Raw genomic sequence first — 72089 nt, 5'->3', positions numbered from 1 at the left:
ATAAGAAAAATTGTATAAAAATTACCAAAATATGAACGTTTAAAAGAATAAATATAAACATTTTAGTCCTTTGAAGTAGGGGGCTACTATCGGGGACATAAGTTGCAGGGATATTATGAAGGGAGATGAGTAGCAAGATGTCTGTTCACATTATGCTTGAACTTCTGCATGTCAGTACAGCTTGGAAAGCAGAATCCCGGAAGGGAATTCCAAAGTCTAGCAGTTCTGAGGAAGAAACTATTGGAGTAAAAGGCTTTCTTACACCTAAGGATCTAAGGGGTGGGATTTAGCTTCTTGTGGGGGTTGTCAAGGGTATTCATGTCGAGGAGATACAAGTGTTTGTAGTTCGTCAGAGCATTCACCATTAAAGTATTTGTAGAACAGGCAGAGGGAGGCAACATGTCGTTGATGGGACAGAGGCTGAAGCTTAGATGACAGTTCAGGACCTATCAGGTTGGCAACTTTCTTTTGAACCCTGTCCAGGAGTGAGAGACAAGTAGCAGATGCACCAGCCCAAATATGACAACAGTACTCCATACATGGACGAATGGTGACCTTATAGAGATACAGGATAATTTCAGGCGTAAGTAGTTTACAAGATTTACAAGAAACTTCTGAATGAAATGGTTATTATTTTAAATTTTGGTTTGAATTATTTCAAGTAGCGAACATTGGAAATTGAGAGCTAGTACTAGCTATTGCTTCACAAAATTCGTTATTTAAAATAACTTAAAATTGCTAATTTGTTTACGAAAAAAAATAAATGCAATATTTTGTAAATAAATATTTTGTAAACAATTTACATTATTAATTAAACTAAATCGTTAACTAATATGTTTATGATTAGTGATAAGACGATTACAATATTTTTTTCTGATTCTGATACAATTATTGATTCCGATTTAAAAAAAAATATCTAAATATTTAGTTATTTATATTGACTTTTTTTAAAAAAAAAATTTCAGATTACCATAAACCCCTTTTAATGGGTGCATATATTTTTGCGAATATACACTTGTGAGGAGAGGGCATGCATTGCATGAGTAGAACTTTTTTTTAAACTATCTTTTCTCAATTGTTTACAATATAATAAAAAAGAATACTATGGGGATCTTGAGTTTACTTTCAACAAATGCGTGACTCTTGCTTCCCTTATTTTGCCCTTTAGTCCTCACATTCCAGGAGCAATGTTTCTGACAAAGGGGGAAGAATTGCTGTTTTCTGGGTCAGAATCTGTTCCATCTAACACTTATTATTTGCAAGTTTTTTTTTTACCTTGAAGTAGTACTTTTTATTTTTATTTTATTTTTTTTAGCTTTTTACATCAAGTGGCTTCATGCCTTGTCTGGAGCGATTTCCATAAAAAGAAATTTATTGAAAATAGTGATGTATTTCTCTTTTTCAAACAGCACTGACTTATACTAGCTGATCATAAGTTGACAAAATTTTATTTGAATTTTTTCATAAATAATTAAGCAGGACATTATTTAGTAAAAGAATAAAAAAACATACTAGTATGTAACTTACGATGGGCATTTCAATATTAATGCCTTCTATTTTTTTATACCGTCAAAATTGAATCAGAGAGGATTGCAAATAGCATTGCTATGATAACTAAACTGATGCAACCTGAAAGTTTCATCTCTCTGTTACAGATATTGACAGTGTGAGACACTAAGAAAGCAACTGCTGTCATGGACGTGTGTCAAAATCAGAGATGCATCAGTGAATTCCTGGCAAAAGTGCATTGAGAATGGTGGTGACTATGTAGAAAAATAAATTCTGGACCACAACAGGTGGTTCATTTTAATGGTATCACTCTCGTTTTCATAGCTCTTCAACTTTTTTAGTTAAAAAAAAATAAAAGAATTGGAAGTTGGAATTATTCTAGTATTTTAAAATGAAAATGTTGTTAAAAGAAAAAAAAAGAAGAAAAGATAACAGAAAACTGTTCACTTTTTTCTTTTTGCTTTGAAATTTACATATCTTATTTGCATTATACAGACTACTGTTCTCATCTTGAATGTTATTTCGAACCTGAATTGGTAAAATTCAGTTGCAAAGTTACACTCTTCTGTAGGTTGCAAGCGACAGTCAAAATACAATTGTGAATTAATTAAGATTTCTACCTAGTCATGGCTGATAGAACGGGAGCATACTACCCACGTGGATTAAATAAAGGGTTCCGTTCAAAATACCATGCAGATTCCCAAGTTAGACAAAATATACCTGAAGAAGGTCAGAGGTTATATGAGTCGAAACGTTGTGAAAATCATACTCAAGATGAGAATAATAGCCTGAAGAAACTAAATAATATGAATAATCAATCCTCATCTCAAAAATTCAGAAATGAAATTGAAAATTACAGTTTACCACTGTGATATTCTAACAAACAACTTTTGGAGATGTTGCGGTGTTCACAATAACGACACATCTAAACTTCACATCCGGCATTATACTTTCTAAGAAAATATTGAAATGTATATCTCGCAAAATTAAATTGAACTGTTACAGTTACTGGGTTAATAAAAATGGAAGCACAATTTCAAAGCAACTAAAATGTGAACTCTGGTAATTCTGAAATGTTTAGGCCATAAAGTTTTCATGCGTGAACGCTTTTTGAAACAAATTTTACATATTGCACAGGTGAACACAAAAACAAAAAAAAACTCTTGTTGGAATAAAAAATTAGGCAACATTTTTCCAATTCGTATACCCCCAAAAAGTTCCAGTTTTTTAAATCCTGGATTCTTATTCCGATTAATCATCCGAAAACTAGTTAAAATAAGATTTTAAAGCTGGAATGTTCAAGATAATCATAATGATTTATAGGCTCTGAAAATATTGGTTAGAATTGCATCAAATTTAGCATAAAGATTCTTTAAGATACCAGCCCTAATGAAATAGTTATGAATTCTTGAATAAAAATCAAACAGCGCTCCCACCAGAAGTAGACTAAAAGCGGTGCTTGTTTAGTATTAAACTTATTTAAAAAAATTAAATTGCAGAAAAATATTTATGATGTACCTACCGTCAAGTAATGAAGATGTCATATTCCAAAAATCACGGAAATTGATCAAATAGTTTTTTTTAAATAAAATAATTTTTTTAGTGATTTTAGTGATTTTAATAAGAAATTGTAGCCATTACAAAATTAATTTTGATCTCTGTAGTTCGAATTGAGTTATCTTTTCCTTATTTATAAAACATGGCGGATTAAAACACAATGTCATAAATTTTAATTTTCTTAGTTAAAAAAAACTACTTGAGAAATTTACGTAATTTTTGGAATATGACATCTTCATTCCATGACTAATACATACATCATAAAGTTGTTTTTAAAGATTTTTTTTGTCCTTTTATTTTGAAAATAGATTTAATTCTAAATAAGTACTCTTTGAGTAGCTTTTTACAAATGATATAAAGCTTAAATATTTATTATTCATAGCGAATCCGGTGCGTAATGCGGAAAGGTATTACTAGCCACAAAATATTTCGACATTGTCCTCTATTTTGTCATCTTTTTCTTTTGTTTTTCATCTTTTTTACTTTTCTTTTTACTTTTTTTAAAACTTTTTTTTTTTAACTTTTTTTTTTTCCTGACAGGAAACTTTGCTAACTTGAACGGAAAATATCAATTCGGCCAGAAAATAACGCAGTTCATTGGTGGAAAGTTCCAGTGTGCCTCCAAATGTATGATGCTGGTCAGATGTAAAGCTTTTTTGCTGGATTATGAAAAAGGTTTTTGCCGAATTCATGATGGGGTTGCAGTGTCTCATTTGGAAGAAGATGAGATAGACTGCAATTCTTTGTCAAGAGATTGCTTCACTCGACTGGGATCTACATGAGATTAAGAAAGTGAATTTTATTTTTGAAATAAAGTTAAAATATGATTTATGGTATTTATGCAGAAAACGGCCTGTTTTTCCATGAATGTTGCACCTGCATACCTCAGTAGCTTATGTAAACTGCCAGAATATGCCAAGCTCTGATCAATTTTTAGAACATTAGAAAAAAAATTAAAGCATCATGATAAAAAACATTTATCATATAGTAATTTTAATGAATAAAAATGAAATCATGAAGGATAAATTTTATAAATAAATATTTATAACGTCAAGAATGAGAGTTCATATAGAAACGTTATTTTAATTTGAATAAAATAAAATACGCATCAAGTGCACTTGAAACCAAATCACAACGTAATATTAGGAAAATAAACAAATATTTTACTTGTTTGAAATTTATCACAAATATATTTCAGAGGTATACTCCATCTTCAATGTGTAGTTTCTTTTTTTTCCCTTTTCCTCTTCCTTGCCATGTTGTAAATTTGAAGAAAGACAAGGAAGAGAAAAGGAAAAGAAAAGAAATTACACACTGAAGATAGAGGATACCTCTGAAATATATTTGTGATAAATTTCAAACAAGTAAAATATTTGTTTATTTTCCTAATATTACGTTGTGATTTGGTTTCAAGCGCACTTGATGCGTATTTTATTTTATATAAATATTTATATTTTTTAAAAATAATATGTAGCAACAAATGAATATTTTTTTTGTCTAGGTAATTTTTTTTATATTCTCATAAGAAATGTTGCTGCTTTAAGGAGTTTTTTGGCGGAGGGAGTACAAAAAATGCTTTTCTCTTTTTTTTTGCTCTGTTTTTTTTCTTTTGTTAAGGTTAGGAATTAGGCTATTTTTATTTATTTATTTATTTATGTATTTATTTATTTTTTTTTTTTAAAGATTTTCGATTATCTGCCGTGGGTTCCTAAGGAAATACTCTTTGAAAATGTCTTGTAGGAAATTTTTCCAATCGGCCATGATGTGTTCCAAACTGATGACATTCTTGCTGTAAATGTTTAACATTTACAATGTTGTGGGATCACATGTATTTCTGATTAATTTCCATTCCTGGCAAAATAAAAGAACTTTTTCCGGCAACTGTAACATAACCTGCAAACTAAATTTGATTCATCGTGGCGGCTTTACTAAAATTTATTTATTTTTAATGATTTTAAATTTTTTGTACAATTAAAACTAATATTTTTTTTCTCATTTCATCAACTGCTGTATCCTGCATTAGCTGAGCATTTCATCATTTTTTAGTGGTTTACATTGCTGGATATTGGCAAGACAATATGCACGGAAAAATGGGTTGTTCTCCGCAAAATTACAAAACCAATCCCACAATTTTAAAGTTTAAAAAATTATTAGCCATTAAAGATTATCTGTTTGAATTCTGTAATGCATTTCATGTTATCATATTCCCACGCACGTTTTGTCAATATAGATGTTCGTTTTACAGGCGGCAAATAATAAGCGCTAAAAACTAAAAACAAATTAGAAGAATAGAAAGTGAACTTTGTGTTTACTTTCGACAGCCTTGTAACTCTCGTTTCCCTTATTTCGTCCTTTAGTCCTCACATTCCATGAACAATGTTTCTGACAAAGGGGGAAGAATTGCTTGAAGAATTGTTTGTTTTGGAATATATTCATTTAAAACTTATTGGCTAGTTTTTGAACTTGAAGTGGTGTTTTTTTTAGCTCCTTACATCAAGTGACTTCATATCTTATCTGGAGCGATTTCCGTTAAAAAAATTGACAAAAACACTTCATGATTAACCTGCCATTAAATACTAAAAGAAAATAGATAAAAAAAAAAAAAATCAACACTAGTCTCCGTCTTATGATGATTTGAGAAATCAAACTGAAAGTATTCCCCCAAAATATGGAACAAGGACAAAACAAAACTTTTTTTATATCCATTTGACCAGAATACTAAATGGACTATTCAGAAAAGTGGAAAAAAACCCACAAAACTATTATTTAATAACTATGTAAAGACTAAATTTAAATTTGTTCGAAAACATTATTTATTTAAGATTGTGAAATTAAAAAATAAAAATGAATGTGTTAGCTGACCGGTTTCGAAGCTCGCTCAACAGAGCTAAAATCGAGCTTAATTACGTTTTAAAAAGAAAAGGAGGGACAATGAATCGGAGATGAAAAAGTAGGGGGGAAATATATGTTTATAAAAAAAGGGAGGGGGAGGATTAATTATTAAATAGAAACTAGATTAAGCCCTAAGAGATTCTCTTTTTGTTTGCAAAGAGAAGGTGTCAGAGTCTTAATATATATATTTTCTAGAATTTTAAGATGATAAAGAGAGTGCGACTACCATCATAACAATTCTATTATTTATTTATTTAAATGTAGCTGCGGTGTGTGCTATGTCGGGCGGACATCTCAAAGATTAGATAATAGGGTAAAACAACATGTTCCATCCAAAATTCGAAATGGAAACTACCTACCTTCAGAGGTTTTGAACAATACCCATGACTCATCTATAGGAGAGCACCTTATAAATAATCGTATTTACGCTTTGAATTTTAGTGCAGACTTTGTTTTCCATCCTTAGTAAGTCGCACTCTCTTTACAATCTCAAAATTCTAGAAACTATATATATTAAGCCTCTGAGACCTTCTCTTTGCAAACAAAAAGAGAATATCTTAGGGCTTAACCTAGTTTCTATTTAATAATTAATCCTCCCCCTCCCTTTTTTTATATACATATATCTCCCCCTACTTTTTCATCTCCGATTCATTGTTCCCCCCTTTTCTTTTTAAAACGTAATTAAGCTCGATTTTAGCTCTGTTGAGCGAGCTTTGAAACTGGTCAGCTGACACATTCATTTTTATTTTTTAATTTCACAATCTACAATAATGTTTTCGAACAAGTTTAAATTTAGTCCTTACATAGCCATAATAAAATTTTGTACTTATTAATCCTGCCTAAAAACATGGTGCCTAAACACATACACACACACACACACACATATATATATATATATATATATATATATATATATATATATATATATATATATATATATATATATATATATATATGGTAGCTTCCTTCAGTCTTGACAAACTGTGGATACCCACTGTAAGGGTGCCTGCACATGGAATTTTTGTGGCAAGAGTTGAACAACTCCTAACCATACCTCTCCAAAGTTGGCATTGTTAAATACTGGTGGAAAGTAGAGATTCAGAACTACTGGAAACAATGCTGAGATAAGCGGAGAGCACATAAAGCGCCTAGAATTCCCAAATGGTCATGCATCTGGTACTAGCCAGGCTCAGCATTGCTTACCTTAGTAATCTGAAAAAGGCCGGTATGTCAACGTGATTATACCGTATGTGTGTGTGTGTGTGTGTGTGTGTGGATATGTATATATATTATATGATGAGTGCAAAATAATTATGTAAAAAGAGCTTAACAAAAATCATAAATTCACAACATTACTTTCTAATCTTAAAACTGATAATTACACAGAAATCATATTTCAAAGTACTCCTAGATTTACTTTGAAAGACCATAAACCTGACTTTAATAATAACCTTTCGATTAGACATATGCCCATCTAGGTCTGACATAGGTCGACTAACCAAAAATATATTGGATAGAATAATCTCTGCAATTACAAAATTAAATACCTCCTTGGATTTCCTCTAATCAATTATCTGATTGGTTTAACAACTTTAAATATGAACATAATATTAAACTTTTTGCTATCGACATTCTTACTATCAACCAATTATTGAATAAGGTGTTGCTTATGGCTAAAAGGAACTCTGACTTAACTCCAACTAAAATTGATCTAATTTTATTGGAAAGGAAATCCATAATACATTTTGACTAAATTCTAGACTGGGAAGGATATCCCTAACCACTTAAATGTTTTGATAAATTCAATGGAGCTTGCGCAGGTTACTGACCTGGTAGGCCTGTTCCTGATGAATTAAATCTATCTACATTTCAAGGATGACATTGAATTGGAAGATGGCCTTTATCAGGATGATAATTTCCTGGCTATTAAATCAACTAATAGTTTATGAGAAAATTAAAAAAGACATGATCTTAAAAACTTTGAGATAAAAATTACATATGACATTAATAAAAAAGTTGTAACTTTCCCAGACTTAACTGTAAACCTTCTAAATCATATGAGATTTTACTATCAAACGAACCAAATATTAAGAAATCAACAAAACCATTAAATATTTGAGGCATTTGGAGCATCATTTCAATGATTATGCTAATAAGACAACCAGAGACTGTAATTCTAATATCGCCAACAATATGGGTAGGAATAGAAAACCTCAACGTAACCAATGTAAATGATGATGAAATTAGCAAAGTTAGTCAAGCTATCCCTCAGTAATATAGTAATAGAAATATTCACAAGACATCTAGATCAAAATAAAAAAATAATGGTATGGTAAGAATAGGTGGTACACTTGTGTTTGGTTCAATCCACCTTTCGGTAAAAATGTTCAAACTAATATCACTAAAATATTTTTAAAAATTGATATGTCCCTCAAAAGGGATACATTCGTTTGAAGTAGCTGAGTGGACTTTGCTATAGTATTTGAGTAATAATCTGATAAGTTGACTTAAAGTATTCATGGTCGGCATTTGTATACCTTTAGAGCGAGGCTTGCGGTGTACCTTTTGATGTCTCTCTTAGGTGGTTCTACCAGTCAGTACTTGTTTTAATCAACCAATCACAATCTTGTAAAGAGGAAAGACCCAGATATACTTATATTCAATACACAAAAAAAAAAAAAAATCATTGAAGATAATTTTAGAGCAACACATAAATATAGTAAACTTTTTAAGAGGAACGCAATTAGAATTTCGTTCTTTGTAGAATCTGATTTAAACCAAAGAATAGTAGGTCCAAACTCAGTAAAAATCAGTATTGACCAAACAACTAATAACATTCTTCATTCTAATTTTCCATGTAATCTATATAAATAAAACAGTAGATGTATGTGTGTTTGCAAATATTTAACCAATGAACTCTTAAACTTTGAAAAATGGTGTACACCGTCCTTAGGTAGGGGACCATCATCATGCCAAGTTTGGTCATGGTCGGTCCACTGGTGTGGGCTGTAGACACACACGAATGCTATTACTTTATGTCTATATAAATTTATCGCTGGTGCAATATTTTTCGCATAATAGATTTTGGCATACATTTTTGGTATAAATTTGAACGATTCTATTTATAATCATGTGTGATAAGAAATGAATCAATCAGATGCCAGGACAACTTTATAAAATGTACTTAATTTCTTTAAATTCTTCAGTGAACGGCTAAAAACGAGAAGATCACTATGTTTCTGCTAATCATGACAGGATTAATTTTTGCCTGCAAAAGTTTCTCTAACTGGATGTATATTACCATTTTTTTTTTTTTGCTTGGAACTACATTTTTCTATTTCAAAAATGACTTCTAATACTCAAGAATCAAATTTATTATTAATAATGTTGTGATTTATATTTTTACTTGCAGTTTTATAAAATTTTCAAAATTTACTTTTTCTTTTATATTTAATCACTTTAAATTATTTTACTTTATTTACCATTTTTTTTTAAAAATGTATTTCAATATTGTATTTAATTTACTATGCTTTCTGGAGTAATAAAATTTAATATTTTAAGTTCAAAACCCAATGGTTCTTTTGAGGATTTATCTCCCTTTGACCATACAATTTATTTTTAATCAGAAAAATAAACACGATTGTTTTTTATTCATTTATTTTTTTTCTTATGGCAGAGTAATCGTTTCATGATTTCTCTTAGGCTATTTGACACCCAATTATTAATTCACAATTCTAATTTTTTCTCCATTTCTCTCTTTTTTTTTTTATTATTGGGTAATTTTTAAATATTTGATTTTTATTTTTAATTTCTTTGACAGCAGAAAATCATAAGAAGGCGATCAGAGAGTTTTACCTAGATTCACAGTTCAAGTACAAAAAAACAAAAAAAATAAAATAAAATAAATAAATAAAGACAACATTTTTTACTCACTTATGACGCATACATTAACAAAATTTACAGGTAGACATATTGAATTAGTAAAAATATAACAAAATGAAAATAAAATTGAGGATTGAAAAGTCACACAATGCGCAAGCTATCATTTTTAGTGGAGACAGACATAAATGAAGGCTGATGAGAGTCCGGCATAGAAGACCAGTAGGTCCTTTTGTTTGGATTTAAAACCGACGAAACCAATGTTGTTCTTATCTTCTGTAATACACACACACACACACACACACACACACACACACACACATATATATGTACATATATATTTTTTTTCAATAAATATTAACATTTTTTTTTTTACTTACAAATGCTAGTGTTTCATGCTTATGCAATCATCAGTGCAGGAAGTGATAATCACTGCTGGTTCTGGGACTTGAACCTAGTCAACTAAGCTAACATTGGCTTTGCGGGTTAGCCTCCTTCTGCTCGGTCACCAGAAATTAACCTTTGAATGGAATGATAAAATTGTCGCCTTAAAGAAAAAAACACTACAGCTTTATTTTAAAACTTTTATTGAAAAAATTAATTCAGGTAAATTGATTATGTCGTAGAGCTGACATCTATTCAATGTAGCCGCCTTCAGCCTCAATCACAACCTCGATATGGGCCTGGGAGTTCGGTGAATACTTAGCGGATGGTGGCGATCCGACTGGCTTTGGTGTTGTGGGAGGTCATGTTGGTGATGTTCTCTATGTATTACCAAACGAAGTAGTCCAGTGGATTCAAGATGGGAAAGGAAGGGAGGGGGCAGTGAAAGAAGGGTACAAAGTTGTAGCACTCCTGAAGCCAAGCCTGGGTCTTTTTGCACTTGTAAGCCAGTGCAGAGTCCTGCTGCCACACCCAGAATTTGCCAGCGGTCACCAGATTGCACGAGGGGATCACCACACTCTTCAGCACATCAAAGTACACTTTGGTGTTGACTTTCAAGCCAACTTCGAAGATGTGAGGTGGCACGATATGGCCCTCATTTAAAACCATACGAAAGACCATGGCCGAAAACTTTGTTCTCATCACTGTGTACATTCCTGTTGAACCATCCGAATTTGCATTTTGAGGGTGCTGGCAATGGCTCTGTTGTTATAACTTGGATCGATAGAGAGCATGAGTTGTACAGCGGCGCATCTCCAATCTCGCTCGTTAAACATATTGTCACTTTCAGACTCCTATCGCTCTTGGAATTTGTATACAACTGGCCATTTAGTAGATGGTCTACAACAAAAAAAGTAAAATGGTTTTCATCAAACGAAAATGGAATCATGTCTTTTCTAGTTCGGCAATTTTATTGTTCCGCCTTATATTATGTAACTGTGTAAGCAGGCTTGACATAACTGCTATAAGAATATTCAACAAACAAGAAGTTTGGAATAATGTGTGTGTATAATATATAATATAGATATATGGCATAATCACGTTGACGCACTACTGTCAAAGGAAAAGTTAGACGCCTCTTTCTAATCTCTGGGAAACACCTGGGCCAGGTTGAGTGCACTCCCCCCCTCCCGATCAGGGTAACGTGAGGTCATGGAAAGCAGGTAACTGATGTAATACACAAGCAATCAGGAATAATTCTGTTCATGTTTTCGTATCTTGTTGTGCTGGGCGGAAAATCTCTTTGATACAATAGTCAGGATAATCGCCCAGTATGGGCACTACTCGGACAGAAAGAAACTGCAACCTACTGTCTGTACAACTGCAAAGAAAGCCGGTTCAATGCATCAAACACTTTTGAGAAAACAGCATGAATGGGGTTGTGAATGATGAGCAACAATGAATTCATGAGTGCCTCGAGAGAGATAGATGGAGAGTCACAGCCATCAATGCCTGAATCAGGCAGGACATTTCTTGAATTGAATGAATGAATTAATGGATAATGTATATAAAAAGCATAATATAATATGTATTAACTATACCAGTATATAATCTATTAATATACTAAAGCTGATTTAATGTTTCTTCCCCCCCCACACACACACACATTTTAATCACACAAAATGCATGTTAAAATATTCTTTTGGTGTTAGGATTGAGTTATGATTAATAATAATAAAAAAATATCAATTTTATTATTGTAATTGGCCGTATTTTGCAATAAATTCACCAAGTGACACAACTTTTACTAAGTTTCTGTCTATAACTCTTGTCCTTTTGTTGAACCCTTTCCCCGTTCTTATTTTATACCATGATTTTTTGTGTGTGTGTGTACTTCAGAAAAAGCAGTATTTTGATGTCTGTTTACAGCACACTTAAATTTCTTCAGCCTAGTTCAGGTAAGCCGGAAACAGAATTTCAAAGTCTAGCAGTCTGTGAAAAGAAATTATTAGGATAGACGGCTTTTTTTTTTAAATTTGAATTTTTTTTATACTCATTTTCACCCCAAACAAGACATATTGCAAGTTGGAAGATAAGGGGATACTATTTAGGATCATATGTAACAGGGGACTGAGGAGAGTTAAACAACAAGACGTTTGTTCACATTACATTGAAACTTTTGCAAATTAGTACAGTATGAGAAGCATGAATCAGAGAGGTAATTTCAAAGTCTAGCAGTCTGAGGAAAGAAAATATTAGAATAGAAGGCTTTTTGGCATCTAGAGGCATTGCTGCTTATCGATGTAGTCGAGAGTATGTGCTTGTCAGGTTAGTTGGGAGGATGATTTCATCAGAGCACATTCCATTAAAGTAATTGTAAAACAGACACAGAAATGCGACATTGCAGTGATGGGGCAGAGGTTGGAGCTTAGCTGATAGTGTTGAACCTTTTAGATTTGAAACTCTTTTTTGGACCTTGTCTAAGAGTGAGAGACGTGGTAGATACTCCAGCTCAGATGTGTCACTAATACTTCATACATGTGCAAATTGTTGCTTCATAAAGATGAAGGATGAGCTTTGGTGTGAGTAATTTTCTGGCACAGTTTTTAATAAGACTGTTTTCTCTCTTCTTCCTCTTTATCTCTAGGAAATGATTCACGGTGCAGATAGGAGGCGATAAAAGACTTGTTTAATCAAAACATCTTATCTCCTTCTCCCACATACATACATGGGGTCTTACTAATATCACATTTTTTTGTTATTTATTTCTTGAATTAAACCTATTTTTTTTTTTGTTTACTTACCTCCCCATGAGGGCAGAGTTAGATACAAGGTCAGTTTTTAATGTGGCAGGAAACCATATCCCCCAAAAAGGGCACTCTGGTTAGTAACAAAAATAAAAAAATGTACCAGTCATGAAGGATTTCTCCTCCACTAAGCAGGACCAAAAACGTGAAGTGCAGCATCAGAACAGATGTTACACTTTGATCTCTACCCAAAGGCAAAGAAAGAACTAAATTTTATTAAAAATCTTTTAACATTCTTTGCTGCTTATTTAGGATTAAAGCTATTTTAAAAACTAAATTACAGAAAAATCTCCATCATTATGATCCATCATGGAACAAATATGTCGTATTCCTAAAATCATGTAAATTGATCAAGTAATTTTTTTATATATAGAAATTGTAGTCATTCCGAGGCTGATTTTGATCTCAATAGTTTTAATCAAGTAGTCTCATTTATAAAACATGGCAGATAAAAACACAGTGCCTCGCTTAGTCATAAAATTTGATTTTCTTAGTTAATAAAAGTCTATTTGATCAAATTATGTGATTATTAGAATTCAACATTTTCATCTCGTGACAGGTAATGTATTTTAATACATCTGTACTTTTGTTTTGAAAATAAATTCTAAATATGAATTTTTTCTTTTTATAGAAAAAACTAATTTTCATGGAATTTAATAAAATCCAAAAATATGAGTCGATACTTTTAGCATGAAAAAAAAAAAAAAAAAAATTTTTTTTTAAATAGCATTTTACATTAACACCCTTTATTTACCCCCCCCCCACTAAAAAAAAAAAAAGAACAAATGAGATTTTATTTTATTTTATTAGGCGATTATATGAGAACACCTTGAAAATCGTGGTGGAAAAAAAGAAAAAAAAAATTCAAAATTTGAACTCAGATCAGTTTTGCACATGAATTCAACATAAAAATGATTCTTCATTTTGGGATTATACTAATGTTTTACAGTAATTAACCATTGAAAAAAATTGTTTTTTTGCTTCTAAAATTAATGAACCCTATAGGCACAAATTCTAGAGCCTGCCATCTTGCACAAGCCAAGGATCACAATGCTGACAACTGCTGCAAACGTGAATCAGTTCATTAAACTCACAATTGCTTTATAATTATAAAGCAAAATAAATTATTTAGGACTATTAAATTAATTTCAAACACTATTGATAACGTTTACCCATTTTTAATTTCATGTTTTGAAATATTATGTAAATCATAAATCTATGAAATCATGTCAAAGCTATGATTACTTTGTTGAAGTAATGTTTTAAGCTCTATTTATAAGAAAAATCTAAATAGGATAGTTGATCGAACATTTTTAATAATTTTTCAGCATGACCCCACCCCAAAAAAAAAAAAAAAATGCACATAATTTATCTCTCATAGCAAAAAGATGTTTGGTCAACTACATTAAAAAGCTAGAATGGCGTTGAAGTCAGAGATTATTTTACATTAAATTTCATGCATGCAAGGTTGGGAGGGGGCTGGTATAGAAATTGGAGAGGTGGGCATGGTCTCTCAAGTTAAGGAAAGGGTATTTTGGAAAGGGGAAGTTATCATTTAAACTTAGGGTTATTAATTTTCTTTTTACTAATTTTTCAGTATGACCCCCTCTCCTCCCAAATGCATATAATTTATCTCTTCATAGAAAAAGATGTTTAGTTTATTGCCTTAAAAAGCTAGAATGTCCTTGAAACTGGGGATCAGTTTATGTTAAATTTCATGTGTGAAAGAGTGTAGGGGCGATTATGAAAATAAGAGAGGGGGTCATGGCCTCCAGGTTCAGAAATTGATTGGGGGTCATGGCCCCAACGTTGAGAAATTTGTTTTGATTTAAGCGTTTTTTTTTTTTTTTTTTTTTTTTTTTAAAAAACCATTCTGATCCGTGTTTATTATGAAAAGGTAAAGATTCTTAATGATTCTCCGGATTAGTGCAACAGTGATATCGGCAGAAATTCTAGAAAAGTGGAAATGTAAAGTCAAAGTGTTGAAGTATGGTGGCGAGGAAGTGTTAGGGTTAGAAATATGAGCAACAATTTTGCAGATATTTTGTTTCTGAATTTTTTAGATGATGATCGATTATTCATATTTTTTGGATTACTGTTCTCATTTTGAGTGTCATTTTTACATTTCTGTCGATGCAACCTTTGACCCTACCTAGGTGCATTCTGCCAAACTCAAGAATCCCCCTATCAAACGCGAATTGCTTAGGACTTAGTACCCAATCATGGCTGACAGCCAGAGCATGTTGATTCCATAGATTTTAGATAAAGTGTTGCATTCAAAATTCTGTGTGGATTCCTGGATTTGATGCAAAGACTCTCTGGGTTTGGCAGGATGCACCTGAGGAAGGTCGGGGGTTGCATCAGTCGAGGCGTTATGGAAATAAGATTCAAGATGAGAACAGTAGTCTGAAGAATCTAATACGCACTTTATGGATATAATCAACAAATGCGACAGTGAATGAAGAGAATAGAACACGAAAGGAAAAAAAAATCTTTAAATGATAAAGATAAATCCCAATCTGTGAAAATACTTTGAACTGGCAGACAAGTAAAATCCAACAATGTCTTGCTGCTCAACACACCACCCTACTATAGCCCCCTTATGCTTATCCATAGCAATATTACCTGTTTGTGGTGAATAAAACCTGTTAACATGATAGTGTTTTTTTAAATAAACACAAAACTACTTGTTCTTAAATACAGTTGTACAAATAAAACAAATGACTTTAATGAATCAAAACAAACTCAAATTATTTTAAATCTTAAAAAAAAAAAAAAAAAAAAAAAAGGGGGGGTAATAAAATAATTATTTAAATGTTTAAACATTTTTAAAATACATTCTTAAATGAGATATTCTTTATTATATTTTTGTTTTATGAACGAAAAAAGTTGATTTAAAATAATGAATTTCGTTTCATTATGCTTCATTTATTTTTTTAGACTTAACCAATAATTGCTCTTAGTGACCGCAGATAGAATCAAAGGAAAATTTCATTCATGTATTTAGAATTTGTAAAAAAGAAATTCACCTTATTGAAACATATTTGAATCTCTTAACTGTTAACATATCAATTTCTATAACACACAAGCAATTCAATTTTATATATAACTGGAAAAATGGTGGGATCTTTCTATCGATCCGGTAAATATCTCACTGCTGATGCTATTCTCTATCTATATAAGAGCCAGGTACGTCCAAGGATGGAATACTGTTGCCACATCTGGGCAGGAGCTGCTAGAAAGGACTTGTCCTGCCTTGATAGAGTTCAAAATAGACTTCGTAGCCTCGTAGGAGATGTCCTTTTCTCCTCCTTGCAACCTCTATCTCACAGAAGAGATGTTGCGAGTTTGTCTCTGATGTATCGTTATTTTCATGGAAAGTGTTCGACTGAGCTTCAATCTATGGTCCCCCCTCGCCAAACTTTCACAAGAAACACTCGTCTAGCTGTAAACACTATCAATAATCCCCCCCCACTCTTTATCTGTGCCTAAACCTAAACGTAGATTCCATGAACAAAGCTTCTTTCTTAGAACTGCACGCCTGTGGAATTGTCTTCCGTTTTCCTGCTTTCCGGCTGACTACAATATGGTTGTGTTCAAGTCTAAAGTAAATAAGTTCTTGATGAGCCGTTCCAAATAAGTTATCAAATTTACCAAATTTTCATTACTAATGATTACTATATTGTCCAATGTCTACTGTACACTCTTTAACCCTTATCCTTGAGTGGCCTCTGGGCCTTGATAATGTGGTGATGCCTATGTAAAAAAAAAAAAAAAAACTCACGGGACCCACTAACCGGCATTACCCGGTGGAAGCATGCCCCTCTCATCTTGTAGAAAAATTTTAAGTATGGTTGCTGTTGCCCAGCACCCAATCTCCTCGTGGTCCTGGATATGACCTTAAACTATATCCGATGGTGAGGCCCCAGTTGTGGGCTTTGGGGAGTGTGGAGCCACCCTTTAATTGCCATTGCTCCCAGATCCACTCTGACCCGGAGTGGTAGTACCTGTTAGGGTCCCAACTATGGGTTAAATAGAAACCGACTTAAAAAAACAAATATCCCTATCAAAAAATTGTTCTTCAAAATAAATAACCTGAAAAGGGTTGATATACCGTAAAACAAAAACAACTAAACCACCCTCCTCATGTTAAGAAAGGCTTCTGGAATAGACACCCCCAACACCCTCATGTTAAGAACGGCTTTCAGAATGGTCACCAACAACATTCCCATGCTAAGAACGGCTTTTGGAATAAACATCCCATTTTGGTATTGGGATGACTTACAAAATATTTGCCACAAATTTAACTTTGATAGTCAGTGTCAATATCCTCACACGCAAATATACCATGAACCAAGAAGTTAGAGAGCGGCAGTGTCGGTCGGATATAATTAGATTTGATTCTTGCCTGTGTGTACTAATCTGGCGACCAGTGATATGTATAGTGCATAATACAGGCTTTATATGGCGAAAACTACATGCATCTGCCAAATATAATGCAGATTTTCTTAATCAGCATAGTGAAAAACCTATACAGGTCGTCATTTTAAAGGAAAGTGTGTGGTGGATCTAAAGTAAAAATTTATCCTCATCCCCCCAAAATGCTGAATAATCACTCTCCCCCTCTCATAAAAACAGTGAAGTACTGTTGCTGTTGCTGCTGCCCAACCTCCAAGCTCCTCATGGTAAAAACAGCTTTCGGAACGGACACCTCCAACCTCCTCTGGTCATCCGCAACATCCCCATATTAAGAACGGCTCTTGGAATAGACACACCATCCTGTGAGTGGGAAGAGTTTCATTCAATTTATGTCATAAAGTAGGACGCCCAAATCAAACATTCCAAAAAGAAAGTTCATCTTGTTTACTATGATTTGTTCATTTTGTCATCTCATAATTTAGGACGCTGAAACCAAACATTAATAAAAGATGTAAACAGTTAAGGAAGAAGATTCGCCAACTTATTTCTAAAGTTTTATTACAAATACTTTTTTGGTAAGGAAAAAGTAAATGATACCGTAAGGTAATGTAAACATTTGTCTTTAACTTCGCGAAAATGCGACTATAGGAAAGTATATTTTTACAAACAATGTGCGGCGATAATGTGTGTGTAATTAAATGTGAGGATGTAACTACGCATATTTATGATTATGAAAGTTCTAGACTATTTTTATTTGGTTTAATAATCAGAAAAATATTGATTCATGTAGATGTAGAGGGCCATGTTGGTGAAGATTTGAAGTGTTCGTTTTTAGTATTAATGGGTGTAATCTGGAATAACAGATTTTTATGTTTTCAGCCAATGAGAATACGCGGAATGTAAATGGGGAGAAATTATTTTTGAATACGGAAGTGTAAAGGTAGTTGTATGTCTATCAGTGTATGACGCAGTTAATAAGGGTGTCAAGACAATATATTTAGATTGTGTATAGTTTTACCCAGTCTTCAGTGGGAGCAGGAGTAGTACTTTTTATTTAGAAGGAAAAATAACAGTTATTTCCATTGTGTATTTTTGCGGTTGTGATGATATTTTTCCTAGGTTGGAATGTAAGATTTTAATAAAGCGGATAAATGTGTGTAAGATGGCGTTCAAAAGTTACATAATATACTGACTAATAGTCTAGACATAATAAATTTGTATGTGGCATCTGTTGGAGCAAACCTAGTGTACTTTGGTCCAAAGGGGAATTTCTGCAATCAAATTATATATAGGAATACTGTTTGCATGCATGATTGAATGTTTGGTAAAAAAAATATAATACCATATATTTTTTTATATATATATATATAAAAGGTGTGTTTTTAGAGGTGGCAAATTTTAAATTAAAACAAATCACAGAAAAATATTTTTATTATACAAATATGTGGTTTATTCCAAAGATTAATTTTTGGTATTTATAATTTAAATAAAATTTCAGGTATATAGGCCCCATGACTCGGGCATATATGGTATAATCTAGAGGTCCAATTTTCACAAACTCTACTGATTAAATTAGGCTTTATTTCAGCAATGATGTATCAAATGTTGTCTTCCAAGTGGTCAATTGTCTGGTTTATCAGCATATATATAAGACTTTACATATTCCGAAAGGAAATAATCTAGTAGAGTTATTTTAATTGCACAAACGAGGTGGCCAGTTGACAGATCGATTTCATAAAAGCATTCATTCATCAAATGTAAAAATAAATTTGCACAATTTACAAATGCTGATCAAATGTCAGTCTCTTCATAATGAATTGCCAAACCAAGCTGAACTCAAAATAACTGATAGTTGCCAAATGTGTAATTAAAGTAAATAGAGTTTCAATTTAAAGTTGGTCACCTCTAAACAGTTAAAAACAAAACCATCTTTTATATATACTTTTTTAAAAAGTAATATTTTTGGCATCTGAAAATTATTCAGAAAACGTCAATGGAACTGTGAATCAACATATCAAGAAGTTTTTTTGTTTAAAAATTTGATATTTAATCAAATGAAATGGATTACTTACATGCAACGCACACACCCACATTCACACTATTGTTTGTTTGGCAAAGATCTATAACTGACCAATAACTAATCAATGTTTATCGCATTCATTGGATGATAGAAAAATGCACTTGTGATTAAGTTTGAAGAGTTTGTTAAAAAAAAAAGAAAAAAGGTTGTGATTCCGTTAATCCGGTGCCGATTTATTACTTAAGTTCTGATTTCTTACAACTGATATCATTTCAACTGGAAACGGTTCGTTATCTTTATCCATAGAAGGTTGATTAAACAGTTTCTCTTTCTTTATACGGAAAGAAACACCTTGCCATTCATTATCACTCATCTCATCTTCCGAAGTATACCTAATCCGGTTCACTGTAGACCGACACTTTCTTTTATGATGTGTACGCGATTTTGATCCGACCAACCTCTCTTTCTGCAACTGGTTGACTGGAGGTGAATAGTTTGTTGTCAACACGTCAGCAGGAGAGGCTGTCGGAGCATTGTGAGGGTAAACATTCGTCTGATCGTCGTCACAGCTTTCGTCATCGTCAATACTGATTGGTTCGGTTTTAATGTTGGAAATGGAAATCAGTTTTTCTGGTGGCGAACCAAAATCCAAAGATGCGATGTAAGGATCTTGGATATCAGATGCCGGTAAGTCTACAAGTTCTTCAAATTTGTTATTTTCAATATCGATATCGTGCAAACTTCTGTCTAAAGAAGGGGAAAGGCACACAGAATGTTTGTTCTCGTCTCTTTGCAGCATAACTTCGGGAGACGAAATCACGAGACGTTGGTAAATACTCGATGATAACTTCCTCTTTCTAGGGGATTGCAACTGGGTGGAAATATCCGCCGGATCTTGAGAGGAAACATCATCTGCTGAGAAATTAACAATCTGGATTGAATCATAAGGCGATGATGGGCGTTGGTTTGGGTCAATGTTAATCATTTCAGACGCCTGTTCATGTGGCGAAAGGTGGGCAGAACAGAGCATTTCTAATTCCTTCATGCCTAGTTGGAGAGCCATTTGCCTCAGCTGGTTTAGAAGGCGTGCATTTAGATCGAGCACTCCGCTGTAGATGTACTCTGCAAATGCTGTCAATGCTTCGTGGCTAATCGCCTGAGGAAAGTTCACCTGGAGAAACCGATTTGATTGACCACCATTATTGAACATGGTCAGAAGTTTGGGGCACACAGCTAGAAGAATGATTTTATGAACCTGAAACCAAAAAAAAAAAAAATTTTTTTACAAGCTTATAATCAAAGAGAAAATCATTCTTAAACAAAATAAAATTATTAATGTTCAAATTAAAATTATAGAACAAAATCAAAAATCTCATTTTTAAATTATTTTTTTTCAATTTTATCTAGCTTTTATAACTTTTTTTTTTTATTATTACTTTTGCCACAGATGTTGCTTTTGATCAAGCTTCAAGATTGAAACTATGCAGTTTTTTTTTGTATATAGGCTAGTGTCCACAATTTTTGACCAATCATCACATAACTTGATCAAAAAGCGATTTGATTATCGAATTTCTAGGTCAAAGGTTATGGAAAAAGTGAAATTTACACTTTTAGCCATAACTTTGGTTACATTTATCGGAGAGATTCATTAATTGGCCTATCTAAATATAGACCTGGCCAGAGATAAGTTAGCTTAAACCAAATATGATGATTAGGATTTGTGGGTTCAGATTTGTCTCCAGGTTTACAATTATTGGGATTGCTTGTAGGATTTTCTGTGAACTTGGAATCACTATTACATTTTCTCAGAGCAGAAAAACACGTTCCTGTCTTGGAAATTGCACCAAATTAAAAGAATTAATATAGAATTTTTTTTCTTCAAACATAAATCCCAAAACTTTAGAATATTAGCACATATTTTTTTGTGATGAAGAAAAAAAAAAAAAAATCAAAGTTTGTTCTTTCCTTAGTCTGTACGTTACACTTTGAAAAAAAGCCAGATACAATTTTTGAAGGCCAAATTCATGAAACTTGGCTTTAAAAAGGCCAACTTGGCAACACTGGACAAGAATATGAGAGGGATCTCCTTTTAATATAGTCTCGTTTTCAAATATCACTCGGTACTTGTACAGTTTAACCAAGACATTAAAAAAATGAAAATATCGAAAAAATGTTATAGTGTACGTATCTGTTTTGGGCTGAAGATCTCAAAAAATTTTTTTTACTTAATTTGATCAAGTAGTTTTTTTTTTTTTACAGCAGAAAAATGTTTATATGACAGCCTGTTGTTTGGATTTTTAGAAACGCCACGGGGAGATAACTCAACTTAAAGTGCCGACACTCCCTCCCCATCTTTAATACTAGGTTTTCTTCCTATAAATCAAACCTTTTGCTACGTATCATAACAAATTGTTTTTTCACTGTAAAAAAAATACTACTTTGATCAAATTAAGTGAAATTTTTTGGGGGAGAACTTTATTCCATAACGGATACGTACAATATAAACTTTTTTTTCTTCGATATTTTCATTTTTTAGTGTCTTGATTAAACTGTACAAGTACCTATCACTCTAATAATATATCACGTCACGTAATGGTGTGAGAAAGGAATAATTTCGATGTGCAGTGGTTTTACGCCAAAGAAAGAAGTCAGCAAAATGTAACGTAAAAAAAAAGGGAACATTTGAAAGAAATCGGACAAAAAAAGAGAACATTGTCTGCCAAGGTGCTGAACTGAAGGAGTAAATAAAAAATTGTGTTTTACAATGTGATTTTATTATTTGTATTGAATTATGTAGCACAATATTACTTTCTAAGCATTTATTAGTACTTCTAAATTCATCTCATCTGAGTCAGTTCTATATTTAAAATACAATGGACACTATTTTCATAGAAATGTTAAAGTCATATTTGCTGCATATTATTGGTTTTTCTGTATAAAACAATTTTTTTGTGCTAACCAGAAAAATATCAGCTTTATCAAAACATATTTGTTGATTCAATATATTTCTCATCCCGTGGAATTTTCACAGGTCGTGCTAGTAATAAAATAAGTTAGTTGTGATATTATAAAAAAAAAGTAGTATCAATGGCCAACAAAATTGTTGGCTTGTTGGAATTATTCACTGATGGACAAAACTTACCATTACAATTGTTGTACCATTCCCAATTCCAGCGTCACACAATTGACCTTTCTTCCAAAGACCTACAAGATTTGTCATCACATTGCACTGATGTTCGGACACAACCAGTAGCTTCCGATGTTGGGTGGGTGGAACTTGTGCAGTTGGATGGAATGTTACCTTGGTCTGAGGCAGGCATGACTTGCTTGCATGTCGCTCTTTGGCCACCCGACTTGGTTCCACAATTGATACGCTACTGCTGTAAAGAGAACAAAGGTGAACATCAATGGCAGCTATCTTTGGAATGATCATGTTGGAAGAATAATTTGGGTTGCAAAATCAAATATTTAGGAAGCAGTAAGAGTCTGATCTTAGACCTGACCCCACAACGCTTGTTCATAATGTTTACCCAATGACACATTCATGGGTCATCAACTGGATAAAAAAAAAAAAAAAAAAACTTTTGAGTCACAATAAATATTGAAACTACATATATAGAAGGTTAAATCATATATTGTTAATGTCTTAAAGATGTGTATATCAACTAGTATTCATGTGAAGATTTGTTCATAGAGAGATCATTGTCAAGTTAGGCAGGATGTAGGGGTTGACAAAGAATCAGTTAACCTTTGAGGCCATCATGTTTGACAAGACACATCTGAAGAAGGTTGGAGATTACATCAGCCAAAACAATGTGAAAATAACATTCAAGATGAGAAGAGTCGTTGGAATAATCCAAAAATATTCTGTTTTACTTTTTATTGTGCCTTTTATTGGTATTTAGTAGTGTTAGGATGATTAATCAATCAGGAAAATCGGAACTTGGGGGTATCGGAAAAATTTGTGCCTATTTTCCGATGCCATTGATCATCTTTTTCTTCTTAAACAAAATCTTCCACTCCTAACAATAATAATAATAACAATAACAATAATAACAATAATAATAATAATAATAACAATAATATAATAATAATAAAATAATATTTATTAAACTACCAGTAAATATAGACTTTCACGAATCTGTCTTTATATTTGGGAAAATATATGTACATTTAATGTTTTTTTTATGATAATTGGGGAAAAATATTTTTTTAATCAAATATTTAGACATTCATAAATTGAAATCAGTAATTGTATTGGAATCAAGAAAAATATTGGAATCATTCCATCACTAGTATTTAGCCCATCCACACACACATGCGGGTAAACGTGAGAAACCTTCAATGGTCATGGTCACTTATAAAAATGCTGGTTCCTTAAAATGAGAGAGGCTTGTGAGAAAATAAATGTTTTCCTTGTGTTTAGGCACATAAATGAACCACACTTTAAAGTTTAGTTTCATCCAGAAATCATTTCTGTTGTTAAGCATTGTGTTGGTCCTGGATATGACCTTAAACTATATCCAGTGATGAGGCTCCAGCTTGCGGGCTTTGGGGAGTGTGGAGCCACCCTTTAATTGTCACTGCTCCCAGGTCCACTCTGACCCGGAGTGGTAGTACCTGTTAGGGTCCCAATTATGGGTTAAATAGAAACCGACTTGAAAGCAACAAATATATTCTATTAAAAAATTTTTCTTCAAAATCTTTGGATTCGGCATTAAATAACCTGAAAAGGGTTGATATGTCGTAAAAGAAAAACAACCAACCAACTAACCATTGTGTGTATGCCAACTAGTACTAATTTGCAGATTTGGGTTCGGAATAAGATTGTTGTCAAGTTAGGCAGGATATATAGGGTTGGCAAAAGGTCAGGAAATTAACCTTTGAGGTCATTCTTTTTCATGCAAAGAATTGGTAACAGAAATGACATCAGTGGAGAATGGAAAGTTAGTCTAGGACAACAGCAGACTTAACTAAGATGACTTACAAATTCCCTAACCATCGTTTCCTCTAAAACTTCAGTATCGATGTAAGGCCATATGAATGACCTCCCTTGAACTTGGAGATAATATAATAGATGTTTATGACATGGGAATTTTTGAATGCTGATTTTAAAGGCAAGTGGGAAGGAATAGTGTGCTTGAAAGATTATATATATAATATTCAAAAGAAAATTGGTTCTGTAATAATAAATATGAAATCTGCATAAATTAAAATATATTTAAACGCATTTTATGACCAGGCAAGGCCAAGCGCCCCTCGCTAGTGAATTAAATAAACCATGAAACATTTTTAACAAAAACAGTGTTTTTAAAAATTCTAGGCAAGCTGGAATATCTTTAATCTGTTACTTATGCTAGAAGTTAATGCAAACAAATATCGAAAGATTTTTAACAGCGTTGGCTGGAGAAAATTGCTGGGATCACTGTAAAGGTTTTTTTTATGAGAAAGCGCACCACACAACGCTATCTCAACTGGTACGCCCATGTCACCCACTGTCAGTCCCTTGAAACACTCCAAAGATTGTTCTACATTGTTATCAACAATGGCCTAAAATTATGGTAGTTTACTAAGACACAGATAGAATCAGTTGTTAACAAGCTGATCTTAGTATGTGCGGCACAAGCAAAATGGCAACAGACAGAAGTTGCAAGTCATTCATGAAACGAATAACCTCAGCATACGACACAAAGATGAATAATAGCATATTTCAATTTAAACCATAGTTTCAACAACACAAAATTATCAAATCTTGTTCCTATCACAACTACAATGTACTCATTTATATGAAAAGTTAGAACTACTTCAAGGTAAAAAAAAATGTGAAATGGATAGATTCGGAGCCAGAAAACAGCAATTGGTCTCCCATTGTCAGAAACTTTGTTCATGGACAAATTTATCTACTCCCCCCCCCCACCCCCCATAGGAAAATGCAACACAAGAGCTGGAAAGAGGGACTGAAGGGGTAGCGACCTACAGGAAGAGCAATAAATGCCTGAGCAATCCTGTCAGTATTCCTTGGTAGGGGTGCCTCAGGTGATTAACAATAAGCTAACCCTTTCTGAAAGGGAAAAGGCAAAGCTTGGGAGAGTGAACCTCCTAGAACTGTATATTGACAAACAACAACAACTGCAGTCAACAGGGAAAGGTCATTTCAGAAATTGCCTAGACTATGTTAGCTTGGAGCAAGCAGCGGCATGACAGACTTAAAGACAAAATAAAGGGAGCAAGAAGAGTTGCATGGTTGTCGACAGTAAATCCAATGTCCACTTTCTACTCTCCTTGATCCGACAAACACTATATTTTGCCGTCTTTGTCAGTAAATGTGTTTTGAGGTTTTAATGGCAAAATATATTTTTTCCAAGACTAATTGAATTTATAATTATCTTTTATTTGCTGACAATGCTAATCTTAAGGAGTATGTATGATAGTAGTAAGAGTACAGTTGGGCCATTCCAAGCCAGTTACCCAAATTGGTTGACTGTTAGAGTTAGGAGAACTTACTAACCTGCCTAGCATTCTGTTTGGTTCTTTATAGACATCCCCCCCCCCCTGCCCATCATCATTCTTGTACATATATTCATTTGTAAATAAAATTACACCGAAACCATTAAAGATTTTTTAAGTAGGTTTAAAGCCATAGAGTGAATGCAGTATTTTGGTGGAAGAATCTAGCTAAGAGGAAGAAAAGATTTTTGTCAAAAAAAAAAAAAAAATGGCATTCTACCGTCCCCATCCTCCAAAATCAAACAGGGCATAATACCTGCGTTGAATAGAAATTGTAACTGTTTTTATTTTGACTAAATAATTTGACCATTAGAATACGTTCAAATAACATTACAAAATTTATGTAAGGCATAACATGGTATCAGATATGGTTTAATTCTAAACGTCCCTTTCAGCTGTCATCTGAATTGGAGTGCTGGTCGCCAAAATCAAAATAGAAAATTATTGTTTAAAATAAACTTTTAGGTGATATTTTGGAAACAAATAAAATCAGCATTTCCAGAAGTTAATTCAGTCCGATATCTTTTGCCGCTTGGGTTTCTTCCGCCAATCACAGAAAGCTGTCCAATCGCATCTGAAATATGGCAAAACTATTATACTAGCGAGTTTACCTGTTCTCTCGTTGTTTACAATTTTTGCCTTCAAAGTATCTGCGCAAGATTTTGGACGGATGTTGTTCCTCTTGTTCGGCGCTGGTCACAGTGGCGGAAGCTTCTCTCTTGTTGCCATGGTTATCAGAGGTCTTCAAGTCTCCGTTATTTGCCTGATCAAGAAATTTCAAAATAAACAATTAAAACATTGAAAAAAAATAAATAAAATAAAATGTTTTCAAATTTAAATATGAGAATCATATTTAAATATTCTTAAACTAATAACATTTATAGATCTTTTTCTTCTAATAGATAAAGTAAAGTCAGTCTATTGTTTATTTGTTATCACCGTCTTAAGTGTTGGGAAGTGGAAGAGAAAGCAAAAAGTGACAAAAGAAAGGGCAAATGGATTTATCAGCAGAACAATAGATAGGAAATTGTTCACAAAGGAACACAAAAGGAAGCTGACTTGGGATAATTCATCAAGATGGGACAGTAACAGGAACATAGGGACTGAATAATGGAGGTCAATATGTTTAGAGTTAATTTATGAGCAGTTTTAGGAGTGTCAAGGAGTTTTGCGACAGTTAGCAAGAGTTGGAGGACAATCTTGAGTTTGCAGTGATTGACAATAGAGTTGAGGAGAGTTATGAGTTGAAGACAGTCAAGGGCAAATTGTAGCTTAGATGTTGGTTGGTTGTTTTTGTTTTACGGCATATCAACCCTTTTCGGATTATTTAATGCTGAATCCAAAGATTTTGAAGAAAATTTTTTTAATAGAATATATTTGTTGTTTTCAAGTCGGTTTCTATTTAACCCATAATTGGGACCCTAACAGGTACTACCACTCTGGGTCAGAGTGGACCTGGGAGCAATGGTAAATTAAAGGGTGGCTCCACACTCCCCAAAGCCCGCAAGCTGGAGCCTCACCACTGGATATAGTTTAAGGTCATATCCAGGACCTGTAGCTGAGAGGTGAAGGGGAACTGAAATGATCAAACAACTGACACAGCCTCGACAGTAGATGTAGATGTGGCCATTAGTGTGTAAAGGGTCGATGGTGTCACACACACACACACACACCCAGAGTGCAACTAATATTTGCAGAATTTGTGCTTTTTTGTTTTATTTCATTCGTTTACTAGCGAAGGAAGGGGGTGCCCGACCTTGTTGCTCCTGAGATACGTTTAAATATATATTAATTCATGCACATTATGTAATTATTATTATAGAGCTAATTCTTTATTAGATATTATATTGTGACTAATATATCGTACTTATTTCAAAAGTAAAAAAAAAAAAGAAAAAGAAATTGGGTGCCATCAGCTAGAATCGAAACCAAAACATTTAGCGCTCCAGCTGCGTTCCGTTTGAGTTCACCCGACAGACAAATAAGAAAGTTTAAAAATTAAACCACTTTTAGCTATGATTAGTTTTACGCATGTGCAAACTAATAAAAATATACCGGCAACTTGAAATGAACATTTTATATTTCAACTTGCCGACTTCTGTACACATTATTCATCCATCCAAACAAAGATTTTACTTGGTATAAACCACTTTGTGTATGATTACTCAGTGTTATATGACCAGTAGTTTAAGAGTTTATCGGTTAAATATGGGTATATTACACAGTCGCAAATGCACGGGAAACAACATGGCCAGAATGAGAAGAGAAAATGAAGGAGAAGAATACTGGCACACAACATTGGAATCGGTGATTATTGTCGAGCGAGGGACCATGTGGTATCATAAACAATTAAAACATTGGGAAAAGAAAACGCTTTCCAAATTTAAATATAAGGATCATAATATTTAACTCTTCTTATACTAGTAACATTTATAAATCTTCTTCTTCTAATAGATAAAGTAAAGTCAGTCTATTACTTTTTTTTGTCATCAATAGCTTTATACAAAATCAATATTTGATTCTGTTTTGTCAGTTTCTTCTTGTGGAGCATTGCAACACGCTGTTAAAAAGAATTTTAAGAAATTTAATTTGATTCGGTTTCTTTCAGAACATACTTTGTCCGGGTAGGAATTATTATCAAACTACTTGCTGATTGGATTTTCCAAACAGAATACTCATCATCAGCATACAGCAACATCTATGAATAAGTGGTTGTAAATAATGTTGCAACAGTCAAGTCAGTCACTGGATTTGAAACCAATTGAGAACTTGCTGTGATATTTGAAAATTCAAATTTAAAACGGAGCAGCAACAGATTTTTTTTTAATCTGAAGATAACATGAGAGGCAGAACGTTTGCAAATCATTAACGATTGATCACTACTGAATTAAAGGCTATTAAAGTATCAAATAAAGATAATTAGGTCATTTTAGTACGATTTTGTTTTTCATTAAAATGAATAAATCTTGTCAATTTGTTTCTGAATTTTTGAGATGAGGCGTGATTATTCATATTATTTGAATCCTTTGAACTACTGTTCTCATCTTGAGTGTTATTTGTACGTTTCGGTCGATGTCACTCCGACCTTCTTCAGGTATATCTTGTTAAACTCTGTAATCCGCACGAAATTTCAAATGGAACTCTTTATTTAATCCACGCGAATAGCAGGTTCTCATTCAGTCAGCCATGACTCGGTAGAAGTCCTAATTAATTTGCAATTGTATTTTGAGTGTCGCTTACCTTAAGAATTGAAGATTCTACCTCCAGAAGAGTTTAACTTTACTACTGAATTTCACCAAGTATTTTATCCACTATGCCATGGGTCCTAAATGCTATCAACTTCTGTGCAGTTAAATAGTAAATCTCATACAGTCTAACTATAAATGATTTATTTAGTTAATATAAAAAAAAACATTTTTAATGTGTATTACTACATTCCTTTTCTGTATACATGTTATGTTTTGGCCAAGAATAATTGAAATAATAATAGAATAAATTTTCAACCCAATTTTCAAAATATAGATAATTTTATATATATATATATATATATATATATATATATATATATATATATATATATATATATATATATAAGCACTTTTTAGTTATAATAGTGAAATTCGAAATATTCAATTTCAAGTAAAACCAATCCATCCATCCATAGCCTTGAGCCCATAGACGGGCATAAGCTATCTTACAACTTTGTAGATGTTTTGTAGCGCTGAGTTCTTTTTTCGGGGTGAGGGTGCTGGCCCCACGCCCAATCTTCCCAGAAGGTACATGCAATGCTTTCACGGTACGGGTTTAAGTCTGCCTGTCTACTACCACTATTCCCCCACCCTCGCAATTTTCCTTTTTTTTTTTTTTTTTTTTTTTTTTTTTTTTTTTTTTTTGTGCTCAACCCACACCCTTACACACACCTCCACTTTCTTTTCTACCTTCACGTCACGGGTTCGAGCTTGTCTGTCTACTACAATTTTTTTTTTTTTGCTCAACACACACCGCCAAACACCCGGGCAACGGCAGGCACCCAGGCTACATATATAAAAGCAAAAATGTGTGTATGAATGTTCGCTTTTTGTGTATGTCTTCAAAAGGCTTTTTTCCAGCGGATTCTTGAGGTCGTCGCTCATTTTTAAAACTTTTTATATCACATCTAAATGATAATATCTACGACTTAACAACAGTGATCACCTCTCTTTAATTTGCCTGACTTTGAAACGTTAAATATTTGACATTTTCGGGATCGGCACGTGTTACTTTCGCTTTTCAGTATAAATAAAAGCAAAACTCTATTCAAACAACTGGCCCATGGCCAGTGGTCTTTAGAAAGCGATTTAACGTTTGGTCAATGTCGGCTTATCGTCATATCAGACTGTTGCTTTCATTTTGAGACGAGACACTCCCCCCTAATAAACGAGGAGCTGGTTTTCCCCAAAGTTAGGTAAAAACAAACCGGGTTATTGACCTCATTAAAAACTTTCCCGCAGAAAATGTTAACTGCTGAATAGCTATTACTTACGATCGCCACGTGTGCATTAAGCTTTTTCGTATAAAAAAAAAAAAAAAGCCAACAGACTTGCGGTAAATACAACACTGTCCCGCACTCAAAGTTCACGACATTAACTCGTCACAAACAGGCACCTGCCAGGTCGCACGTTTTTTTTTTGCACTTTACTATTTTCCAACTGCGCGTCAAGGCTTCATTTTTTTTTTTTTAAAAACAACTAACGATTTTTCTTTTCATTTACCCAAAAACACATACGTCTACAAACACCCGGGCAACGCCAGGTACCCCCCCCCCAGTCTATAATATAAATCTCACCTGTCTGTTTAAATGTATGTATGTCTGCCTAAAACTTTTGACAGAGGCGACGGATTTTCACGAGATCAGTATCGATCTGAAGCTCGCCTCTTCGAATGACAAAAATCGAAAAATTGGCTAAAAACATTAATTCCTTCAACAGCAATTGGGCACTTTTCTACAAGGAGGGGAGGGGTCGCTTTTTTCGAAAGTCATCCCCTCTTTTCGATTGACTAGCCTTAATTTAAATCTTTGTCACTTCCGGTTTGGTGATGGGTGCAACAGCAAAGATGTCACTTTTCTTTTTCACATTTCTTTCCTCCTTCATGGTACGGGTTCGAGCCTGCCTGCCTACTACCACGATTTTTTTCTTTTCTTTTTTTTTTTTTTTTTTTGCTCAACACACACCTCCAAACATCCAGGCAATGTCGGGCACCCAGGCTAATTTCTCATATAAATTTAATGTAGAATGATTACCATTTCAGGACTGTTCTAATTTTTTTTAGAGATGTTCACTAAATTTTTACCATTAAACTTAAGTTAGATTTTTTTGTTTGTAAAACCATATGTAATCACTTAAAAAAAGTAACCCATACTTCAAAAACTAAGCACATTGAATTCATCTCCTAAAGAAAAATAATTGTTTTGTTAATTACTCTAAAATGCTAGAATGTTTCAGAAAAAGTAGCTCATTTTACATTAACCTCGCACTTTAAATTGTTAAATAAATCTTCTTAAATTTATATTTTATTAACAAGGAGACCTGACGTTGTCTGGGATTGAATGATGATAAATGGATGTTTCTCATTCCTATATTTTTTATTGTCATCAAAATTGGTGAAATTTTTCAATCAAATTGATTGATTGTCTGCTCTAGTTAGGGACCCATCGCGGTGCACAGGGAGGAAGCTTTACATGCCTTCCCGCAGCGACTTAGTCCATTATACATAGTAGTCTACATTGCACTGTAGAGAACCTACTGTTAATTTTATAAAATTATTTTTTATATATAATCGCTTGCATTAAAGTTTAAAATGCAAAAGTCAAGTATCATGCTTCAATTGTGCTTTAAGCAGAAACATTCATTTCGAATGCGCTTCTGTCATATATAAAAAAATTACTGTTGATTTGATATGTTGAGCCTTTTGACTTGTGTGGTAACAAAATTTCTCAAATGCACTTGTGATGTTAGGCTGTGTAAGGTGTTAACTTTGATTAAAATCGCTTGTTCCTTCTTTCATCGGATTATTTCCATTATCGATACTTATCGAAAATATTCTGATACAAAATCTATCTAAGAACACTGTCAGGCAGATAAAGTACCTTTGTGAGCAATTTCATAAAAAAAAAATCGGCCCAGCTGTTTTCCAGTCCATAGGGAACAAAATCATATATAGACACACACAAAGTTCCTTTTATATAATAGTAAAGATAGTCTCAATAAATGTAGGTCTTTTTTTCTTGACAAAATTGTTTTTATTTCATTGTTAACCATTTTCCCGGTATAATCTATATAAAATGCAAATGCGCGCACAGATTTTTTGTATGTCTTGAAAAGGCTTTTTCGCCGACGCTCCTGGGGAGGGGGAGGGGGGGTACTATCGCTTAGAATTGTTTATATAGCCCCTAGATAATAATATCTAGGATTTGGGAACGCGGGGTCGCCTCTAGATTTATTTACATTGACTTTTGAGATTCACGCTATTTCACTCTGTCCTCAGTGGGGGGGAGGGGGTTACTATCGCTTAGAAGTGTTCGTATACCCCCTACATAATAATATTGAAGATTTGCGAACGCGTGTCACGTCTAGATTTATTTACATTGACTTTTATAAGATTCGCACTATTTCGCTCTGTCCCCTGTTTGTTCTGCTTTTTAGTATAAATACAGTAAAACTAAATTCAAACGGGTCGTGTTCTCGGTTTTTGCCGAAACGTCCAGAAAGCAATCAGCTTTGATCAATGTGGGGCCAAACTCCTTATATCAGGCAATTGCCATTCAATCTGGACAATTGGGAGTTGGTTTCCCCCTCCCCAACATCTTGGGAATGGGGAGCTGGCATTAATGAGGTCAAATAGAAGCAGCAGAGTTAACTTTTATTGCGGCCACGTGTCAATTCTGTTTTTAATACTTAAATAAATAAATTCAAACGTGTTTCTGTTAGTATTTCGCAGTGGCCCAATGGTTAACGTCGCACGTTTTTTTTTTCACACTTTAATTTCCAACTTTGCCTCAAGAATTCGGGTTCGATCTGCATACTTACCTACCAAAACTTTTTTTTATTTTACCCCCCACCCCGGAGTTTTGATTTACCCAAAACCACACACACCTCCAAACACCTGGGCAACGCCGTGTACCCCCCCTCGCTAGTCCATAATATAAATCTCACCTGTCTGTTTAAATGTATTTATGTATGCATGTCCACCTAAAACTTTCGATAGAGGTGACGGATTTTCACAAGATCGGTATTGCTTTGAAGCTCGACCATTCGGATGATAAATATCGAAAAATTGGCCAAAAAACATCAATTCCTTCACCCTCAACTGGGCAATTTTTTATAGGAGGGGTCACTTTTTTTTGTCAATATTTTCGAAAGTCATGCTCTCTTTTCGATTGATTACCCTTATTTAAACTTAGGTCACTTCCAGTTTGGCAATGGGCGCAACAGCAAAGACATCACATTTTTTTTTTTCCACATTCTTTTCCTCCTTCGCGGTATGGGTTCGAGCCTGCCTACCTACTATCATTTTTTTTTTTTTTTTTTTTTTTTTTTGCTCAGCAACACAGGGGCACCCAGGTTAGTAATTTATAAATGCGACAGTTTTATGACAATATTAGTGCTTTTTTTTTTTTTTTTCTTTTTCATCATTTTTTTCAATTTTAATTTTTTATTATTATATCATCAGTATTATTATCACTCTGCATATTATGATAATTTACACACACAAAAAAATTAAAATTCTCCATTTTTAAGCCTGAAAAAACTTGTAAGCGGTAAAAATGAAATAAAACAACAAAAATCAGCATTCTGTATAAATTTAACGTAAAATCATCACATCTTTTGGACTAGAAAGTGTTTTAAGAACATGTAATCAATTTTGTTTGTTTTAAATCTTGCCATATTAATGTTCCTGATCAACCTTTAGTAAAAAAATATGTCATCGTTATAAAAGTCATTAAAGATACGTCCCCTTACTACTAATCATAAGTCTGAGTGGTAGTACGAAAAATAAAGCGATTCATTATTATAATACAACTTTACCGTTCGGACTTAGAAAAATACAAGTGGTAAAAAATTTAGTTAACTATCCTAAAAGTTAGAATGGCCTGAAACGAGAAATATTTTGCATAAAACTTATATGTGCAACTAACTCACTATAAATTCTAAAAATAATTGTTTTTTTTTTTACCGTGTGTTCACTCATAATTGCTTAAAAATGTAGAATATCATATTTTAGAAGGGGTTTCTTTTAAATGTAAATAGACTTTCTTTTTTTATTTGACAAAATTCTAAATGCATTTTATCCAAGATTTTGATAAATTCATTGCGAGATGCGGTCATCAGACAATGGGAAAGTTCAAATGACACCAAAGAAATAAATTAAAACATCCAACAGTTTAGATCGTTTAATATTAAACTGTAAACTCTTTGAGAAGTATCATAAAGACGTCATACTTAGTAGGTGTGAAAACAAATGTGATAAAGGAATAAGCAACTTTGCTTATAATAGTTCAACAATAAAAAATAAATTAGACTTGAGAGTCAATGCTACAGTTGAGAATGGGATTCATCACCAGCAGTATTTGACCATTTTTTTTTATATTGAAAATGAATAATCTTCTAATAAATATGTTTATCTCATTTTTAGTCTCAAGAAAAACATTTTCAAAGAATCGTTTTTGTAATAAAAAAATGAAGCTCAGTTTTTTTTGTTTTTTTTCCGATTTTGATACCCCAAAAGTTCCAATTTTTCTAATTCTGATTAATCATCCTAACACTAATATATATAGTGTGACAGAAAGATTCCTTGAGTTTTTGGCCAAGATCACAGTGTAGTATCTGTTCTTCAGATGCTGCACTTCAATTTCTTGTTCTCTGTCAGTGGAGAAATCCTTCACGACTGAGACAATTTTGAATTTTTGTTCCTTTTCTCCACGTTAAAAAAACGACCCTGGTGTCTAACTCTGTCCCACGGGGAGGTATTGTAAATAGGAACAAGACACACTTGAAGAGGGTCAAAGGTTACGTGCTTTGAAATGTGAAAATAACACTCAAGATGAGAATAGTCGCTCGCATAAGTCAAAATATTGACTATTTGCAAAGTTATTTTTCATAAACAATCGAAACATTTTTTTTTTTACCTTTTTTAATGAAGGGTTTTTCAGTTTCAGAATCCAATTAAACCTGGAAGGGATGCCTTCACTTGTTTCGGCCATTTGGTCACATCTTTCAGACAGTTGTTCACGCCTCTCGGACATCCGTTCACTCCTTGCTGCCATCTGTCCATGTCTCTCAGCCATTTGTTCGCCTCTTGTGCCTATTTGATCATTTCTTTCAGCCAATTTACTTGTCTCTGAAAAAAAATAACACTAATAATAATAATAAAAATAATAATAACTAGCAGGAACTGTGGAAATTTGACAGGGGACTCATTCACATCTAATATACTGATGTTGTCATTCTGTAGATGTTCAGTGTAAATACATTCCGATATTATTGTAGCCTTTTTGTTTAAACTGCAAAAGTATTTATCTAAGCTTGCACGAACGCCCGGTAAAGCCCAGTTATAAAGTACGCTTAAATATGATATTTTAATTCTTGCAAATTTCATACATATTATTATAGAGTTAATGTTCTATAGATTTTTATATATTATAAAGTTGCAATTTCAAAAATAAAAAAAATATATCCATAGGACTTGGTTGAATTAGCTTGAATCGAAACAGAAAGAAAAACTTATGAAAAGAATATATGCATATATATAACTTGAGTTCCTTCAGCCATAATCGAAATCGAAACCAAAACTTATGAAGAATTCTTGGTAAAATTATTTATAACAAGAAATAAAAGAACATAACAATTAAATGACCCGGATGTAAGCGTGACACACAAAAGAACACACACGTTATTAATATATAGATAATAAGAATAACAAAAAAATGCAATGCGTAACGCAATTTTCTACATGTTCACAAGTTTTTAAAACATCCTACAGAAAATTTTAAGTCATTTATATTGTTTACAATATTTTTTTTACCCCCCCCCCAAAAAAAAAATGTAGTGTTGGCATTGACTGGCGCCACACTAAATAGTCAAAGAGGATGGAAAGACAGTGCTCTAACCAGGTCTCCCCTGGATGAGTTTGAAGAGGACTGGAACCTTGGAGAGATTTATTGCCATCCAAATTCCAGTGAAGACCAATGGTCATTGTCAGCGAGAAGTCAATGACAAATAACTGTTGCAATGATGTAAATTCATTTGCAAAGGTTACCGACAGAAGTGAAGAGTACTGGAAATCTGGGGAAACTTGTGAGTCGGTAAGCAATTTCTGATGATGACCCGTGTGAGAACTCCTAGTGAGTGAATAACTGTAAAAAATATTGTAAATAATATAAATGACTTAAAATTTTCTGTAGGATGTTTTAAAAACTGGTGAACAAGTAGAAAATTGCGTTACGCATTGCATTTTTTTTTTATTTCTCACTTGGGGTGAGTTAAATATAGATGACGTTATTAAGCATGACAATATGTGAACATGCTTAATGATGACTATCCAGTGAAGGTGTGTGAATCTGCAGTGAAGGAAGAGTGGAAATTTAGAATACAATTTGCCAAGTTAAAATACAAAAAAAAAGAAAAGAAAAAAAAAAGAACAGCTGCGATCCAAATTAATGAGAAATCAATAAAAGTTCCACATGAATTCCGAGTCAGGTTGCTACAATTATTGAGGAGCAATCTTAGCATCATAACAAATTCGAATCAAGAGTTAGGTAAAACTCTCATGACCCAGTATTGGATAAGTGAAATTATTTAAAAATCTTAACACATTCGTGACTAAATGAATTTTTATTTAGGTCTGAATGGCCATTGATTAAATCAGTCAGATGGGAATTTTAAATAAACATGACACATGATGTACAGTGAATGCAACACTAACAAAGATGAAATAAGTTTTATAGAAGAATCTACAAGGAAAGATAAGACATAGATGTGATGTGTAATGTGTAAGTTGTGAGCCATGTTGTGTGCGGCACGATATGTGATGTGTGCGGCACGATATGTGATGCGTGTGGTATGATATGTGATGTGTGTGGCACGATATGTGATGTGTGCGGCATGATATGTGATGTGTGTGGTATGATATGTGATGTGTGTGGTATGATATATGCCGTGTGTGGCATGATATGTGATGTGTGTGGTATGATATGTGATGTGTGTGGTATGATATGTGATGTGTGTGGTATGATATGTGATGTGTGTGGTACGATATGTGATGTGTGTGGCATGATATGTGATGTGTGCGGCACGACATGTGATGTGTGCGGCACGATATGTGATGCGTGCGGCACGATATGTGATGCGTGCGGCAGGACATGTGATGTGTGCGGCAGGACATGTGATGTGTGCGGCAGGACATGTGATGTGTGCGGCACGACACGTGATGTGTGTGGTATGATATGTGATGTGTGTGGCACATCATGTGATGTGTGTGGCACGACATGTGATGCGTGCGGCACGATATGTGATGTGTGCGGCACGATAAGTGATGTGTGCGGCACGACACGTGATGTGTGTGGTATGATATGTGATGTGTGTGGCACATCATGTGATGTGTGTGGCACGACATGTGATGCGTGCGGCACGGTATGTGATGTGTGCGGTACGATAAGTGATGTGTGCGGCACGACACGTGATGTGTGTGGCACGATATGTGATGTGTGTGGCACATCATGTGATGTGTGTGGCACGACATGTGATGCGTGCGGCACGATATGTGATGTGTGTGGCACGATGTGTGATGTGTGTGACACGATATGTGATGTCTATCGCACGACATGTGATGTGTGTGGCACGATGTGTGATGTGTGTGGCACGATATGTGATGTCTGTCGCACGATATGTGATGTGTGTTATGATATGTGATGTGTGCGGCACGATATGTGATGTGTGCGGCACGATATGTGATGTGTGCGGCACGATATGTGATGTGTGTGGTATGATATGTGATGTGTGTGGTATGATATGTGATGTTTGTGGCACGATATGTGATGTGTGCGGCACGATGTGTGATGTGTGTGGTATGATATGTGATGTGTGTGGCACGATATGTGATGTGTGCGGCACGATGTGTGATGTGTGTGGTACGATATGTGATGTGTGCGGCACGATATGTGATGTGTGTGGTACGATATGTGATGTGTGTGGTACGATGTGTGAGGTCTGATTTTTTAAAAAATTTTCTTCCTTTGAAGATTGTAACGTTGAGTATGGGGAAGCCAACATTGCCCTGTTTTTTATTGAAACTAGCCGAGAGCTCTGTTTAGTATCCTCATGTTTCTCTTAAGCACAATTGTCTGGATCTCTTTTGCACTTGGTTCACCAGGAATATTAGTTAGGTAGGACTTCAAGTTCTTCTTCATAAGCCCTGTGGCACCTATAATAACTGGTATGATTGATGTTTCCCTAAGATTTGAGTTTTTTTCATATCATACATGAGACCTTGATATTTAGTCTGTTTCTCTCTTTCAGCTCTGTTCAGATTTCCATAATTAGGGACACTCACTTCAACCAAGGTTGCCACTCATTCCATATAACTATGTCAGGTTTGACAGCAGCATTTTCAAGGTATATGGTTGTATGTATTACATGGTCGTAATGTATAGTATATAAGTCATTTCCAACTGTTCTTTCAGGTTGATGCTCCCAGGACTTGCTACTACACTAAGGTGTGATGTGTAAGGTGTTATGTGTGATGTTTGCTGTGTAAGGTGTATAGTGTGGTGTGATGTGATGTACAAGGTGTGATTTGTGTGGTGTGAGGTGCAATGCATGATGAGAATTGATAATAAACATGAGACATGAAGTACAGTGAAGGCAACACAAAAAAACTTCATTTCATAGATGATGAAAGATGATGAAAGAAAACAGATGTATTACTGGAGAGTTCGATGGTGAGGTGTGATGTGTGCGGCATGGTAAAAACATTTCTTTCATCAATCATCGAATAATATCGAAAAACCATAAGTACAAATTGAAATATCTCTTGAGAACAGACGAAAAAAGATGGCTTCAATTTTAGCTAGTAAGTAGATCCAAATTTTCCATAGAGCAGGTCTCTTGAGGTTGACTTAATTTTTTTGGACTTTGGCTACATTCACTCAGAATGGATCGAGTTGGCTCCTCCAATAGAACAAACAGTGTTCTGGATGAACGCAGATCATGTATGATAGCGGCTAAGATAGTTATGGACAGCCAGTCCTTTGACCAGCAGCGAACATGTGTTTGTCGGGGATATGTACGTCGAGGGGACACAAGTGCAACAATTTTATCAGAGTACATTCCGTTAAAATACTTGTAAAACAAACAGAGATGCAAGATTGTGGTGATAGGACAGGGATTAAAGTTTAGTTGAGAAAGTGAAACCTATTAGAGTGAAGACTCATGTTGGACCCTATCCAAGAGGGAGAGACTAGTAGTATATGTACTACAAAAGTCTGTGACGTGCATCCTTTTCTAATAAAAAAAATTGTACTTGCAAAAGTGCATTGAGAATGGTAATGACTAAGTAAAACAATAAATTTTGGAGTACAAAAGGTCGCTTGTTTTAATGGTACCTCTCTCGTCTACATAGCTATTCAACATGTTCAGTTTAAAAAAAAAGTTTTAATTTTATAACTAATTTTGGAACGATTCCCGTAAGTAACACACATTGGCAGAAAAAGACAGGTAAAAGCAAATAGTACAAAACTATTCAGTAAGATATGTCTTAGCCGTCGGGTTAGAGCATTGTTTTGCACGGTTTATCACATTTTAAAACAATCATCAAGAGAGTGTTTATTTAACTTCCTTGTTGTTTAATCTGAATTTAATTCATTTGAAGCATTCAATAATTTGAAATTAATTCTAAAAATTTAAGTAAGATATGTCTTAGCCGTATATTAGAACATTGTTTTGCATGGTTGATTTATCACATTTTAAAACAATCATCAAGAGAGTGTTTATTTAACTTCCTTGTTGTTTAATCTGAATTTAATTCATTTGAAGCATTCAATAATTTGAAATTAATTCTAAAAATTTAAGTAAGATATGTCTTAGCCGTATATTAGAACATTGTTTTGCATGGTTGATTTATCACATTTTAAAACAATCATCAAGAGAGTGTTTATTTAACTTCCTTGTTGTTTAATCTGAATTTAATTCATTGGAAGCATTCAATAATCTGAAATTAATTCTAAAAATTTACATTTTTCGAAATCCGTAATTCATGTAATCAGCATTTTCTCACGCTATTTAACACATTCGCTGCCAACTACGAGTATTCTCATATCCTGGCATTTGCTTAGCCTTGCCCACTATTTTATTTTTAATTTTTTTTTTTTCTATTAGTCAATGCGTGCTTGGCACGTACGATAACTGTCTTTAACTTGAACTGGCATCTCAAAATAACACATATGTAATATTATTACTATTTAAAACATTTTGTGTCCTATTTCGCGCGAGGATTAATATATATATATATATCTATATATGAAAGAATATGTGTATGTGTGTAAGGGCAACTCAACCTATATACTCAACGAATTTTTGATTTACAGACTTGAAATGATGTAAATAGGGTATCAAACAGGTGGGAAACTTTTTAACACATTCGCTGCCAACTGCGAGTATTTTGATACTGTGACAGTTGCTTGGTCTCGTCCGCTACGAGTAAATTCGTTGTAATGAAATTCTTTTTTTTTTTTTGTTAGTCAATGCTCGCTCGGCACGTACGATAACTGTCTTTAACTTGAACTGGCATCTCAAAATAACACATATTAAATAGCACTTTAAAAAGTTATCTCGTATTTGGCTCCTGCCATATATTATACTTTCTTCTAGCGAATACGTATATAAGTTATAAGTTGAATAATTCACTATAACTAAAAGCTGATTTGAGTTATTTTTATTAAAGAAAAAATATACAAACTGATAAAAACTGACAATTCCTTTAGTAAAAATGGCTTGTGAAATTCCTTTAAAAATAAATACAAATTTAATATATATTTCATATTATATTCATATGCATCATTTGTTGGCTTTGGTGTTTTAGAAATTACAGAAAAATAGCATGGCAAGGACAAATTTAATAAAGCTATAGCTGGCAGCGAATGTGTTAAAGTTGTCAATATATTTTTGATTTCATGTTTCAAAAATATATCAAACAATGAAATATATGAAATAAACATATATCAAATCTGTATGGACCTGAATTAGTACAACACAACACTCTGTTTGATAAACATGCGTTGAATTCTAACGACTATTGTTTAGAAAAGTACAAAAACATTATTTCCAGCATTTACCAATGAAATACACCTGAAGAAGGTCGAAAGCTACTATTTGGGACCATGCTTAGGTAAGATTAACAAGATATTAGTTTACGTTACATTTGAACTTTGCACAATCAGTACAGTCAGGGAAGCAGGTAGTGGGAAGGGAATCCCCAAGTCTAGCTGTTCAAGGGGAGAAACGATTAGATTAGAAAACTTTAGGGATCTCAACAGTTAAGGGGTATGACTTAGACTGACAAATTCTGAGATTCTGAAAAATAATTTCATCACTGTTCATTTTACAACAAATTAAAATGCCTAAGAAATATAGAAATGAAACTTTGAATGGAATTATCATTGCTAGTCAAAGTCTTAGGGTTAGTTTGGAACCTTAAAATACAAAAGTACCTTTGAATAGTATTCGTCCTAAATTATTAAATTCCATTCAAAAATATTGAAATAATAAATATACTGTGGTCTTTTAATGAAAAAATAAAATTCATGTTAGACTGGTTTTGATCAAGATATGAATGCAATTAAAAAATGTCCAATCCTTGAGGTTTAGAAAATTGAAAGAAATGACTTTGTCCAATACCACTTACCATTTGGATGGCCGACATCTTTCAAATTCTCCGAATGAGATGCTTTCAAATCAGTTATCTGAATGTAAAAAAGAAAAAAATATTTCAGACTTCAAGCATTTTTAAACAATTTTACATAATTTTTATTTGTTTGAATTCAGTTTTAAATTATTTAAAAAGATCAGAAAAAAAAAAGAATGTATTATTTCATTTTTAAACCTATGTATAAAATTACTTTTATGATTTCATATCAGCTTTGTTAGAATGTTAATAATAATAATAATAATAATAATAATAATAATAATAATAATTGGTTCAACATTCATTTTATATGTTGGCATGTGTTGAGTGGATTTAAAAAATTGATTTCCAAACTATCCTATCTTTGGCCAGGTCTTTATTTATCCCTCTTTATCCCAAATCCATGCTTATCATTTTCTCACATATTTTCATTGGCCTTCCCCTGCGAACAGACCCTGCTACCTCAACTGATCTACATCTAGTAACTCAATAGCTCTCATCCATTCTTTCAATATGACCACACCAAGTCTCCTGTGTTTTTTTGTTTTTTTTTTTTTTTGTTTTTTTTACACATCTGCCAATACTGTTCAAATTTAATCTTCCTCTAAGGTCATCAGATCTAAGTCTGTTTTTAAGAATCACATTACACACCGATTGTATCATTCTCATATCATGTCTCTCTATGCAATGGATAAAGTGCTAGGTAAAATTCAGTAATCTGAATAATCCAAATAAATCATTTCTGCTTACTATATCCCCCACCCCTTCATTTTCTTTCCATCTCGGCTATGGATTAAATAGTTTTATGATTGTGGTGTCATTCTCTCTCTCTTTTATTAATTAAACGAATTACATATAGTCAATATTGTAGAATTTAATATAATAAGAATGTCTGCCTTGTGTTGATGATAATTTGTTGTGATTTGAAGATGATGCCTCTGTTCAGTCTCAAGAGACAATGGATACCCCTTGTCAGGGTAGCTGTATGTGTAATTGTGTGTCAAGAGTTGCGCCGTCCAAACCACACCTCTCCTGAATCGGCACTGCTTGAGTCTAATGGCAAGGAGAAGTGCTAGACAACTGGAAACAATGCAGAGAAAAGAAGAGAGCATATGGAATTCCCAAATGGTCACCCATTTTAGTACTGACAAGGCTCAATGTTGCTTAACTTCGGTGATCTAACAGGAACTGGTGTGTCAACGTGATTATGCTGTATTTGAAGTTACTCTCACAATAATTGATGGCCTACAGTCTGTTAATAAAATTTTAAGCTTGTTTTTAAACATTATTTGCTCTTGGGTTCTGAGAAAAGTCTACTAAGTAATGAAACATTAGAAATGAACAGAAAGTATTACAAACTTTTTAGAGAGTGAGATCGTAAAAGAAAATGTATAAAATATATGAATTTGGAGAGGGTGAGAGTAATAGACAGAAATTTAGTAGAGATGAGTCACTTGCTGATTAAATTGCAAATAACAGCTAATTAAAATAATTAAAATGGATGTTTTCAAACAACTCAATCTCAATACCAAGGAATATTTTAACATTTATTTTGCATGAGTAAAATATATATAAAACAAAAAAAAGCCTTAAGGAAATAAACGTTGATTAACACAGATTTTGTATAACAATAAATATTTACCATGTCTGTGGTCTGTTCTTGATTCTCTAAAAATATCGTTCCAATGTCCAGTTCAATAGGATCACATAGAGATTTAAGAGACGATGGAAACACCAAAGAAGGTGCATTGCCGAGACTAGCTGTAATGGCTTGACCCATGGAAATCTTTTCTTTGTTAGTAACTCTTTGATATCCAGATAGATACACGGCTGATTTCTGTCCCATAACAGCCATGATTTGGGCTGGTTCAAAAAAATTGTGTAGAATCGAAGCCCCCGTTGCTCTGATTGAATGGTTGGTGTAGGTCTGCGATAACAAGCACACTTTGCTCAAGTTGGACATGAATTTGGCAAGATTTTTTTCTCCGACTGCAGATCGACAGAACCAAACCTCATCATTGTGGCAGAAGTGTTCTCTGGGACGCTGCCAGAGACGGTCACAATCTGGGTGCACTTTGCTGAGATAAAGCTCGAAGGATTTAACCGGGCACATGGAGCTGCCAACACACTCGGGCATGATCCCCGTAATGTTCTCATGATCGTTCTCGTTTTGGTTCCCGTTTTCGTCGACCTTCACCACAATTTTTAAACCTGTTTCCGGGTCTTTTGTCACTTTAAACGTTGATTTCCTCATTTTGGACATGTTCTCCATCCCTCGCCGGAAGAAGTACATCCGAATGTCAAATTGAACTTTATTTAGAAGTCCAGCTGGTGTGTTCGGATCGAGGTGGATCGATGCGTATAGAGTTTTCAAATCAATATCGGTTATTACTGGATGATGATCCACATCCCCTTTTCCAAGACGCCGCAATTCTGTTATGGCGAGCTTGAAATAATGATTAGCATCAGAAAATTCTTCATCTTTGATGATGTCAAACTTCCGAAAATAGGGTGCAGATTTTAAGTAACGATTTATTCCGTAACGGAAATTTTCCAAAGAGTTCACTTTATAGTGGGTACCGTCTGCCTGACGGGCATCAACATAAAACTGACCGAGCGTCTTGTTCAGAGTCTCCTTGTTAAATTTTTCAAACTGTTCGTCGATTCCGTTCTCTCGTAGATATTCCCGGAAGTTGTTGGCAGCAGTTTTGTTAGATCGAATTGTCCGACTGGAGCTCATCTTAAGGGGAATTTCATGAATCTCATAAGCCAATTCCCCTTCATCGGTCAGTTGGGAATAGTCAATTATAGGAGGAGGAGAATCACATTCTTCTGCTGCTAGCATTTTGATTTTGGAAGATTATTTAGTTGGAAGAAAAGTCAAGTGAATTCTTGGAATTCATTGCAATGAATAGCAAATTTGAAGATCTTTGGGTCTTTTGACTCATCTGGTTATCATCATTTCAAAAACGTCAAACTATTAAGTGGGTATTTCCCATGTTTTCCGCTTTGGTATATCAAAGTATAAAAAGTTTGATTGCGATGAAAAATTAAATGGAAAGAATCTGCCATATTTAACGACAAATGAGTGTTTTTCTTTTGTATTTGTTACATATGTTTTTAAACTTTTATCTTTTTCAAGTGATGAGTCTATGATTACAAATAAGGAGTGAATTTCTGTAAAAACTGTTTTTTGGTATCAGCTGAATAATAATCTTGTGAAGAAACTCTTTTAGGCACAGAAGAATCTTTGTAAAGCAGCTGAAAAATATAAAAAAAATAAATAAATAAAAATAAAAAAGATAATCAAAAGAAAACGTGCGTTCACATTTTTACATAACTCAGTTTGTTGTTCGCACATATGTTTGAAATAGCATTTTCGTTGGTCTGCCAGGCTAAAATAAGAAATAGCATTTTCGTTGGCCTGTCGGGCTAAAGTTTGAAACAGCATTTTCGTTGGCCTGTCGGGCTAAAGTTTGAAACAGCATTTTCGTTGGCCTGTCGGGCTAAAGTTTGAAACAGCATTTTCGTTGGCCTGTCGGGCTAAAGTTTGAAACAGCATTTTCGTTGGCCTGTCGGGCTAAAGTTTGAAACAGCATTTTCGTTGGCCTGTCGGGCTAAAGTTTGAAACAGCATTTTCGTTGGCCTGTCGGGCTAAAGTTTGAAACAGCATTTTCGTTGGCCTGTCGGGCTAAAGTTTGAAACAGCATTTTCGTTGGCCTGTCGGGCTAAAGTTTGAAACAGCATTTTCGTTGGCCTGTCGGGCTAAAGTTTGAAACAGCATTTTCGTTGGCCTGTCGGGCTAAAGTTTGAAACAGCATTTTCGTTGGCCTGTCGGGCTAAAGTTTGAAACAGCATTTTCGTTGGTCTGTCAGGCTAAAGTTTGAAACAGCATTTTCGTTGGTATGTCAGGCTAAAGTTTGAAACAGCATTTTCATTGGTCTTTCACGCTAATGTCTAAAATAGCGTTTTTGTTGCTAAGATTGCAAACAAATCCATCTTAAGAATACCTACCTTGATATGGGTATTCATCCTGAGTTGAGTGAATCGAGCCAATTTCCTCTAAAGAAAGAACTTCCTAGGAAATATTAAATTCATAAGCTGTCTCTACTTGAATAAAAATAACTGTCCCAATTCAATTATGTCGATCATGAAAAATGTAAAAACAATTTTAAATAGTTCACTTTGAAGAAAATTAAAATAAATAAAACAAAAAGATATAAATGGAATGACCTTTGACCTTGAACTTTATCAAATTAATGGAGATAAGGCTAAAATTTTCTAGCGCTCCTGTAGACTGGTGATCCTTTAAACCAACACATTTCAGATGAAAACATTAATTTGTATGTGTTATCTCAAAATTATTAATTAAAAAAAAAATTACTAATTCAGTAGAAAAATAATTACAAGTAAAAATAAAACTTATCAAATTATCGAGTTTTATTGTATGTTTTAATTTGTGTTACCAATTCAATATGATAAACTGACTTATCTCCCTTGACTTAAATTGACTTGAATTAAAAGTTCGCCATTTTTAAACAGAACGTAATTGTGGATGATTCTGTTTTTGTTACAAATACATCTAGCACATATTCTACGGAATCATGTTTATCATAATTTTTAGAAATTATATTAATTTTAACATGATAAGTAAGTACATAATGATGTTTTCACCTGAAATGTGTTGGTTTAAAAGATCACCAATGGACATAAACATCAAATTGACAAATGCAAAATGAACTCAGTTAAAAAAAAAAAAAAAAAGAAACAGATTTTTAGATGCTGATTTTCAAGGAAACACAAAACCCTAATACATTGCTCTCAACTAAACTAAGATGCCTATTAATAATAAGTTTATAACTCATACTTATCTTCATTTAACATGTTTGTTTCCACATCAGATGTCGGTTGCATGTTAACCATAGCAAGTACAAAGTGATTATCTCCATCCAATTCTATCATTTATGTTGGTTTCAAGTGCCAATGCCTGACGTCATCTTTGACTGAGTCATTCCAAATCTTCTTCAGTCTGCGCTTTCTTTGATAAACCTGTTAAAATGTGTGTGCTTTTATTTTTATCCAACCAGAGCGCTGTTCAACATGTATATATTCCAACTTATGGGTAAGGATTAAGGGCACAGAGCTTTCTCTTTGGATGTGAGATGGTCAAGTGAAGTTGGACGTTTGAGGAAGCAGTTAGTTTTTGGTCTTTGAAAACAAAGGGTCTGTTGTGTTGGGTTAGACATGTTTTCTTTTTTTTTATTTTTTTTATTTGGCTAGGATAAAAGATTTCATGTTGCAAGTCTGCTATTCAACTTAAGAAAATGAGTACCATTTGCAATCATTAAAATAAATAAACAAACATCTATATATATATAAAGGGCAACAAAAATGTGTGTTAGTGTGTGCACATTTTTTGTACATCCGGCAAAGACTTTTGGAGGGGGTCGCTCGGAAGGGAGGAGGGGGGGTCACTAATTCTTACAATTTTTTATATACTACCTAGATTATAATATCTATGAATTATGAAAGGAGGTTGCGTCTATCTTTTATTTGTGGGACTTTTACACATTATTTTTGCGGTATTTCCTGGTCTCTGCGTGTTTGTTTGGCTTTTCCGTATAAAAAAGCGAAACTGAACCTGAAGCAAACGGGTCTTCCTGGCATCCGTGCCAGGGACGTCCAGAAAGCAATGAGCTTTGATCAATGCGGGCAAAACCCGTTATATCAGACAATTGCTATTCATTTGGACACTCTCCTTTTTATGAGGAGCTGTTTTCCCCAACATCTTGGGCAAATACGCAAAAACTAGCTTGCAGCCGAAGTGCATGATTTCATTCTCCTATGATGTGAGGTTTGATCTCATTAAATTTACACACTTGTCACTTAACTTTTTAATCATTTAATTTCAATTATTATCATTTCTTTGCCCTCTTAGCATCATGGTAAGATGACAGGCATTCTTTTTTGCCTCAAGGCTTCGAATTCGAGCCTAACTCCCTACCAAAACTTTTTCTTTTTTCTTTTACACCTCCAAACACCCAGGCAACACCGGGCACCCACGCTAGTCTATAATATATAAAGGGCAAAAATCTGTTTAAAATGTATGTATGTTTGTATGTCTGCCTAAAACTTTCGACAGAGGCGATGGATTTTCACAAGATCAGTATCATTTTCAAGCTCAACTCTTCGGACGACAAATATCGAAAAATTGGCCAAAAACATTAATTCCTTTACCCTCAACTGGGCACTTTTGTAGAGGGAGGGTCAGTTATTTTTCACTGGCAGGTTTTGCAAGTTATTCAACCCTCGCTTCCATGAGGTCGCATAAAGGCATTATTTCGACCATCCGTGACGTCATAACCATTGTGGACAAATCGGTAAGACTGTTTTTTTTTCACCTCTTTTTTCCTCTGGTGTGATATGGTTTGAGCCTGCTCACAATTTTTCTTTTCTTTTGTTTTTTTGCACTCACAATTTTCCCTTTTTTTTTGCACTCACAATTTTCCTTTTTTTTGCTCAACAAACACCCTTACACACACCTCTACTTTTTTTTCCGCCTTCACATCACAGGTTTGAGTCTGCCTGCCACAACTTATTTTTTCTTTTTTGCTTAATACACACCTCCAAACACCCGGGCAACACCGGGCATCCAGGCTAGTCTATAATATCAAAGGCAAAATGGGTGTGCACGTTTGTGTATGCCCGCAAAAATTTTTTTTGTTGGGCTTCTCGCATCGGTTACATTCTGGGAGAAGTTTTCTTATACTTCCTAGATCGTAATATCTCCGATTTGCAAACAGATATCGTCTCTATGTTTATTTTGATCAAGTTTTAAAAAATTTCCTCGTTTTGAGTTTGTCTTTCTCGTATAAATAAAGCAAAACCAATCGAAGCAAAGGCATCCACCTGACCCTCCAAGCTGGGATGTTTTGAATTAGGTTTGATCAGTGTGGCAGAAACCGTCCATATCAGACACTTGCTATTTGACACTGCCAGATTACCCTCTTTTTGGGGAGAGCTGGTTTTCCCCAACATCGTGGGGAAACAAACACAGCAGAAAGCTAGAATCTTAACTGGCCTTCAGCCAGATTTAAAAAGCAACGTTCATTTCGCTATCTGCTATGGCGTAATGGTTAGCGAGAAAGAACTCTTTCTCTCTCTAGCTTTTTTTTTTTTTCGGCTTTTCTTATCTGGCCAAAAGTTAATTATCAACTCTTTTTTTCACCTTCTTTTCCTCCTTTGTGGTATGGCTTCCAATCTTTTTTTTTTTAACACCTACAAACACCCGAACGACGCCAGTCACCCCCGCTAGTCTATAATATAAATCTCACTTGTCTGTTTAAATGTATGTATGTATGTATGTATGTATGTATGTCTACCTAAAATTTTCGACAGAGGCGATGGATTTTCACAAGATTTGTATTGCTTTGAAGCTTGACCCCTTCAGACGACAAATATCGAAAAATTGGCTAAAACCATCAATTCCTTCACTCTCAACTGGGCACTTTTCTACAATGAGGGAGCGGGGTCGCTTTTTTCACTGATATTTTCGAAAGTCATCCCCTCTTTTCGATTGTCTAGCCTTAATTTAAACCTTTGCCATTTCTGGTTTGATGATGGACGCAATGGTAAAGACGTCACGTTTTTTTTCACATTCTTTTCCTCCTTCGCGGTACAGGTTCAAGCCTGCCTGCCTGCCTACTACCACTTTTTTTTTTTTTTTGCTCAACACACACTTTGAAACACCCAAGCAATGCCGGGCACCCAGGCTAGTCAAATTCTGAAATAATTGTGTTTTTTTTTTTAGATTGTTCACACATTAAAAAAAAAAGTAAGGGTAGCTGAAAATGCTTATCTACTAATTTACAAAAATATTAATAGTAATTCTATAGTAATACAAAATAATACTAGATAAGGTTAGATTTAAAGTCCCCAAAATTCATTAATACGAATTGTCTGCCACATGGCTCCATGCTGTAATAGTTAATGAGGTCGGTTAACAATTAGTTTTAAGCTGCAGGTTTCTGTAAGTCAGTGGTTCAATCCTTGCTGTGGGCGATAATTACTGACATTGATTAACATTTCTACTTGATCATGGCTGACAGAATACGAAAAAATGCATTTGAAGAACATTCAAAACGATGCTCTTGTTAAAGGTCACATCGGCCAAAACATTGTGACTATAATGATGAAGATGAGAATAGTAGTCTGAATGATAGTTCAACAACTGGAATTAAATTATGCACATCTTTTTTTTATAAATTTTTTGTCATCATTTTTTGAACTTAGTTATCTCAAAAATAACTACAATCCTCAGTGCAGGCGACATTCAAAATACAATTACGAATTACTTTTATGCGGTCATGGCTGACGAAATGAGAGCATGCTACCCTGTGGATTAAATAATGAGTTCCATTTAAAATTCTGTGCTAATTCCAAAGTTCAACAGAAAGATTCTAGAGTTGTAGAAGTTACACCTCCATACAACGACGTGAAAATAATGCTTAAGATGAGCAGTATTCCGATGAATCCAAGTAATGCAAATAATGTTATAGAGTACCATCAATTATTTTGTTATTGGGGCTACTATGATAATCCTATGTAAACCTTTGTCGTTTTAATTAATCAACCTTAATTTGTTACAACAACTGCTGTAACATCCGTATGGTGCAAATGTAACATATTTTAGGTTTCTCACAAATGCTAAGCCAGTGCAAGAAGTTCTTGGAGATGTAGCCGCCAGTATGGTTGAAGACTATATTTTGTCAAAGGAGAAAACATAGAAACGTGAGCCAAAGATGACTCTAGAAACAGCTGATTCATGATATATCTCGGTGATTCATGTTCATCTGTCTGGTGTGAAAAAATGCGGAAGAGCTTCTCCACAAGACGCTGTGAAAATAATGCTTAAGATGAGAACAGTAGTCCAAAGAATCCAAGTAACACAAATCTAATATATAAAAGGCTATATGTTTGTCTGTCTGTCTCCATACAAGGTTTTTAATGTGGGGATAATCCAGTTCTCCCAAAAAGGGCACCAAAAATTAAAATTGTTTTTCAAATTATGCAGTCTGAATTACCGGAATTACCTGAATTATTAAAAAACAAAAAACAAAAAAAAAACAAGAAAACTTTAATCGTGATAACAGGTGAAAATTTCCGTCATCTTGTTTAAATCGAAACGGAAAATTACATCCTTTTTTTGAACTCTCGTGTGTTTATTATCGTTTTCATTAAATTCTATTTTTTATTTTCTTTAATAAATAATTTGGTATTTCTGCATGAGTGTAATGACAGTTCTACGAGGCGAATGTATTTTAGTTTCAAGAACGGCCAATAGAGGGCGTGTGTCAAGCGAACAGGGGTCGATAAATCGTATCATCACGCACTGAGAAAAACAAAAACAAAAACAAAATTATTAAAAATTACTATGAATTTTTATAAATAAATAAATAAAAACTTCTATATCAAAATTATATTTTGCTCTATTGACAAACCAAAAATTATATTTTGATATATGTTTATACAATCTTACTGTGAACAAAAAACAAACAATCTTTGTGTAAAAAAAAATTCTTAAACCTCTATAAATTTTTCATGTTTTTAAAATTACATTTTGCTACATTTCGTTAAAATTATATTTAGATATATTTTTATACAATCTCATTGTGAAAAAAAAAATTATATGTTGCTACATTTTATACAATCGTACAGAAAACCCCCCAAATAATTCTAAAAACAATCTATAAATGTTTCATGTTTTAACATTTATTTTATTTTCAGTTATAAATCATTCATTTAAAAGAAATCATATTAAAACATTAAAATTATATTTTTTATACAATAAATGTTTCGCTTTTCCAATATTTTTGTGTTATTTATTTCATTATATATTTTTGCGTTCTCGGAGACACTTGTTTATATTTGAGGTTCACAGAACGGCCGGTAGAGGGCATTTCTCATTCAAAGAACAGGGGTCGAACACGTCTTAGTCGCCTCCTCATGGCACTGTGATGCAGAAGTGCCAATAATTTTCTACCTTATCGATTTTCGTAATTTTTTGATATAATCATCTTAAAAATACAAGGAATACGTAGATACCATTGTTTTCATGTGAAATTAAGTTTGATAATTTCCGAAATTTCGTCCCAATAGTGTGTGCGCCCCAAAAAATAATATGGTAAAATTTGAAAATACTATTAAAAATAGCGCGATACAATAAGTGATTAAGCACACTTTTTTTTATTTTTTTTTTTAAATAGGTTTAATTCTAAATATGGAATCTTTACTCAAAATCGTACTTCTGTAACATCCAGTCTTAGTAAATATTACATGTCAATCCTTGTAATTGCGGTACTCTACTTCTTATCATCGCCGTGACTAAGATTGGTACTGTTAAATCTTGTTAAATAACAAGATGAGGAAAAAAATAAATAAAAAAAAAATAAAAAAAGATTTCTCGGACTCCAGTTTTAATTTTCTTAACGAGAAAAATAGACATTCCTTACCAATAATAAATAATACTAACATCGTCTTAGTTTAACACTTAACTGCAGTTTCATGGTATCATCGATCACCAGAAGTATTACTCGAATTAGATTCTTTTTTGTTTATTGCAAGTTAGCTTTAAATGAAACAAATTAAAAAAAAATGTATTTTTAAAGTAGATTTCTTGTTGTTTTTTTTTACATCCCAGAAATTCATCAGCCAAAAACTAAAGTAAATCAGTAGGGAAAAATATTTAAATGCAAAAATAAAATGAGATTTTCAACGCGCAAACGTAATTTCGCTTCCAGCTTATAAGTAAATGGAAAAGAAATATTTAAACTTACCTCTTTTACCCTCCTAAAATGTAAATTAAAATTTCAAACATTTTTTTTTCTCACCAATTTTGTGACATTGTTTGGCTAGGTGTAGTAAGTATAAGCCTAGATCAATTTGTAAAACGATCGCTGATTGGATGCGAAAATAATTATTAACAAATCAACGATTCGCTTCTTACAATGCATAAGATCGCAAAGTGGAGAACTGATCACATCCAAGTTTTAAGCAATCGGAGATAAATATCGCCTTTTCTTTTTTTCACTTCCCTAAACAACTAAAGCGTCTTCAATGCTTGTTTATTTTTGGGTGCTTTTTGACTTAATAAGCCAAGCGAAACTCTGTAAATACAATCCTGATTGTTTGTTTATAGAGTCTTGTTAATATGCCGAAAACTAATATTTAAACTTATAGTGAAAAACAATTAAGAATTGATGTATTTTTTTAAATTTAAGATTTTCAAAATTTCCAGTGCGAAATATACGTTCAGTCATGGCATTGTTTATTAGAAGAATGTACTTTTTTTTTAAAGTAATAACACATGAACGGCCAAGGACGATAACTCGGTCATGAGTCTACGAGCTATAGATATAGTTATCGTCCTTAGTCGAGTAGTTACAGCTATGAACTATACAGAAACGTAATTCTAACCAAGATATGACCCTTGACCCCCCCCCCAAATCCGGGATAATCTTCTAAGAATAAATCGTCATTTCTGCCGTTCTCCAATGCTATTTTCATTCTCAATTCCTTCGCAAGTAAATTAAGGTATATCACACGAAATCGTTTGAAGGAGACTTTATTCTCGAGCGTACAGAACAAAACTCCAAACAAAACAGAATACCTAAACACAAATGGAAGAGGCAGACGACAACTGTAAATAACACCGTCATGCTGAGTTATCTCCCTTGACCAATATACAGTTATAATTCAATACTGACTTATTTCTTTTCTTCTTTTCTCTTTTCTCAAGAAAAAGAGCTATAGAGCTGGTCATCGAAGGAAAAGAACTATAGGGTTGGTCATAAAAGGTTAGTAAGTCTTTCGGGTAGGATGGTTTCACCCTACAGCTGGGGAGACAGGTATGTCTTTGTCTATTGACCATCAACGAGATGGTTGTGTTGTGTCTGTTCCATGGAAGAGGTTGACTGGAATCTTCTCCTTGGTTACAGTAGAGGATTGGCTGGTTGGTTGACTGCTTAATAGTAACTTCTTGTTACTGGTTACACTGCTAATTGTCTCAGGGATGGAGGGCTTTGTATGCAAGGCTAGGTGGCTATCTTCCTTGTCAATGTCATTTGGATGTTCAAGATTAATCCTCGGGCTGTTACCTGGATGAGAAAGGACCCTGAAGCTACCATCTTTGTGGACCTTGTATGTATTGGCCCTTAACTGGGAGCCAGCAAACTTTCAAATGTACATCCACTCATCTTGCTTGGATTAAACTAAGTATCACTCATTCTTTGTTAGAAGCTGTCTTTGCTTTTTGATAGGTCACTGTGAAGGAACACAATATCTCCAACATTCATCTCCATACAAGGCCTACGTGAGCGGTTGGGAGCCTTAGACCGCTCACTGTAAACATGGTTGGCCTTGCGTCTATGATGCTGCTCTTCTATAAGAACTATATCATTGAAATGGATGCATTCATTAATAAATTGGTCCCAATGATACACAATCTCTCTGGGGGACAATCCAAGTGATCCAAACCTACAGTTCAATGTGCAACATGCTACAGAGAGCAAGACTGCAGAGATCTGCAAACCAGCTGGGTCCAACCTGAGAAGTTCTCGCTGGACATCTTGGACAGCCTTTTCAGCAACAGGGTTATGATTGAGGTTTTAGGGCTACCTATCTCTATTGAGATATGGTGAGTAAGCAGAAACCCATAATTTTTTAGGGATTTGAAGCTGGGGATGGGAAGAGTCTGTCCTTATGACTGCAGGTGGATTAATGATGTGTCTGATGGGCAAACAGGCCTTTAGAATAGCCTCCCGCAATGTGTCCTTTTACTCATTTGGAATAAGGAGGGCAACAGTATCAGAACTGACATACTCCCATAAGACAAAAATCAGTTGTCTATTCCTCTTGATGATAGCAGCAGCAAACCTAAGCTCATGCATTTAGGGGGGTTCTCACAGGACTGAGGAACAGCTACAAGTGAGGAGCTGCTCAATGAAGCACACTGGTGACATGAAGATACAATTTTATTTATAGCTTCAGCTAGGTCCAAGGCATAGAAATATCGGCTCATTACCTGTTGCATCTGGCAGCACTGTCAGTAAGGTATGTAGGGCATGTCATGGGATAATAATTGCATTCCACTGTGGGAGAAGAGACTCTTTTTGATAAACAACTACAAGGCCATCCGGGCTAATGTGGTAGTCTGAAGATATCTTTTCACATCATTAATGTCTTTAATTCGCTTTGAAGGGTGAGTTCCCTGCATCAGGTGTTCCTGTGTTCATTTAAGGTCTGAGCACTCATTTTGGATTTATTTTCATGCAGGGCGGCTGGTATATGGATCCCTTAATTATCTCCATAAGAGAAATCCTAAACATGGTGGCTTCCTCCTGCATCTGCAAGAAACAGCAGGCCTGACATGTTGGATGCCTGCACTCAGAAGCATTACGGCTGGCAAAATCAGCACACAAATTCACTCTGCTCTCAAGATGTTGGACGGAAGCCTGGAAACAGCAGACAGTTGACAGGAACGACATTAAGCTGGGGCTGGTTGAGAACTGACCTCAGCGGAGCTTTTCATAGGCCTGAACACAGGGCTTGCTATCAGTGAGGACAGCAGGATGATGTTCTGACTGAATCAGGTTTGGGCCAAAATGTTTGATCGCTGCAGCAATAGCTAATGCCTTACTTCACATGGTAACCTGGTGAGTTGATGGTCGTATAGTCTCACAGAAAAATGGCTACAGAGCAGTAGTCTCCCTCCTCTGTCTGCATACATCAGGGAACCAATGCTGTGTTGTCTGAGAGAATCATCAGTCATGATCCACAACTGCTCAGCATGAATGGTTTTTGCTGAAGTCAGGTATTTCTAAGCAGCGAAAAATGCTTCATATAAGTTGTCAGACCAGTTTATAGCATCCTGTGACTTTTTTCCTGCAGTGGTTTCATCTAAAGGGCTAAGAAAGTGGGAACAGTTAGGAATGACACAGTTTAAGACCTTGTAGACTCCTATGAATGATCGTAAACCCTTCATAGTCTTGGGAAGTTCACAGGCGCTAAGTGTAATGATACGGTGGGGCCCAGATGACAAGTATCCCTCTGATCATATCCATCCAAGGATGGTTGTTTGCTTAGGATATAGTATGGTTTTGCTGGTGGATAGTCTTAAATTGGCCACAGATAGAGTTGCAAGGACTATGCCAAACTGATGATAGGTCCTCAGGGCTATTCCCTCCACAATAAAGATTATCAGCAAGCTTTGCCACATATCCCTCCACCAGCAAGTCATCTAGTACTCTACACAGTTCTTCCAGAGCTATTTCTGATCCTGGCATACCTATTGCGCATCTTGTGTAGACATGCATGCCTCTGAAAAGGGGTAACAACACCATAATATTTCATGGACTCCTTTGCCAAGTGGATCTAATAGGAGTCCCTAATGAAATCAGGTTTGATAATCTATCGCCGCTGACCTATCTTCCTTAGAGTGGAGTCAATTTTCAACATGGCAGATGGCTGAGGCTTTGTATATCGACAAATGCTAGAAAATGCAGTAACCAAGTGATGACTTCCATTTGGCTTTTTGACAAGGAAGGATGAGCTCACATACTCCACTGCTAGTCTGATGACTTCTGGACGGGAAAACACACCAATGTGTTTTAACTAATTGAACTTAAATTGCAGTTCTCGGAGTCTGTTTTCATTGTATAGAGGAAGTCGACCTCTAAGCTGGGGCGGCCGAGTAGCATCCATGTTAATGGAAGTCTTGAAGTGACCAAATGAGCCACTATGCCATGGTAGATCCTCTCTGAAAGCCTCATAAAACTCGAAATAAGCTGTTAAAATTTCAGCTTCTCTGCAGAGGATAACATGTCATCTGGGTCGATGACCACACAGGAATAAAGTTGTCTTGGTATTTGTTTGGTTCACTGGCATTGTTGACAAGACACACTCTGCCTCCTACACTCCTTGTGATTATGGCTCATGCTATTTTTTGTTGTTTATGTCAGTGGATAGAGATTGGCTGTGTATGTAACGAAAAGTGTATTGCCTTCTGCTATGTTCAGAAAGTGAGTGCTTGAGAGGTTGGGAAGTTTGATTGAAAGGTTTGTTGTTGTCCGACAATCACTTTCTTTCTAGATAGTGTCGAAAGATATTTGTTAAAATTTTTCAAATATCCCTTCATTTTCCCTTTGGCAGGCATTTACAGAGTGCACACAGGTGCTGTGGTTTTGGTGTTTGTGCTGGTTCTTTTGTACTTTTGGTGTCGTGGTCTACTATTCGTTTCCTTCCATATTGTGGGTTTTTGCAGATGCCTTTCTACTTTCTCATTTTTGTTGATGCAGACTTTGGTCCAATCATTTTTTCTTCCATGAGCTGAACATATGATACCTCACACTGGACATTTCTTATTCTAGTGGGAGCTTCTGCATCGTTTACAATGCTTGTGTTTAACTGTATCTATTTCTTGTCTTTTCCCTTTGTCTAGTTTAGCTAGTTGCCTCATGTGGTCCATGGAGGCTTCATGTGTCCTGCTACAATTCATAGCTTCATACAGTGTCAAATCTTCAGCCTTTGCTGAAGATTTGATTTTTGATTTGAAGATTTGAAGATTTGATTTTTGAAGTTTGGGATGCTTCATTCTAGGTATGACATGCTCTACAAGTCGTTCCTCCGATTCCTTGACATCCTAGAATTTGCATTTCATTACCTATAATTTGTATCTAGTTAGAAAGTCATCAAAATTCTCTGATTCCCTTTGTTTGTACTGACACAGATAAAAACGAGCAATGTAGAAATTCGCTTGCCGTTGTAATCTTTCATTAGATTTTCGCCAAATAACTTCTGGGTTATTCTGACAGCTCCATTTTCAAATGCCCATACCATTTAAGGCCTTCTTCTCTCGACAGAAATACAATGTAGTCATCCTGTTTCTCCTGTTTTTTTTTTTTTTATGACTGAAAAATAAAGGTTAAAACTTTACTTAAAACCCCCTGAATGCTTCTGTTGGATCTGCGGATGTTCAATGCATACTCGGTTCATTTGTAGCCATTCTTATAATAATTAATTGCCAGATGATAATAGTTTTTTTCTATCTCTCTCTTAAAAAAAATTTTTTTTTCAGAATATGAAATAGAAAATTACTTGCATATTTCTTTTCTGTAAAAAACTATCTGTACACAATTCTTCTCTTATTTGTGTGTGTGTGTGTGTGTGTGTGTGTGTGTGTGTGTGCATATATATATATATATATATATATATATATATATATAATTTTTTTATTTTCTTTATGCAAATATAGTCATATCTTGCTACGATGTGCAAATCGTTTCGATCATTATTGATTTCATCAGGCAAGAAAAATTTGAAAATTAACGATCCTTGTTGGAATTTAATGATTCTAATCGTTTGAATATTTTTCAATCTAAAATATATACAGGGTGGGCCAAAAGTCACTGACCCATTTTAATTTTAAATAACTTTTTTTATTTTAACAGTTATATGCATTAAATTATAGCATCATAAAATAAAGGCAATAAACTTTATTTTACCTTAGTAAGCTTGAGAAACTTGTATTGTTAAATGTGAAAAATAACATCCTGCAAATGCCTTCCATTTTCTGCTTCACAAATTTGAGCTCTTTTGATTACGTCTGCCATAACCTTTTCTAAAGTTTCTGGCCTTATTTCTTATTTCTCTAGTGATGTTTTCCTTTAGCTCTATTCAAGATTGGGGCTTGTTGACAAAAATCTTTTCCTTTAGATATCCACACAAGAAAAAGTTAGGGCTAGTGAGATCAGCAGAATGAGATGGCCAATTGATACAATTATTGAGCCTTGAGTTGACAGTAAAGTTGTTCATTTTTTGAACGTTGGACGATATTAAATTTTTTCATAATAAATTTTCAAGATCTGAAAAAATAAAAAAATCTCCAGAAATTAAAAATACCTAGAAATAAAAGAGTTATTTAACATTAAAATGGGTCAGTTACTTTTGGCCCAGCCTATATATATATATATATATATATATATATATATATATATATATATATATATATAAAATAAAAATTACAATTCAATTTACCAAAATGATCCAAGATGGTAAAATTAAAGTATATTATAAATATTAAAGAATTAATATTTATAAAGTTATTTCAGCCAGATGTAAAAGCTCGATAAAACCAAATAGGAGATAGAGCTTATAATACGAGCAAACAGTTAATAAAACATGTTAAAAAAACACTTTGAAATGAGTTAAAAACATATTTAATCTGAAAAGGAAACACTAGATAAGTGGATAGTCCTTAATCCACGGAGTTTCGAAGAAATACTTTCCTTCTCATCAGAGGGTAGGAATTAGCAAAATGCGGGATCGGATTTTGCATGCAAAAGGAACATTTGGAGAAGTTTGGCCTGGAAAGCAAGACCCCAGAACAGTTGAGACTGAGCTCATGTGTATTGGGATTACATGTCCAAGAGGAGAACGGAAAATTGTTATGGCGGCGTGGAAGTGACCTTCCGACAGTACCTAATAGATTTATTTGCCGAATTGTGTCATTTCCCAGTGTGTGGCTGGTTGCGTGTCGCCACAGCATTTGTGAAACAAAGGGCGAATATGATCACAACTGGATGGGATGACGAAGTGTGAGACCCTATTCTAGTACAGATGATCAAAGACGTTTGTTTGAGAGCAGCCCAGGAAGATCCAGTAAGAGGTGACTGGTGTATCTGTGGAGAAGAAGTCACAGTATGGGTGGATGCCAGTTCTATTGCTACAGGCGTGGTTGTGAAAAACAACGGTTCTGTGGCAGAGGATGCAAGCTGGCTCCATGCAGTGCATGAAGACAAACACATAAATTTAGCTGAGCTTGATGCTGTGCTGCGAGGCATCAACCTTGCATTACAGTGGAAAGCTAAAACGATACATTTGCGAACTGACTCTGCCTGTGTCTATCGGTGGATAACTGACACCTTGTCTGGACAGACGAGAGTATACACCAAAGCATCCTCGGAAATGTTAATCAGGCATCGCCTCTCCACGCTTCGAGATTTGGTCTTGGAATATGAACTAACAATCAACGTGAGGCTCGTCAAGTCTCACGATAACAGAGCTGACCAACTTACTTGAATACCTCAGCAGTGGATAGATGAGATCCATAAGGCAACAGAACCCAGAGAACTGTGGCCGCAGAACACAAACACGGCTCTCAGATACAGACAATTCATCAGTCCAGTGGACATCCCGGTGTGAAAAGGACATGGTACTTTGTAAAGTTGGTCAATCCAACAATAACTGAAACTCAAGTGTGATCGGTGGTTGGGGATTGTAAAGAATGCCAATCCATAGATCCAGCTCCGGTGCATTGGAAACCAGGTAGGCTTAACGTCACAGCTACTTGGAGCAGGGTTGCTATGGATATAACCCATTTCGGTACTCAGGTGTACTTGACATTGATAGATTGTGGTCCCAGCCGTTTTCCATTTAGAAGTAGTTGTACCAACAGGATTCGGCTAGCGTCATTAAGAAGTTGCAGAGTATATTCTGCAAAAGGCGGCCGCTGACCAAATTGCTCACAGATAATGGTGCAGCGTTTTGCAGAAAGACAATTGCTGACTTTACACAAATGTGGGGCGTGCACATTCGATTTCGGTGTGCCCACGTACTCTCCAGAAATGGTATAATTGAGCGATCCCATCGCACTATAAAGCGCATTGCGGCAAAAACAGGGTGCACGATCTTGGAGGCAGTGTACTGTTACGATGTCATGACTAAAGATGACAAGACAGTCATGACAGCACCTGCGAATATGATATACAATTATAGAATCCGTATCAAAGGTATTGATGAAGTGAGGGTGCCCGAGACCACAGTGGCTAATCCGTACAAGGAAGGGGATGCGGTTTGGGTGAAGAATCCGCAGGGAAGATGCACAACACAGTTTGGTACAGGAACAGTGACAAAAATAGTCAATACTCAATATCAGTTCATGGAACACCATGCAACATAAAAGATGTGTGCCCAGCATGCCGACATAACATTATAATCAATCATGAACTCAATTCATCTGATGACGAAGACCCACTGCTGTATGAACGGCCAGATGATGGAAGCTTTTCAGAAGATGATGACAGAAGTTCTTCAAAAGATGATGAGGATCCAGAGCAGGACGAGTTTAATGATCCGGCAAACGAAGGCACCACTGAGGAAGTTCCTGAATCTGTACCATTAAGGCGAAGTACCTGGACGAAACAGCCTGCCTAGCATTGTCGTATGTGTGCTGAGAGGTGATAGTGACATATTATCATAATGCTTTTCACCTGGACTTCATACCGATACAATGTATTTGCTTGATCTGTCGCACTATGGATATCATGTTTTTGACATAATATTGTACCAGTAAACCGCCTCTTCAGCAGTGCATCCCTTTCTAGCGGCATTCTGTTTTATTATTTGATGGGATCTCTCAACAGTACCATTTCCTGATGGTGTGTATACATACCAGAAATACAATCGGACACCCCAGCTTTCAGCAAACGTTGGCAGTCTCTAACAATTGTGTTCCCAAAATAGAGACGATGGAAATGGATATAATTGACGCAAATGCAGAACAGATTTACATTCCTATTTACTTACCTCCCCACAAGAGCAAAGTTAGACACAAGATCGGCTTTTGGTATGAAACAAGTGAAACATGCATGGTCCCTCGTGAGTGCACAGAGAACGAGGCATAAAGAAAAAGTTCAGCATTTGCCCCCCCCCCTTATATATATATATATATATATATATATATATATATATATATATATATATATATATACGAGCAAATAGTTAATAAAACATGTTACAAAACACTTTGAAATGAGTTAAAAACATATTTAATCTGAAAAGGAAACGCTAGATACGTGGATAGTCCTTAATCCGTGGAGTTTCGAAGAAATACTTTCCTTCTCATCAGAGGGTAGGAATTAGCAAAATATATATATATATATATATATATATATATATCAGAAAAGGATATTAAGCTTGAGATTGACGATATAATTAGACAGTAAACAATATCTAAACATTTGAGTTGGTTGAAAACTTGATTGAAATCCATAAATCCAATGGTGTTATTAATAAATCCAATGGTGGTAGGTCTATCCATATGTATGTGAAATCTAGATAGCATGGATCTATAGTGCTTGGTTAAAAGTCCTGTAGCATAAAAAATAGTTTTAAAATTAAAAAGAATTTAGTTTTATGTTAAAGCACTAACTTTGGCATTAATATCACGAGAAGTATAGCATTTGGTGATCTTTCGTAGTCAGCAATTGAGAAGTGAATGCGATGGGTGAGATTATCTGTGAACTGGTCACTAAGTGGGGATTGTCACCGCGCAAAGTTAGCACTTTAACAATTAATATTTATTAAAAGGAAAAATAAAATGAGGGAACCCTAAAATTAACTTTTAAAACAAACATTGTAAACGTAACTATATTTGAACTATATATATATATATATATATATATATATATATATATATATATAAACAGGTATGCATAATGAAATGAAATAAAAGAGTCACCAAGTAACAGAGTTTCATGAATAAAAAAATGAAGAATACAATAGTTTATAAGAAAACATTTTTATATAAGAAATAAGAATATACAAGTTATTTAATGTTAGTAAATGTTCATAATCAAAATGTTCATTGTATGAATATGTATGCATTTGAGTATTTAGCAGCACGACATTGTGCATGTATGTGCCTTACTTCTAATCTTGTAGTGCACGTGTTAATGTGCGTGAAATAAAGCTGGTATGTGGGTCACTGAATCCTTTTACCTTGCCGTTCCAGTTAAAGGCCGATTAGTGTGTTGAGTAGAATTTTGGGTTCCTTTGTGCGAGTGCGGCTGGTAAAGTCTCAAGAGTTTTGACTGTTTGTTCCCTCGTTTTAAAAGAGTTTCCAACCACGCTGGCTTATTACTTTCACGAATAAGTGTTACTTTTTGGAACTCGGAAAAATTTCACTTGGCAGAAAATACTGTTGTTGCTTTGGGAAGTTAGGAGGAAAGCAACTTCCAATGAAGTGGAGAAAGAAAGATTGTAAGCAGTCATAACAATTTGCATTTTAACGTTCATAGGAATCTTTTTGCAATTCAATCACCGCACGTTCCCACTTTCATCTTTTGTATTTGACTAACCGTTATCTGTCGGTTCTTCTCTGAAGTCAATTTTGTTGTTTATTGTGAATATAATCAATATAATTAGCTTCCTTTTAAAATGTGTTTTTATGAATAAAAGATTTACTTAAAAATAATTGTTGATGGCCTTTTGTCTCAACCTCAAAGTTAAAAAAAAAAAAAAATTAAATTCAACAACAACAACAACAACAACAACTAACATATTTCCCATCGACACGTGTGGTATTATTGTTTTGTTTATTTGCCTTACATTCCGAGATTGAAAGTTTTCATTCGTTTTTTTTCCTTTCTCTCTTTTTTGTAGTTTGGTTTGGATTGTTCATATCAATGTGAATGTTTTTAATTATAACCTAGCTTCTTTTTAATCAAATTATATCAAATTTATTCGTAAAACGAAACTAAACAAAACAAAACGGAAGACGTGTGCGTTTATCACTTTAATGTTTTTCTAAGGCGACTTTAAACTTGGATATCGTAGGAATCTTTAGTGTTGCCATTAGTTACCTCCCTTGCATATTAGAATTTGCGAGACTACCGAATATGCTCATTAAATTACCGGAAATAAAAGGGGCACACGGTGGAAAAGGTTGAAGAATAATAAAATCTTATAAAACTTGTAATACTAATCAAAGCACATTTTTATAAATACAGGCTTAAAATATTTAAAAAATCTTATCAAATAAAAACTTGCCAAAATGATTGAATACCGCATTAAATATCTCCAAATAGGTTGATATGCCGTAAAGCAAAATAGCAACGCACTATATATTAAAACCACATGCCTTTCTCTATGTTTTCATTTATTCTTCTTTTTGCCTCGCAAGCTGAGTGGATGGAATTATTATACCATTGTTATGTTGAGCAAAAAAAAAAAAAAAGTGGTAGTAGGCAGGCAGGTAGGCTCGAACCCATGATGCGAAGATGGAAAAGAAAGTGAAAGCAGTTCTGACATCTTACCGCTACTCCATGATGCGACCGGATGTTCGGAATGTTAAAATTAGACAAAGTCAATCCAACCGATATGATGACTTGAAAAAATGGCTCACGAAAAATCGACTCCTCCTTGTAGAAAAGTGCCAAGTTGAGGATGAAGGAATAAATGTTTTTGGCCAATTTTTCGATATTGGTCGTCTGAAGGGTTGACTTCAAAACGATATCGATCTTGTAAAAATTTGTCGCCTCTGTCAAACATTTTAGATAGACATACATAATACATACATGCATACATACATACATACATACATACATACATGATGATTGCAACGTCTTGTCAGACGAGTGCCACTCCCTCAGACACTTAAAGTCCATGAGCCCAAAAGTGACTGCTATCACCACAGGACCATTTTAACAGACAAATGCCTGAGGGAGTATCTATACAAAGATGATGTTACAGAGTCTTAGCTTTGTACGACAGCTAAGTCTCTCTCTCGATTCAAAATGTTGAGATCCAGCAACAAGCAAGAGCAAGATAGCCAGCAACAAGTTAGACTGCAGACCAGCTTAATGCGGGTACTGGTCTCCCGCTTTATGTTTTTTTTAAATCAGAGATTTGCTTCTCCTAGAAAGGTTGCCTTCACCATGGCTTACGGAAGCCCTCTACACCCCAACACACACATACATACACACAAACACACAGGGTGCTAGTTGGCCATTGACCCCGAAAAAGGGTTCATTCGCCCTTTGGAAGGTCTTGTTTTTAATCTTTCAGGGAGACTAGCCACCCTCCTCACCAAACAAGTCTGGTGGGGGAACCAGTTTAGTTGCTGGTGACCCGACCATGAGGCAGGTAGTACTGAGTTACATGGTACCAGTAACATATGACATGACCTGACATACATACATACATACATACATACATACGTACATACATTTAAACAGACAGGTGAGATTTATACTATAGATGTCATAGGGAGATCAAAACGATACTACTACTGTAATATGTCTAAGTTTGGATTTTAATTTCGGTCTGGTTAATCTATAGTGTCAAAATAATCCAATTCAATTTTTTATTTCTCACTGGAGAAAAATTACTTCTTTTTGTATACAGAACAAGACAGCACTTTTTTTTTTTTTATAAAAGGAATGTTTTTAATTTTCAGTTAAATTCATTAAAAAGCAAACAAATGGGTCTCAGCTGGTGCCGGTTGTGTCACACTGACTATAAATCTAAATTACACACACACACACACACACACACACACACACACACACACACACACACACACACACACACACACACACGCACGCACGCACGCACGCACGCACACACACACACACACATTATGACAAGAAAGTTCTTGCTATTTTTAACTTTTAAATTCAGATGAACATATCTCAGCTCAAACAAAAATTTGCTGCTCGAAATAAGCACTATCAGAATCAATGCACTTTTGGCAATGCAAAAACCAATGTATTTATACCAGTAACACAAAAATCTTGCATTCTGGTGGCGATGAAGTCGCTGAAGGACTTTTTTGATATTGCTTAGGTTTTTTAGCATTTCTTGCGCAGAAAGTTGTCGAGATGCTTGAAAATGTGGTAGTCAGTAGCTGAGAGGGCTGGAGAGAGTATGGTGGATGAGGCAGAGTTTTGTAGCTCAATTCGTTCAATCTCTGCAGGGTTGGTTTAGCAACATGCGGTCAGGCATTGTCGTGGAGGAGAATTATGCCTTTTCTGTTGACTAATGCTGGGTGTTGTTGTCGAAGTTTCTGATGCATTTGTTGACAGTACTTCTTTACCATAATGGTTTTGCCCACTTTAAAAACATCTGTAATGGATGAGACTGGTCACAGACCTCTAAAAAGTTAATATGCCCTTCTTTTGGTACGACTTACCACTGAGTTCAGTATTGCCAATTGTCATAAAGAACTCACTTTTCATTGCAAGTCACAACCCAGTCAAAAAACAGGTCGTTCGTGTTGCGTAAAAAAAGGGAAGATGACACTTCATATTGCACTTCTTTTGGTTGTCATTCAATTCGTGAGGCACCCATTTATCAAGTTTTTTTTGTCTTTCTAATCATTCTCAAGTGGTTGGAAATCATTGTATACATTACATCTAATTCAGAAGCAAGTTTTCGAACCGTTGTGCGTGGATTGGCTTCGACTAAGGCTCTTAATTGATTGTTGTTAATGTCCAATGGCTGATAACTATGCTCATCACCTTCATGACTCCCATCGCTGCCACAAAATTTCTTAAACCACCATTATGCTGTGCATTCAGTACTGGTACCTGGACCAAACGCTTTGTTGATATTGCTAACTGTTTCAGCAGCTTTTCGGCCTAACTTGAATTGAAATAAGAAAATTGTGCAAATTTGTTTTTTTTTTCTGAAAAGAAGACATAATTGTTTTAAAACGATTGTAATTTAAGCGATTAGACATTCTTTAAAATGATATATAGAGTAAAGTTATTATAACGAAAACTTATTTGAAAATACGTCATTTGAAATCAAAGTTAAAAATTCCGCAAGAATTTTCTTTTCAGCCTAATACATGCAACATTCCAACTTCCGGTCATTGAATATTCTAATGAATGCTCACTGGTTTACTGTATATTCTTGCCGATTTGGCATTTACAGGCACTTGATTTCCTTTAATTCTTGTCTAGCAAGTCTAGAGAGAAGATACTAGCCTTAAAGTCAAAGGTGACTTTGTAACTGGTTTTGAATCTCCCGATCAGTACTGACCATCACTTCCTACGATGATGATTACGTAATCATAAAACACGAGTGTCTACAGGTATAAAAATAATTGTTAATATTTACTTGAAATATATATAAAAATAATGACGCAATACGAGCGAACATAAAAATTTACTAGTTTTCAGAAGCTGCCCTCTTTCTGTCTCTTTTAATTCAGCTTATTCTCTTTTTTTCTGCCTTTCTTTTACGTTTTGTCTGCATTGAATGAAAAGGGATGCACTCAAATAATTATGTTAGTTCAATCACGGCATGACGTCCTGTAATAATAATAAAAAAAAAAACATTCATGCACATGCAAACATATGTTGCCGTTCAGAACTCTATTACAAATAAACAAATTTACCATATAATTGTTTCTTATTATTAAACCATTTTATGAATGTAAATTTTGATATTCATATGTATTGTAAGTATATTTAAAGTAAATCAAGCATTGCACACACACACACACACACACACACACACACACACACACACACACACACACACATATATATATATATATATACTAGCCTGGGTGTTTGGAAGTTTATGTTGAGCAAAAAAATAAATAAATAAAAAGTGGTAAATTTTTAAAAATTTGACCTCTACTATGACCCTTAACATTTATTGTTTTTGGGCTCAAATTAAGTTATTAAATTAGATCCATGTCCAGAGAACCTACATCTAAAATTTCAGATGTTTAGACCCAAAACTGTCGGAGTAGTTTGGTAGAGTTCTGAAAGGTCAAATCGTTGAACTTTGACCCCTTAACGGCAAAATTTCTGGCCGAAAAGCGATTACAAAGATTTTTCCGAATCTCAATACCCTGTATATCAAATTTGGAGTCTGTAGACTAAAAATTGACAGAGATATTGTGTAGGGAAATATAAACAGACAGACAGGAACTTTCATATTCATTCATATATATATATATATATATATACATACACAAGCATGGGTGCATATATATATATATATATATATATATATATATATATATATATGTATATATATATATATATATATACACACAAGCATGGGTGCATATATATATATATATATATATATATATATATATGTATATATATATATATATATATATATATATATATATATATATATATATATATATATACAAGCATGGGTGCACGGCGTTGACCGGGGTTTGGAGGTATATGCTGAGCAAAAAAAAACAAAAAAAAAAACGGGTCAATTTTTTTAACTTTGACCCTCATTAAGACCCCTTAACATTTATTGTTTTGGGCTCCAATCAAGTTATTATGTTAGATCCATGTCCAAGGAACCTATATCTAAAATTCCAAGTGTTTAGACCCAAAATTGTCGGAGGAGTTTGGTAGAGTTCTCAAAGGTCAAATCGTTGAATTTTGTCCCCTTAACAGCGGAATTTCTGTCCGAACATCGATCACATAGATTTTCCCAAATCTCAGTACCCGGTATATCAAATTTCGAGTCTGTAGACTAAAAATTGGCAGAGTTATTGCGTAGGGAAATGTACGTACACACACACATACACACACGTTCACTTTTATATATATACTACCATGGGTGCCTGGGTGTTTGGAGGTGTATACTGAGAAAAAACAAAAACAAAAACGGTCAATTTTTTTAACTTTGACCTCTATTATAACCCCTTAACATTTATTGTTTTGGGTTCAAATCAAGTTATTATGTTAGATCTATGTCCAAGGAACCTATATCTAAAATTTCAAGTGTTTAGACACAAAATTGTGGGAGGAGTTTGGTAGAGTTCTCAAAGGTCAAATCGTTCAATTTTGACCCTTTAACAGGCAAATTTCTGGCCGAAAACCGATCACATAGATTTTCCCAAATCTCAGTACCCTGTATATAAAGTTTCGAGTCCGTAGACTAAAAATTGACAGAGTTATTGTGAAGGAAAATGTACACACACACACACACACACACACACGCACACACACACACACACAGACACACACAGACACACACACACAGACACACACACACACGTTCACTTTTATAGCTATATAGGTAGACTAGAATTTCAGCCCGGCGTTGCCCGGGTGTTTGGATATGTCTGTTGAACAAAAAAAAAAAAAATGTGGTAGTAGGAAGGCAGGCTTGAACCTGTACAGCGAAGGAGGAAAAGAACAGGTTAAAAACTTAACGTACGTCTATGCTGTTACGATCATCGCCAAACCGAAAGCGACATTTTTTTAAATTAAGGCTAGACAATCTAAAGGAGAGGATTACTTTAAAAAATATCGGCGAAAAAAGTGACCCCCTGTAGAAAAGTGCCTAGTTGAAGGGGAAGATATTAATGTTTTTAGCCAATTTTTCGATATTTGTCGTATGAAAGGTCGAACTTTAAAACGATACTGATCTTGGTAAAATCCGTCGCCTCTATTGAAAGTTTTAGGCAGACATGCAAACATACATACATACATGCAAACATACATACATACATGCAAACATACATACATACATACATTTATATATTGGTAACTAAAAATTTTCGACCCAAAACCGATGAAAAGGCTTGCCCTATCTCTGAATACCCTTTATGTAAAATTTCAAATATTTAGATCAGAAATTGTCTGAGTAATTTTGAAGAGAGCACAGAGGTCAATTTTTTTGTAACTTTGACCACTTTTTTGACTCATGAAAATTTATTGTTTTGAGCTCCAATCAAGTTATTATGTTAGATCCATGTCCAAGGAACCTATATCTAAAATTTCAACTGTGTAGACCCAAAATTGTCGGAGGAGTTTGGTAGAGTTCTCAAAGGTCAAATCATTGAATTTTGACCGCATAATCGCCAAATTTCTGGCCGGAAACCGATCGCATCGATTTTCCCAAATCTCAGTAACCTGTATATCAAATTTCTAGTCTGTAGACTAAAAATTGACAGAGTTATTGCGTAGGGAAATGCACACACACGGACACACAGACAGACAGACAGACACTTTCACTTATATATATATATATATATATATATATATATATATATATATATATATATATATATATATATATATATATAACGGTTGAAAAGACCAGGCAAGTGCAAATTTTTTTATTTAACAAACATATTTACAGTAGAATCCTGGCATTAAATATTAGTAACAAAATACAGTGCAGTATATAATACACATGTATATGTAGCGGACTGGTGGTATATTATATATATCCCCCAGTCGTACAAAAGGAAAAATAAATTGAATTGAGGAAGAAACGAACAACGTGTTAAATTGAAATAAACGAACTAGAATTTATTTCATGAAGAAACAAATGAAAGAAAAAGGGTACAGCACGTGTTTAGTTTGGCGTGCGTCTTTTGCTGTTAACTGGTGAGAGGGAAAGTCTATTGTTGTAGAGAGAGAGAGTGAGAAAGTCAATCCAGGCCATGGAGAGAGAAAGTGTGTAAGGTGTACGTACTGTCTGTTGGCTCTTGCCTCACACATAGTAGCAGGGGACGTGAAGCGTGCGGATGCGCCCCCCCCCCCCCGAAGGGAGCGGTTGGTCCGTCGACCACTCAAGTCACGAGCCGAATCGAAAAGGAGGAAAAAGCTTAGGTCTCTTGCTTTTGTAGTTTTTTCTGGTGGTCTTTTGTGCATGTGTGGATCTCCTTTAATGGGAAGTGACGTTGCCCATGTGTGCGTATGTGTGCGTGTATGTGTGCGTACATGTGTGTACTTTAGCGTGTGTGTGTATGCACATGAATGTGAGTACATGTACATGAACGTGAATATATGTACGTGTGTGTACATGCGCGCGTATGTTTGTGTGCGCGTATGTGTATGACAAGAAAAGTGGCTTGAGATGTGAACGCGTGCTTTGTGTGAGACTAGAACAGGCTTGCACAACTATAATCAGATAACACTATAAATAACACCATAACGAGGGACCGCAAAAACATTGTATTCCACATTGTAACCTGAAAAAATTGTATCCTAGAGTCACCATATCCTGGACTCTACTGCATTTATTAAAATTAAATTCCAATTTTCAAATCGTAAAAGATGCTTTGTCAGGAAATCCAGACAGTATTTTTTTCTTCCTTCGTGTTATTCTGGTGGTAAAGCCTGGCACGCCATCAGAGGTTAGAGATTGAATGTGAATGAGATTTAAATGTCTGATGGCAGTGTGAAGTCCCAGTTATAAGTATGGGTCAAATAATATTAGGAAATCCACTGTTTAAGAAGCACTTGATATTCAGAAGTTTAAATTCTGAATATCAAGTGCTTCTTAAACAGTGGATTTTCTAATGCTTCCTATCTTGGGTTAAGCATATTATGAAGTGATATACAAACTGCCATTAGCGTATTAAGCGATGCTCTTTGTGTACACAAACCGAGCTAAGGCATTTGGACACTAACTGTACTAGCAGCAGCCAAATAGTGGAACGGTTAGAAGCTCCAACTGTCGTTTAGGCAGTCGAGTTTCGATCCTGGCTTGAGATAGTTGCCTGTCTGGTCGCACTGATGAGCTGTGATACAGTAAAACAGTATTGTATGTGGATGAATATATATATATATATACAGTGCGGGCAAAAAGAAAGTCCACACTAGTAATGTTTTCAAAAACTGTAAATTTAAGCTAAATTTAATGTAACTGTTTAAACAACCTATACTGCGCTTGATTCGCCTTTTATTCCTCTATAATTTTACCTGTTCATATTTGACTTTTAATTGAAATATTCTAGTGTTCGTGTCAATTTAAAAAAATAACTTCAAATTAAGGAGGCAAAAAGAAAGTCTGCAGAAACAAATTCACTTAAAACCAGCTTAAATTATCGCCCCTAAATCAGTTTAAAATATCCACCAACAGGCAACAAATCATCTTTAATCGTAATTGTTCTTATTCCAGGTTATACAATGTAACATTTAGTCCATATGCCACGACTTTCTCTTTGTGATCGTCAGGAGCTCATTAATCTTCACCTGGTTTATCTAATTGAGAAATCGGTCGCAGATTTAAATGTGATGAGAAAATAGTACAAAAGACTGTGCTAAAGCACCAAAACAGTGTTTGTGATTTCCCTAAATCTGGTCGTACTAGAGTTACTTCTAATAGGGAAGACAATGCTATGAAGATCCGCAGCCTAAGGAATAGATTTGAAATGGCTCCCCAAATCCAACAACAGTGCAATCTTGTTAAAAAGTGCTCTCTTTCTACTGTCAAGAACAGATTAAGGGAATTTAATTTGCGAGGATATGTTGGGGCAGTTATAAATTGATTTAAAAATATGTAATGTTTAACATTAAAATGTCACTTTTTTGGCCCCCCCCTGCAGAAAATCG

At 34.5% G+C, this 72089-nt stretch overlaps 1 protein-coding gene across 2 annotated transcripts; it reads right to left on the bottom strand.

Annotated features, from left to right (window-relative positions):
* Positions 1-18871: 18871 nt before the first annotated feature.
* Positions 18872-53589, bottom strand: LOC145293877 (uncharacterized). Of its 2 annotated transcripts, none has more exons than XM_080140630.1 (7): positions 52746-53589; positions 43553-45171; positions 41911-41968; positions 35141-35352; positions 26586-26737; positions 22610-22847; positions 18872-20722 (listed from the first exon to the last, which is right to left on the bottom strand). In XM_080140630.1, exons 2-7 carry the CDS (start codon positions 44753-44755, stop codon positions 19685-19687), a joined length of 2901 nt encoding a protein of 966 aa, XP_079996756.1. In that variant the 5' UTR covers positions 44756-45171; positions 52746-53589; the 3' UTR covers positions 18872-19684. The 2 variants fall into 2 exon arrangements, with proteins under 2 accessions (XP_079996756.1, XP_079996757.1); XM_080140631.1 differs by having other exon boundaries at positions 19470-20722; positions 22610-22844; positions 52746-52883.
* Positions 53590-72089: the final 18500 nt, after the last annotated feature.

This window comes from Euprymna scolopes, chromosome 15 (assembly GCF_053919585.1).
Source record: "Euprymna scolopes isolate OS-2025 chromosome 15, ASM5391958v1, whole genome shotgun sequence".
NCBI lineage: Eukaryota > Metazoa > Mollusca > Cephalopoda > Sepiida > Sepiolidae > Euprymna > Euprymna scolopes.
Note: the sequence above shows the minus strand (reverse complement) of the source record. Positions and strands in the feature narration are given on the sequence as shown.

Excerpts from the sequence above, each read along its gene's own strand:
- LOC145293877 (XM_080140630.1), bottom strand. The coding sequence starts at position 44,755 with ATGCTAGCAGCAGAAGAATGTGATTCTCCTCCTCCTATAATTGACTAT. Across the intron at positions 41,969-43,552 it reads AAGAACAGACCACAGACATG|ATAACTGATTTGAAAGCATC; the intron begins GTAAATATTTAT and ends TTTTACATTCAG. Across the intron at positions 20,723-22,609 it reads ATGGTACAACAATTGTAATG|GTTCATAAAATCATTCTTCT; the intron begins GTAAGTTTTGTC and ends TTTTGGTTTCAG.